This window comes from Trachemys scripta, chromosome 12 (assembly GCF_013100865.1).
Source record: "Trachemys scripta elegans isolate TJP31775 chromosome 12, CAS_Tse_1.0, whole genome shotgun sequence".
Taxonomy (NCBI): Eukaryota; Metazoa; Chordata; order Testudines; family Emydidae; genus Trachemys; species Trachemys scripta.
In genome coordinates, this window is record NC_048309.1 from 2,552,526 (window position 1) to 2,621,426 (window position 68,901).

Sequence of the window (68,901 nt, forward strand, 5' to 3'; positions counted from 1 at the left end):
GGGCATGGCAGCCATGATGTTGAAGCTCGCTCCAGTAGCCAATTTTTCTCCCCAAAGTCTCTTTCTTTCAGGATTCACAAAGGAATGATGGTTGGAATAGCCCAGCTCATTCTTTTGTCCACCAATTAGGCCTAGTTTCTAACCCAGCAATTTTGGTTCCCTGATTTCTGGTTCCACTTTTCTTGTTTACCAAGCCTGAGCTTAACACAGTCCATGAGTTATTTCAGGAGGTCTTTTTGTTTGGACTAATTCAGTCTGTCTCACTTTCATACTTTTTCCCATCAGCTTTTGTTGTTATAGGTTATTGTGACATCTTATGACCTTTCAAGTCCTTCTTACAGTTGAGCTCACAATTGGGATAAATTTGTAAGCCCAGTTATTACAACGGGTAATAATTGTGATCACACAGCTGGCACAGGCCTAAGGCCATCACAGCCGAGGTGTTATAAATATTTTCTTTGACAAAGTGAGTACAAACTGTTATATAACTAGACATTTCACACAGCAAAACTCTGTGTCCCCCATGGCACAAAATAAACCCGGCCTTTTAGAGCATGCAAGTCAGGTCTTTTTTCTAAATGCCACAATTGTTGCTACATATTCAACTGGATTCAAGTATTACAGCTATAGCAATGCCAGCGTGTTATTGATTAGCTAATCAACCAGATCTCGAGTTGTGAGCCCAGTGGCATTTGCCAGGCAGTTGCCAACAGCAGCAAATTCCCAAATGAGAGACCCCCCCAGATTAGAAATGAGAGATCTCTCATTCCTTTTGGTGTCTGGAGATTGACCCACATTCCGATCACTCAAGCTGAAAGAGATGGAGAACACACCCTCTGACAGAGAAAGGATATTTGATCCGGACATGCTTCACCTTGAGCAGTTCAGGCAGTGCAAAAACCACTTCCGTGTGGAGGGCTTGCCACAGACCTGGCCCCACGTCTTCGTGAGATTTCTGTCGGAACAGAGCCACACCCCCAGGCTAGTGGAAATATAGTGCACTACCATGCAGAGGGTCCAGTGTTGGGACTTGTGCTGTAGTCTTTCACTCCTGGGTTGGCACTAGAGAGTAACACAGCAAGAGGGAGTCCCCCTCAGATCGGCTGATTCAGAAGTATTCATGTGGGCGCTTAGTGAGGGGCGGGGGGGGCAGCCATTTCCAGCTCTCCTCAACCAGAATGATGGTGGGGTTGATACAGAATTCATACTATGAATGGGAAATAAGAGCGGGGGGAAAGATAGAGGGTTGCCTGGGTCACCAGAAAGAGCTTGGAGGAACCATGATAAAACAAATAAATCATCACCAGAAAACTCTTACCCGAGCTGGTTGCTTGGAGTGAGCTGCTGTTTAACCCGAGAGCCGCCAGAGGTCAGCAAAATCCAGCTGATAGATGCATGGACTTGATGCAGCCTGTGTGGAAGAGAAGACTTTGCAGCACCTCTCTCCTCTCTCTATAATCTGCATCCGGAGGTCGATACTACTGAGCGATTGCAGGTGTCTGGTTGTGTTCAGAGAGCTGCAGTGTCTGAACTGGGCTAGCTTGGGACAGCAGTTGTTTTTCCAGTTGCTGAAAAGTCTATGATGCTAGTTTGCTGCCTAGGCAGGAGTAGAGTAACTGCTCTCTCAACCAGGACATCTTCACTCACAATGGACTGGGGAAAACACAAGACAAAATGGAGCCCCAGCATCTAAACGATCATCCCTTAGCATAAGAGTGCTAGCCAGCATGTATGGGTCTGGCTCCCTTCAGGGCAAGGATAGCATCCATTCAGTAGTCACTACCTGGGGAACAAAAAATTGATAAGAGGGCACTTAAATCTCGGAGACAAAGGTATAACAAGGGCCATGTGCAGCCTGGAAGTTGTAGCTAGGCAAATTCAGACTAGAAATACGGTGCAAATTCTCAACAGTGAGAGCAATTAACAACTTACCAAGGGTTGTGCTAGATTCTCCATCCCTGGAAACTTTTAAATCCAGATTGGATGTTGTTTCTAAACGATCCGTTCTAGGTCAAACCAGAATTAATTCAGGGAAATCCTATGGCTTGTGTTATCTTGGAGGTCAGAGTAGATGATCACAATGGTCCCATCTAGTTTTATAATCTATTTAGACTGTGGTCCTTAAGTCTGTATTTCAGGACTAGATACCACTGGGAATAGGTGCTTGATAGACAGACAACTGGTGTACTCCCTGGCCTCCCTGCAGCTCTGTGTAAAAGGGTACAATATGGGGAGGGGGTTCCCTCTTTTTTCTTTATTTGTAGGCTGTTCTATGGAGCATCAAATGCTGGGTCTGAGCAGAGCAGTGTAACTGCAGTTGTAGTTTGTGTTGTGGAGTCAGGGTACCAAAAACCTCCTTGTTGAAGATGTGGTGCCAAGAACCTCTATGCTTTGCAGATGAAGTCATGGTCCAACCCCTAAAGTAAAATCTCTGTCCATGGCCAACATAGGGTACGAAAGGCTCAGCCACTTACTGGTTGGGGACGTGGTAGAAAAGGCCTCCTGTCCTGTGCCTGGAGATGTGGCCTAAGGGCCTTCTACACTGGTTGTACAAATGAAACAGACCCTGAGGATGCCCGGCCTGTCTCCAGGAGCAGTGTGTGTTGCTAGCTCCTTTGCTCACAACGCTTCTAATACTCCCAGTGTTGCATATTTAACTTTCCTTGCAGCTGCTTCTCCCTTCTCCTCTGCACCCTCACCGCCATGACGGGCACCCGAAGAAGGCAATAAAAGAGAAGGTGATAGATATACAGCCAGCAGAGGAATCTGAATAAATTACTACGTCTGGAGCTATAATCGTTAACTAATGTCCCTGTTTTATGGTGGGCTTCCCTGTTCTGGGGCTGGCTGGTTCAGAGTGAAAGCTAACCGCTCTGAATCTTCCCTTTTGCCTCCTTGGATCCTTCTCACCCCTGTTCTTCCTTGGATCCCACCTGCGGCAGGACTCCGCAGACAACTCTTCAGGAAAAATGCCTCGTAAATGAAAGCAAACTTTCCATGCAGCTGGACAGGAGCCCGGGCTCCACTGGAAAATTGGCTGAAATGTGTGTTTTCCTTGTGAATATTTCCTTCCCTCCTGGGCTGCTGGCAGCGTGGCTGTGTTATTGAGCATCCTCGTTAGCTTATACACCGAGGCTGCTAGAATGGTGTCCCCCTTTCCTCATCTGCCAGAGAAGGGGTGGGAGGGGCTTGGTGCATTTGGGACACTGTGTCCTCTTCCCAATTCATCCCTGCAATTAAGCTCTTTTGAAATCAGTTCTTCTGCTTCCTGTGGAACCTTCTTCTGATGCCTAAGCCTGTCTGTGTTGGTGTCTATCTCAGAGAGTTTAGTCTCGGGGGTCTTCCAGTCTGTAGGAGCTAGCCCTGAATCAGGAGATCATTCACACATATTCTCTGATCGGAGAAGTCCTAAAATTCAAACCTGGTAAAGGCTTCCCTTCTGCAGTGGCACAGGGTCAGTGAGCCCTTTCTATCCACCAGAGAAGGACACGGTAAGCAGTCATGTCCTTCATTTGTAGCAATGAGGGATAGAGCCGCTCTGTTTCCAGCAAATAAAACATTACTATCCGGAAACTAAAGGAAACTGGGATTTACTCTCATAAAACATGGCGACTCTAGCTGGGGCTTCGCTGGTGCAATTAGAGGCACGGGTTTCCTATGACTCTGAGGAGGAGAGTTTAGGTAGTCTCAAGTTGTTAAGCCTACTTGGTAAATTTAATCTGTCACAAACTACCAGTCACTGAACCCGAAGAGTCATCCTCTTCACTCGTGACTAATTACCTCATGGGCTGTGCCTCTCGCGAATGTGTTGTAAGGAGACCGCAGCCCTGCTGGGGCTTCAGAATGTGCATTAATGTCTGAGTTGCCAAGTGGAATTCAAGGTGTTGGTTTTAAACGTATAAATCTTTAGTGATTTGGGTCCTGATTACCTGAGAGTTGGCCCTTCTTCCCATGCTATAGTGGACCTAGAGGGCTGAAAGGAGCCAACTTCCTCTCTCCCTACAGCTGCTGGCTCCAGGGAATGACAGCATCCTTCAAAGCCTTACAGGCTGTCCCAACTAGCCGAGGAGAGCACAAAGAAATAGGACGAAGGCTCCACTTGCCTCTTGAGAGGAAAGCAACATAGTTGAGTTATCAATGCACTGGTACCGCTGGGAGGAAGAGTTTAGAATATGCTTTGCCCAATCCCCTTTAGGCACCATCTTGTATAGATGAGACCCTCTTGTAACAGGGCCTCTGGATTTTCCAGAGGAATTTAGTGCAGGTAAAAGGTGCACCACTGGCAGTCCTGGAGCCCAAAGTCCCTGTATCCACAGGACATGCAGTAGCCGTGCTACCTTCCTTCAGCCTGCCCCATCAATGCTCCCCAGCCCTGGCCTGGAGGGACCACCTCTGGGGAGGCTGAGGTAGTTCCGTCTCATGGCCCATTCAGTTCTTTGCTAAGACGGGGCTCAGTGCTAGTTTAAATTCAGAGTGCAGGCAGGGCAAACGAGCCCAGGAAGGAAAGAAAGACGATTGCTTTAATTTATCCCCTTTAAAAAAAAAAATCTATTTCAGGGCTCAGAGGGGATGATTCCTAGTTTCATATTTCAGGCAAAGGGGAGATAGAAAGGTCTCGAGGGAGCTCCAGTCCTGATTTCCATGGGGCTGGTCTCCTGACCAGGACACTCTCCTAATCCTTTCATTGTCTGTCCTTCTCTCACGAACAGCAGGTGTTAAGCATATTCTAAACCAGGGCTTGGCTGGTAACCCCTTCATGCAGGGCAATCTCTTCCCCTTACTGCCCTCTCCCTGCCTCTACATGACTTTATCTCAACCCCATTCAGTCCCTGTCCCTATCCCTTGCAAGCCGTAGGACTCCAGCCCCAGAGTGTGCTCTTTGTCAGCGATAGACACACGCACATCGTGGAATCGAGGCTTCTCGTTTTCCATGCCAACTCAGGGTGATGAAGACTGAATTCTGCCCTGCGTCAGAGGCATGGTTGAAAAGATCACTCCCAAGTGGGCTAGAAGAATCACCGTGGGAGAAAACCCTTTCAGCCTCTTATTTTATTTTTTCTGTTGGAAGAACCAAATTAGTGTCAAATTCTGCTCTTAATTACACCGGAACAATGGTGCTGACTTCAAAAATGCAACCCTGGTGCGCCCCAGAAAAAGAATTGAGCATCATGAGATCAGGGCCATGATTCCATGATGCTGTGGTGTCCATGGCTTGCTGCAAAGTCTCAGCTTTCACTTTAGAAACCATATTTCTACGTTGCCTGGTTGCAAAGGTGCCCTAGATAACCTGGATGGAGTGTGACTGATGCAGTGCTGTCTGCCTGAGTTTGGAGACAGCCTGAAACAATAGCTTGGAGAGGTGTGAACTGACCCATTCATTTCAAAGGATTGTTAAATCTGAAACCTGAGGATAACTATTTCAATGCTAACGCTGTTAACTATGGCACCTTTGAGACTAACAGAAGTATTGGGAGCATAAGCTTTCGTGGGTAAGAACCTCACTTCTTCAGATGCAAGACATCTGATGCTGTTAACTATTTCACTGCTGAGCATTTTAGCAGAAACATTCAACAAATATTTCCCCCATAATTCCAAATTGCCATCCATGGCTCCCCCGAGGGGGAATATAATTCCAAACTAAATAATCCAGGGTGACTCTACTGACTGTAGAACTAATGTCCATGGCTGATACCTTTACAAAAACAACAATACCGTTTTTAATTGGATGAAGCTGGTGTGGAAGTTCCATGTGCTGAACCCGATGACACAGAAGCCAGGGATCTTGATGCAGAACTGAAGGCCAGCTTTCTGCAGAATATCTTGTACCTTGCATTTGACAGGGTGCCACCTGGGAAGTGATGTGTTAAGCTGGAGAAGGTGGGGAGTAGCACAGAATTGTAGGGTGAGTAAGGAATTGGCTAAAGGAGGGATGACAACGGGTTGAGCTGAAAAGAGAACTCTTGGGATGGAGGGAGGCTATTAGAAGAGTTCCTCAAAGGTCAGTCGTGAGACTGAGCTCATTTAATATTTGCACTAGTAACCTTGCGTGCGAATGAAATTTGCTGATGACAAAAACTGGGAAGCACCATCAATACAGAGGAGTGGAATATTAGCCAGGAAGAACTGGATGACAGAGGACTGGAGTAATAGAAATAGGATGACATTTAATACTACATAGTGCACAGTCATGCACTTAGGGACTATTAACAAGAACTTCTGCTTAACACACTTAAAACCGCCTTCACCAAACAAGGACGCTGCACCAGAGACGTGGACTGCATCATGGAATGGGCCACCCAAATACCCCAAGAGAATCTGTTTCAATACAGAAATGACCCCTCTGCCCCCAACCAAACGCCCCTAGTTGTCACCTACCACCCCACCCTGTAACCCATACGGGGGATCATCAAACAGCTACAACCCATACTCAGTGGGGACCCCATCCTGAGAGAAAAGGTCCAGCTTGGCAGGGGCTTTGTTTGTCATGAGGATGGGGAGAGTCTTTGATACGATTGAAGAAACTGGATTTAGAAATAAAGTTGTAATGCTCGGACACCTGCTCACGGACCATTCTTTTCCGCTGACAATGGCAGGAAGCACCAACAGGCTCGACTCAGAAGCTCGCCAGTGTCATGTGTCTGGGTGTGCTCAGATCTCTGGCTTTGCAATCAAGCCCTGGCTAGCCATTCCTCTGGCTGGCGTGAGTCTGATCCTGGGGACAGCAGCCTCCATGAATTGCAAGGGCAGATTTCAGGGCAAAAGCCCTTAGTCCTAAAGGGGCAGATTACAGAACGACACTTTCAACAAGCAGGACTGGTGGATTTCGGGATCTCTAGCTAGCTTCTAGCATTTATAATGCGCCCATCACCATGGCATTTAGGCAGGCACCTTGGACCGAGATACGATGACCCCAGGATAGTGGCTTCAGGGTTCCAGGAAGAGTTAATTGCAGGGATATTAGTCATCTGCTAGAGAGAGTCCAACAGTGGGGTAGCAGTGAGCAGAGTGGAGAGGTCAGGAAAATAACAGGAATTTTCTGCAAGAGCACGTGTTGGGAAAGCAGGAGGGACTTTCCACTATCATTGTACTAGAGGGATTTGGAACATGACCTGCCTGCAGCCTGTAGTGAGGAGCAGGAGAAGCGCCAGACCATCCTTCCCAAAAGCTTTTCTTAGAGCCTCTCCATGAGAAGATGAACTGTGGCACATTTTATCCACGCGTAACCATTTCCACCCCAGGCTGCTGGTATGGCCCACGTAGATCTGAGATGCCTTCTCCGCACGCACGCATGCACACACGTTAGACTTCACACAGGCATTGTTAGCAATCTTCATTCAAAGCAACAAAAAATTTCAGGGTCAAATCCCCAGGTTGGACCCTTTTTCCCTGCTGAGATTCACAGCTGCAAACCCTGTCCCTGTCCCTTTGGTGCATCTTCCCAGCACCAAGCTCTGGAGATGACCTTGGTCTGATGCCCCTCAAGTGGGGAGGGGGAACCCCACACTGCATTTGAGAGGATGAGAGACAGAGAGACACTGCCTCACTTCATCTCTCAGCACCACCAGAAAGAAATGGGGAGTGCAGGATAAACAAGGGTACGTAGAGAGAGAAGCAAAGGAAGGGACAAAGAGAGATTGGAAAGGGGGGAATGGGGAGAGAGAGAGAATAGAAAAGAAGTGACGGTTTTGCTACTCCCCTGCTTCTCCTCTTTAATCTCTCCTCTCCTCTTTTCTTGCCCTGTAAACAGCTGAAACGAACCTTTTGTTTGCAGAGCAGAGGGGCTGTGGACTGAAAAGTGACCGAGAATGCTGCCCAAAGAGGCTGCAAATGGCATTATCAATCAGTTGAGATATCCAACCTCATGCCAGTAAGCAGGGGAGGAGGGAAATCCTCCATCACATAAGAGACAGGCATGCCCGTTCTGCAAGGGGGAAACCTACCCGTGCTGAGACGGGGTGGGACCGGGGTCAGCCTTGGGCCCCTCTATTGAGAGCCTGTCCATGTGGCAAACACAGTCTAGAGTGGCCATTACTGTGTTTGCCTTCTCCGGCATGGTTGTCACTTTCTCTCCAATGCAGACCTTGCCTTGGTCAGGCTAGGTTACTGAGATGTGCTTCTGCTTCTCTTGAAATAGCACCAAAAGCTTCAACGCTCAAACTGGGGTTGCCTGCCTGCTCCTTGGGATAGAAGCAAGACAATTGGGTCCCCTGCAATCTACTGACCCCCAAAGGATACCATGCAAAGTCCTGGCAATGGCAGAACCTTCTATAAGTCCTAAGTATTAGGGTGAGATGTGATTGTGGTATCTCCCAACCCAGCAGTAGCAGTCAGAAGGCATTTGGGCCCCTCGTGTCAGTCAGGAGCAGGGATGGCTCAGGTGAAGAGTCTTGGCTCACGTACAGCAAGTCTGCTGGAGTCCTACACTAGCTGCCCTCAAAGCATAATACAAATCTCGTTTAATTTGGTTGGCCTGTTTCAGGTTGGGGGTGGGCCCCTCCCCTTGCGTGTGTATTTGCTACCCTTCCTCGTTACTATCGCTAGATGGGAATTGATCCCGGTGCAAGCAGAGTGGTTTGCCCGATGGCTATTAGACTTGTCCCAGCGCCAGATATTTTTTTACACTGTCTGGCTGCGTATTGCATTTGGCTGGTTGATTCTTTGGCATTTGGTTTTTATTGTACGTTTCTTAGATGCCTCACAACAGTTGCCTTATAAAAGGACTAAATAAATAAAGTAAAAATGGTTCTGTCCCCATGGCCCATTCAAAGCCTGGCCTCTCTACCAAACCCTGGGCCAATCAGTGCCAACTGGGGGGGGTGTTTTCGGAGATATGGACACTGTTGGAAGCTGGATGAAAACTCAACAAACTCGTTCCACCGAGGCCACTGAACAGCCATCGAATGGCAACAACTTTTGGTCCCCAATGACCCAGTCTGGATACCAATGAGTGACTTGGAACTGAAAAGACTCAAGATCCTATTAGCAACTGGCTGAGTAAAGTTTAGGCCCAGATCCTCATCTAGGCCTAGATCCGCTGACTTCAAGGGAGCTGCACAAGTTGACATGAGTGGGGGGCTCTGGCCCCTTCTTTTCAGTTAGTACATTGCGGGCTGCTCCTGGCCACTTTAAACGCTAATTGCATTTTCTTTCCCGTCCTCTAGGTTTTCTCGGCCTTCCGTTTCCTGCGGTGCCTCCCAGGCAGCAGATGCTACTTCCCGAAAGTTGCCCCACTGATTGTCTCAACCCCCTGAGCTCACTCCTGCTCTCAGTTACAGCTGGGCCACCTAGAACAGTTAACAGGGATGCCCAGGTGTGACTGAGAGCAGAATTGGCCCATCGCCTTCTGCCCCGTGTGGGATGCTTTTCTCCGAGAACCCCACTGGCTTCCTCAGAAGCAGGAGCAGCACCGACAAGCTTCGGTGCACGTCCCACAGAGTCAGCCAATGGCTGGAGACAAATACAGGGCAGCAGCCCTAGACAGGGAATTCCAGTGAAAGCTGGCACCTGGCTCCTACTGGTTCCCGCTGGCTGGCTAGTGGGTTTTGGGACAGAGCAATGGGTTGACTGGTCCGCTGGATAGCGGAGGTCCTGGTTCGTGTGGAGGGACCAGAGGCCGGTAGCAATCAGCGGGCACCACGTGAAGCAGGGTGCAGTGTGTCAACACTTACACCTGGGCCAAAGATGTGCAATTGAGAACGGCAGCGTTTTGCACCCGCAGGGTGGGGTGTGTGCAGCCGCGCAGGGGGCTGGAGCCTGCGTGCACAGAAGCAGGCAGGGGATGCTGGGAGGAGCAAGCCCAGACGTAGCAGGTACTACTAGATCCTTAGAACAGGTGCATGGCGTGCTCCCCACAGGTCCGGCCTCCAGCCACTCCTAGCCTCACCCCATGACCAGTTCAAGGCCACTTCCAAGCCACATGGTCACACTCCCTTTGCACTCCTGGCCCGTGGCAGCACGAGAGGAACGCTAGCTCCGGCCGTGCACGGGAGGCAGATTCAGAGATTCCTGCCCAGAAGGGACCGTTGTGATCTTCCAGCTTGCGCTCCTGTGTAACAGGCCCGCGAACGTCCCCCAAGGAACACCTAGAGCAGAGCTATTCGAAAAACCTCCCCCCTTGTTCTAAGAGCCATCAGTGATGGGGAGCCCCCACATTCGGCCGACGGGCTCCCCATTCCCCTCTCCCCGCCAGCCCTGCCCTGCCCTGCCCTGCCCTGCCGTGGCCCACGCGGTGACGGACGGGCAGCGCTGCTCAGGAGGGGTGGGAAGCAGGCAGCTAAGGCCTGGCTTTATGTACCTGCGTCAGGTGCCGCAGCGCGTGCAGAATCCCTGGCCAAAAGCCCCCCTCCCTTCCTTTCCCAGCGGGTCAGTGTCGCCCCCTTGGCCTCTCCTCCGGGCCCTCCAGCAGGGCTGCATTTTTCTGGGTTTGATCTCATTCTTTCCACTCTCCTCCCGGCCTGCAGCCTCTTGCCAACTTTCCATAATGACAGCCCCGCCCCCGCCCTTCGGCGCAAGCGACTGCAACCGTCTCTCAGCTGTTTGCACATAGGAGACATATGGATGCTCCCCGGCCGGCCGGGGCTGGGGGGGCGAAGGAGGGGAGGGCAGCAGGGCCAGAGCTGATCTTCAACAACAACAAAGAGCTTTACAGATCAACGCTGATGCTTCGCAGAGAACTGTTTCCACTGCGCTTTGGAGTGGTGCCGCCCGGCCAGGCAGCCCGGCTAACTCCACACCAGGGCAGCACAGGGAATGCTGGGCTGGAAGAACCCAGCGCCGAGATCAAAGGGCATTTCCTGGGTCCAGCTGCAGCTAGGCGCCAAGGACTGTGAGCTTCCTCCCAGCAATACGCTGCCAGTGGGACTCCAGTGCTGTGAGCTTCCTCCCAGCAATGTGCTGCCAGTGACCAATGGGAGTCCAGTGCCGTGAGCTTCCTCCCAGCAGTGCGCTGCCAGTGGGACTCCAGTGCTGTGAGCTTCCTCCCAGCAGTGCGCCGCCAGTGGCCAATGGGACTCCACCAGTGTGANTGCCGTGAGCTTCCTCCCAGCAGTGCGCCGCCAGTGGCCAATGGGACTCCTCCAGTGTGAGCGTCCCTGTAGCGGTGCCTTGAGGAAGCCACTAGATCCCAAGCGGGAAGAAGCATTTTGCGGAAGGGGCAGCTGGCTGTGTGGCATATAAAGGGGCAGCAGCCCGAGAGCGGTCACTGTTTATTAGAAGCTCTCGCCGCTCGGAAACAGAGTTTGTTGGTTAGTGAGAACCTTTCAGCAACACCCCGGGGGCTGCAGAGCAGATTTCTTCGGGGTTCCTCTGGCTAATGAATAGTGCAGCAGCCCAGGGCAGATTCTGAGCTCGCTGACAGCTGGTGCCGTCTGGAGTAAGCAGCCGTCAGTGGAATCACTCTGGATTTGCCCTGGGGTAAAGAGCAGCAGAATTCAATCTCTAGTTTTCTCAGGAGCAGGAAAGAGGCTTTTACACCCCCGCCCCCCACCTCCTTTCAGCGGCCTAGATTAATGACTGCAATTCACCAGAGCTTTGCATCTCCCCCGCTCTCCCCTTAAACAATTCTTCCCGCGCCTGATGCTAAAGATGCACGGCGAGTGGAAACTCCCGACCTGACCTGGGGCGGGGGCGGCTGGCCAAGTCAGCTCTGGCCTGGGGCCCAAACCTCCGAGCAAGCCACCACCACGAACCACTTGAAGGCTCTTCCAGCAGCCGCAGCTAAATAAAAGACAAGCCGAGAGGGGGTTTTGCTCCTTATCGGAGTCATGGATTCCTCCGGTCAGGTTCTGCAGCTGTGGGGGCTGCGCTCCCGGTGGAGAATCGCTCACTCTTGTCCCTGGCATATCAGTCCCATCACACCCAGCAGTGTCAGCCTGGGATCCTGGCCGTCCCGCTGGGGAAGTGTGCTGCTCCCAGCTGACTAGCCAGGACAGGGGGAGAGCTGGCCATTCAAAGGGCAGATTTCTGTGGCCTCACCCCCACCCCATCAGTGCTAGCCTCTCTCACCCCGCTGGGCCCCCGCAGCCCAGGCCCGTTCTCCTGCGGCTCCGTCCCATCCAAGGCTGTCGCTGCCCGGTACATCGACCGGGGAATTCAGCCTCCCAGCAGCTCTGCAAGGTGAGCACGAGTCCCCTGTAGCACAGACGGGCCCTTAATGGATTCCCCAGGACCAGCAGCAAGTCAGGACTGGAAGCTCCAGGGAATAGCCCCGGGCTTTAACTGTCTCCTCCTCACTGGGCTCCTGCCCAGGGGATATGAGGTCCCCATCTGGGCCAGGCTAGCCCCAGCATGGCCTGGGAGGGGAGATGCAGCGGGCACCTAGTGCCAAGGGGGAGCCTCGGGAAGGCCCTCCCCTCCCTGCAAAGGGGAAACGTGCCATGGACCAGCGTGGGCCTTTGACAAAGCCGCACTGCGAGCCGGAGGCCGGTGGCGTGACGCAGCCCGGGGCAAGTGAGCTCAGATGCTGGCCAGACTTGGAGAAATCCCTTCCCCTCCCTCTGTGTGAAAAGGGCCCGGTTAGCTGCCTTGCAGGGCTGCCGGGCCAAGGCAATCACCCGGGAGGAGCTCGGAGCGCGTACAGAGCAGCCCAGCCGGGCGTGCTCCGGGACTGGCACGGCTAGAAGTAGCTTGGAGCACAAGCCTCCTCTCTGGGCTGGTCCCTCCTGGCCGTGCGAGCCAGACAAGGCAGGTCAAAGGCCCTGGGACTCACCTGCTAAGCCCAGGGCCAGCGCTTCCACTAGGCGACCCTAGGCAGTCGCCTAGGGCAGCAGGATTTGGGGGGCGGCATTTTGCCGTCCTCGGCGGAAATTCAGCGGCGGGGGGTCCTTCCGCTCTGAGTCTTCGGCGGAAATTCGGCGGCGGGTCCTTCACTCACTCCGGGACCCGCCGCCGAAGTGCCCCGAAGACACAGAGTGGAAGGACCCTCCGCTGCCGAATGCTCAGAGGAAGAGCACTGCTGCCTAGGGCGGCAAAAACCCTGGCACCGCTCCTGGCTAACCCACCTCCATTCGCTGGCTGGGACAGCTGCAGACAGGCCCTCCTCTCCACCGGCAGCTGACCAGGGCAGTCTGTGGCCCAGCCAGGCCGGGCAGCCTGGCCCTCCGGTGACAGGGCCAGCTTGGAATTTCACTCGCTGGGCAGCCGGGCAGGGAGCCCCCGTTCGGTTTCCCACTCTGGGAATCACTTGCAGGCACAAGCCACTCTTGTTTCCCGATGACAAGGGCCTGCTCGGCTCCCAGCCAAGTGCTCCAGACCCAGGGGTCCCCCCCTCTCCGGGCAGGGTTCACCTTTCAAAGTGGAGTCAGGCGAGCTTGTACAAGATCAGATGGATGGTCACCCACAGGCTGGCCCCATTAGCCCAGCCCCAGTGCTGGGTCCCAGCCTCCCACAACTCCCCTCCCTGCCTGGGCACCCCAGAAAGCCCTCCCGTTCCCACTCTTCTCCATGCCCCAGCCACCCGCCGTGCTGTGTAGTCAGCAAACTGCACTGAGCTGCCACAAGCCCACCATCAGCCTCTCTCATGGGACCCCCCCCAATAGTGAGACACCTTCCCCCCCTAAACTGTTCTTACCGCCTCGCTCTGAACCTCACCTTTTCTCACAGGACCCCCCGACAGTCAGACACCTTCCCCCCCTACACCGTTCTTACCCCCTTGCCCTGAACCTCACCTCTCCTCACGGGCCCGCCCCCCTCCGGTTCCTGCTGTCTCCCATGCTGCCCCATAGACCTGGGACCTCCCCCAGACCCTGCTGGCCAAGTGTCCTTCCCTCTCTCTTTCCAATCTCTTCTAGGAACTGGAGCTGGCTCCACTGTGGCTCCCTAAGCCAAGGCACTGAACTGCCCCGGGAGGTCCATAGCTCGAAGCTTCATTGCTGATGTCCCGAGGTATCGCCCTAGCACTAACATTCCCCAGGTCCCGGATCCAACCCCCCCAGCTCACCCTGTCTGTGTAGCAGACTCCATCTCCACCCCTTTCGCCCTGAACATCCAACTGGGCTTCCGGTGTCAAAGTCTGACCCCATCTCCACTGTAAACCACGGTGGCTTCGGCCCGGCTCCCTGCCCCAGCTGAGCTGACATCCCCTTGGCACAGCGCTGGGTGCACATGGTGCGGGGTACAGAATCCACAGCCAGGATGATTAACAGTCACTGAGCAATGAAATCACCCCATCTGTGCATAGGAGACACGGGCCCCGCTCCTCCCTCTACGGCCATGTTGTGCTCGGTGGCAGCTGCAGGGCGCGGACTGCGGCTTGCCGATTCCTGACCGCTCGGCTCCGGCTCCCTGCTGCTCTCACTCCTGCTGTGTAACTCCGGGGAGCTCTGCTCCCGCCCTCGCCACCCCTCCCTTCCCACTCAGCTCCTGGAAGGGGGGCAGCTACGCCGTACATGGCCCAGATCCCTACTGCACCCAGGGGACTCTCCAGCCAGTTTCAGTTCACTTTGCACCTCAGAAGTAGCACACAGCGAAGTTGGCAGACTGGAGAATCCGGCCTCAATTCCTCAAGGCTATTCCATGGGATTTCCTAGCCGCCTGGAAACCTTGTGTGTGAACCAAGTCCCTCCAGCTGCCCCATGTGCTTCTGTGCTGCCATTTCAGGGTATCTACAGAAATCAAACCAGCCCCCCAGCTTGGGGAAATCCCAGGAAGTTCTCGCGGCAGCCCAATGGATCCAGCCCATTTGCCCCCATTAAAGGTGCATTTCGGAGTCCGGCTCGGAAGCCCAGCTCCCCCAGGGGTCAGACTCAGGGGTCTGGTTTGGGCTTTGCCCATCTCGGATTTGGAAGCAGGTACAACGAGCAGTGGGCCCAGCTCCCTGCCTCTCTGGGGGGCACAGGGAAATCCAAGAGAGGAGCCCCTTGCAGGGGGAGTTAAAGGGCAAAAGGCGCTACACAGTCACTGGTGACAGGCGCCTTTCCAGATCTGGTTTATTCTGCCAGTCTCGGCGAGTCGTCACCGCGGTCATACAGAGACAACAGAAAAACCTCCATCCTAAAAACACTGTACAAAAGAGAGATGTGATACAAAAACCCCACCATGCCCACCGCCCGGCCCCCGGCACAGTCCCCAACCCCAGGCCAGGAGACAGGCGGGGTCTGGCTTCCCCAGACTCCTACCCAAGGAAGATGCTTCTCCATTGCCTTCTTCTCCCCTGTCTCCACTGACGTTAATGTGCCCAGAGGTGGCAGCGAAACGCCGCCAGCCCCCACCCTGACATACCGTTGCACCCCAGCTCAGGGCCTTCCTGTCTAAGGGATTTCTAGAGTGCCTGTGCGCACGGTGTCACGGGCCAGCTACACTTCTGGCTCCCAGCAGCATTCAGAGGCATCTTCCGACCTTGGTGATGGCTTTGTGGACTCCAGCAGAGCCGGTGGCCGTACTGCCCCTGCTCCATGATCTGAGTGTCCTGCTCAAACCCATCCCTGGCGCTGGCAAAGTCAGACTTGCATTATCTCTAGGCACCAGGGAACACCCCACCTTCTCTCCCACAGTCCCCCTCCCCCTCTCCAGGGCAGCTTCCTCCCCTCCCCCTTCCATGGGCAAACACTAGAACACTTCCTGGTGCCTCCTGGCACCCTGGAGACCTGCCTTAGTTTTTCCCTGCCCGCCTCCTCTTGCAGGGCTCCAGGAGGCGCTATCGGGGATTAGGACATTCAGTCCATGCAAGGAGTCCTTCCCCACGGGTTGCTGGTGTCACTTTGGTTCTGAGGCTCTGGTTAGGAAGTTGGCGCCGTCTCCCAGGTTATTGCTCCAGATGGGTCTCGTCTCTCCCCTGAAAGGTCCTGTCCACATGCCACCAACCGAGAAGAAAGTTTACAAACCCCTATGTACATGGCAGAAAGCCACTTGGGAGGTACAATAGGCCATCCCTTTACGCATGAGAAGGAAGTGTCCTGGTTTGTGACAGGTCTCAGAGCACGGACAGGTCATGGCAAGACTTGGAGCGAACTTTCAGAGCCACCTTCTTGTTGTTCCTGGCGACCAGTCTGTCCAGGAAGCGCCGGGCCTTCTTGGTGAGGCTCTCTTTGCGCTTGTAGATGGACTTGCGCCTCTCGTTGGCCTCCTTGCTGTCCCGGCGCAGGCGGATCTGGCGCACCACCCCCTCAAAGAGCTCCGTCACGTTGTGCTGGAGGGTGGCAGACGTCTCGATGAACTTGCAATCGAAGACCACGGCGCAGGCCCGGCCCTCTGGGAAGAGAATGGGTCCAACCCCACCTGAGTTGGCCACCAGGACAAAGAGCTCTCTCCCGGCAGAGCCAGGCGGTGCTTTCTGCACAGGGCACGGGACAGGGGAAGCGGTGAACAGTAGGTTACGCCAGGGAGGCACCTGCTCAGGGCAGTAGCTAATGGGTGCAGGGAAAGATGCTGGCGGAAAGGCTGGATTGATGGCAGACTAAGGGGAGGGCAGAGATGGAGGTGACAGGATGGGCTGCTAAAAGAAAATAGGATGGGTGGTTTAATGGCTGGACAGATGGCTGGCAGAGGACTAGACAGATGGACAGAGAGTGGCACTCCTGGATGGACGCTCAGCAGATGAGCGGGTCCCATCGCAATCTCTCGCTGGCCATCTCAGCTAGGTCTGAGAAGCCGCAGCAGGAGACACCAAGCAAGAAGCCTCCCCCTCCCCTCAGTTGCCAGTCCCTGAACAGCTGGCTGGGAACTGTCTCCCGCAGGGTGGGGACGACAGGCCCTGCTCGCTCACCTTCCACCGAGACCTCTCGGCACCGCACCAGGTCCGTCTTGTTCCCCACGAGGATGATGGGGATGTTCTCTGCTTGCCGGGTCCGGCGCAGCTGGATTCTCAGCTCAGAGGCGCTCTCGAAACTCACCCTGTCGGTGACGGAGTAGACAATGACATAGGCATTCCCCACCTGCATGCAGTGATTGCGGAACCGGTTCTCCTCCTCCTGGGGCTGCAGAGGGAAAGACGGTGTTACTGGGGCACACAGCCATCGGCCACACACACTCGCCGACGGCGGGCCAGACTCAGTGCTGCGGCCAGCTCCTCACGTGCTTCCCAGTGCCGGGGTAACCTACGCGCCGAGGAGCTGGGAGGAGCATCGAGGATTGGGCTACTTTAACTTACGCCTTCTGCCTGGCTGGCCACCTTCCTTACTGAACCGGCTCTTCCCGCCGTGGGCTGGGAATTACCAGGTCAATTGAAGGGATGTTTGCACTGCACCAAGCTGGGATCACAGCCCAAGTGGCCAGCCCTGTGCTAGCACTGCTGAAAAGAGCCGTGTAGACACACTGGCACAGGCTTCAGCGTGGCCTGGACACGCACATCAGGGATCCAAGCTAGGACCTCTCGAGATCCCTTCCAGTCCTACCCTTCTAGGGGTGCTAGTCGGCATTTAAGCCTGTGCTGCTATTTTTAGCCACGCTAGCACGGGTGATGCTAGTGCAGGCACGTCTCGCTGGGCTGCAGTCACGCTACGGATTGCGGTGTGGACACCCCCCTAGGCTCCAGGAGCCACATTCAGAGGCAGTAAGTACGGGCTGGTTGTGAGGGTGGAAAGCCCACGTGCCTGACGGAGCCCAAGCTGGTGGGACGTGCCAGGGGGTGGCAGGGGTGGCATGTCCCGCAAGCTTCGACTCCGCTCCTGGCCCAGGGAGTGGGGAACGAGAGCACCCAGCCAGGCTCTTCCAGACACCCGGCGTGGCGGGAACTCCGAGAGCGATTCGGGGCCAGCTGTTCTCCCCAAATGCCTGAGCCCGAGGCTTCCCCGCCTGGCGCCGTGCATAGGCGGCTCCTCCAGTGCGTGGGAAATGCTGCCGCTCACTTTTGCTAGCATTTTGCACAGCGTAGTGACTAGGAGCCTGCACCCACAGAGCAATGTGGGATGCACCCCTTTCACTTGCCCACAATGCACTGCTGCCAAACGTTTACTCTGCCGCTCCCGGCGGTTTTGATTAATTGATTGATTAATGGAGATATCCTATCTCCTAGAACTGGAAGGGACTTTGAAAGGTCATCAAGTCCAGCCCCCTGCCTTCGCTAGCAGGGCCAAGTACTGATTTTGCCCCAGATCCCCAAGTGGCCCCCTCAAGGATTGAACTCACAACCCTGGGGTTAGCAGGCCAATGCTAGTGAGGGCAGCATCCCTCCCTCACTTTTTACCAGCTGCTTCCTTCCTCGCTGTGCTTGGAATCGCTTTGCTCATATTCAGACGTGACCGGGACGGCCAAGACAACACCCCTGGCTCTTGTCACTCCAGGCCTGCGTGTCAGCGCAGGCTGCATCCTGGGGGACCAGTCCCTTCCCCCCAGGGCTCTCGAAGACTTTGGTTTTGTTTCCTCAAACCACAGCCCCTTGGTTCGAGAGCTCCACCCGTCCACAGCCTGCCAGCCCGTTGCCTCGCGCGTCTGCCTCTGGCAGGATGGCGTCAGGGCTGGTTTTTCATTCACACCCTCATGCCCCTGGCACGGGAGACCAGCCAGGCTCTCCTGCCGTTCCCACGAGCCCAACACACCATCCTTCGCGCTCTTGTTCGCCTTGGTAAGCCCTCCACACCTGTGCCTGGGCAGCACGCCACCCGCTTCGCCATCATTGCGTCATGTGCCCCGGGGGATCGTTACGGGGATTTGATCATTACCCTTTTCTGCAGGTGTCTGACATTCAGGAGGAGGCCAAGGCTGGTGCCCACTCCCAGGATTCCCCTACAAGCATTAATTCAGGCGGTGAGAGTAAGTTAGTACCAGCCAGCACCGCTGGACCCCAGCTGCCCCTCCCCCTCTCAGCCTGACAGCGAGTCCAGCCTCCCCCGCCGGCCGCCGGGATTTCTGCTCACCATGGGCAGATCTCACTGGCGGAAGCGCGGGACACTGCTTTCTGTGATGGTTCATTAGCTTCGCTGAGATCCGCCCTCTCCCCTCCGCCTGCACTGGACCCACACCTGTGCATTTCCCCATCCATCCCGCAGGTTTTCACACAGCCACTCCCAGCTCCCACAGCTGGGCCAGCTAGCGGGTAGGGGCTCCTGGCAAAGACATGAGGAAGGGGACTCCATGGAGTCAGGGGGCTAGTGACTTGGCATGGGAAGAGCCGTATCCTCGCTGCTGTTGGCAGCACTGGGCGCAAACAAGCATTTCCCTCTTGCCCTTAATGGGGAAGGAGGCGGGAACTTGTATAATAAGTGCCCTCCCCAGCTTCCAGGTGGCCTTGATGGCTACCAAGGATGCTAGCCACCGGGATCGTTGGGTACAAGACAAGGCACCCCAGTGTCTGCATTATACCAGCCCGTCCTCAGCAGCAATGCTGTCTAGCAATACGAACAGAAGAGTCTTCTCTGCTCCCTGCAGGGGTGGGGCTGAGCCAGCCGCTAGTCTGTGGGCCGGGGCCAAGAGTGGGTAACGGCTCAGCTGAACAGCCCCATCAATCGCTCAAGGTTTACTGAAGGATGAGGCCTGCCCCCAGGCTGCTCCCTGCCAGCTGGGGCTAGTCTGAGCCCTTGGAAGGAATGGGTCCCCAGAGAGGGTGCAAATCTCCAGGCTGCGGACAGGGCAAGGAGGGGGAAGCAGTTCAGCATCACAGCCCCGGTGCAGGTGCGGCGCGGCCCCCGCTGCCGTCAGCCTGTCCCCATCAGACAGCAGCCCAGGCTCCCGCAGCCTCTGGCCGCCCAGCAGACACGTCAATAACCTGCAGATTAAAAGCTTCTGGCTTTGGGGGGCGTTTGACACAGTCTCCTCCTCAATCTGTGTCAGCTGCAAATTACAGCCCCAGGGCTCCGCTCCCAAACGTGCAGGCTGCCCGGCCATGCATCTGGGGCAGCCCAGCGCCTGCAAACACCAATGGGGCTCTTGGGGCTCAGGGGGACCCACCCTCCCACGCCGGAGAAGGAAGAGGGCTTTAAAGGGTTCACAACAGAACCACTGACTGCAGCACCCTCTGGGGAACACACCCAGCTCATGACACCCTTTGTATTCGTACAGCCCCAAACCCCGGCCAGCGCGCTCAGGGATCTGGGCCTCAGGCTGAAATATGAGCCCCTTTCCAATTGCGAACCACCAGCAAGCGCCGGGGAGCCCATTTACAAGGGAATGGGGGCCTGGAAGGGAAGGGGCTGAAGGATGGTCCAGTGGTTAGGCCTGACTTCAATTCCCTGCTGTGCCACAGATTTCCTGTGTGACCATGGGCAAGTCACTTACCACCTCTGCATCTGTCTGTACACTGGGGTTAAGAGCACCTCACCGGGGGGTGGATGGGTGGGAGGATAAATACATTAACAACGGTGATGTGGTTTGAGATCTACTGATGAAAAACGCCACATAAGAGCTAGATAATGTTATCATCAGGCCAGAGGCCCTGGGAGAAAACATGAGCTTTTAATGCGGGTTTTTAAAATGGGAAGGATGGGGGTGGGGGCGGGGGGAGATTTCAGGGGCATCGGGTTCCAGGCCTTAGGACCCATCACGGCCAAAATGTTGATGTTCACTGTGTCCCTAAACAAATTAACTCGACAATCGGTATCTTCTCACGAGGGGAAATAGCACTCCGTAGAAAAATGCAATTCAGGGATAGTGGAAATAAATACAAGTCTTTAAAACTTTAGGACCAGATTTTCAGACTGTTTAGATGTACAACTGCTTGTGCAAAAGGTGCATCTAATTTGCATGCACAGTTACCATGATTAGATGCACAGATTGGGCATGCTAATCCACACGCATTCTGCATGCCGTTGTGGTCCTAAATACTATGACAAACCGGCCCGCTATTTCTCGTGCTGGGAACAGAAGCCAGCTTCACACACAAGGGAGCAAACCTCAAACTGCAGAGCTGCTGGTCAGCAAACGTTGCCAGGACCAACAGGCTTAGGGGCTTTAGAACCAGTAATGCCAATTTACAGTCAATCTCTTCTTTAGAGGCGGTGCAGAAGACACAGGTGTTTCTGACAGGACACTACGGCTTTTCCAGCAAGTGGTCACGCCATTGCTTCTGGACAAGCTGAACGTGCCAGAGCCCTGCCGAGAGAGACCCCCAAGATTTGGACCCCGAGACTTAGTACCTTGGGGAGTTTGCCTTTGGGTTTGGGAAGCTTCATGCAGCAGGAGGCCAAGCCCGTATGAACCAGAAGCCAAAGGGCTGGCCCCAGCCTCCCGTGCCTGGCCCAGCTCTGATGTGGAGAGAGCTCATGCAGGCCTAGAGCTGCAGGAGGCAGCTGGCCAGAGGTGCAAAGCGGGGTTCACAGGAATGACATGGAATTAACCCTTTGTTCATCCTCACCCGTCATTCGCCCCGTCAGCTCCTGCACAGCTAGGAGCCAACCGAACCCCAGCACCTCCCAGCACACTCAGCCTGGGGATCTGGCACGTTTCCCTCCTTCTCTCCACCTTCCCCGGGGACGTCTCGGGCCCAGCTCCCGCTGCCTGGCACCTCGCGCCTGCACTTCCGCCAGCACAGCCATTCTGCCCCAGCAGCAGCCTACACCCCCTTTGCAGGTGCATCAGCAGCTACGCCGGAGGGAAGGTGGGAGAATCAGCCCCAAGGGCCTATCTTGGAGCATCCGCTCTGTGGGGAGCTGGGGGGGACAGGGAGTTGGGTCTGTCCGGAGTCACCCCCCCCCCCCGAGTTTAAAATTGCCACATTTTAGAAAGAGAAGCCGACTCAAGCCCTTGCTTCCTCCCACAGCAGTTAACCCCCAGCTTGGGGGGGAGGGGTTCCTTCCAGCTCCCAGGGGTGTTAAGCTCCTCCCTTGGCCACCTGATGAGCCAGTCAGCTTTCCACTGGGGAAGTCACCCTCAGCCCCTTACTGGCTGCTGACCTTGACCTCCCCTCTCCAGCCACAGCAGTAACCACAGTCTGCTGGGGACGCCACACAGTGGCCAGAGCAGCTCCCCAGAAAGTGAAAGTGGGGCCTGGTGGACGTAGGGTCCAGCAGGAGGGTCTGTCCCTGCAGTCCTGTCTCATGAGCCGGTGGGCATGGACACACAGTCGGCCGTAGATAATGGAAAGAAAATATCACGTTGCCTCTATACAAATCCACGGTACACCCACATCTTGAACACTGCGTGCAGAGGTGGTCGCCCCATCTCAAAAAAGATGTATTGTAATTGGAAAAGGTTCAGAAAAGGGCAACAAAAATGATTCAGGGTGTAGAATGGCTTCCATCTGAGGAGAGATTAATAAGACTGGGACTTTTTAGCTTGGAAAAGAGACGACTAAGGGGGGGATCTGATAGAGGTCTATAAAATCATGACTGGTGTAGAGAAAATAGATAAGGAAGTGTTATTTACTCCTTCTCATAACACAAGAACTAGGGGCCACCAAATGAAATTAATGGGCAGCAGGTTTAAAACAAATAAAACAAAGTATTTCTTCACACAACGCACAGTCAACCTGTGGAACTCCTTGCCAGAGGATGTTGTGAAGGCCAAGACCATAACAGGGTTCAAAAAAGAACTAGATAAAAATTCATNGCCTTCACAACATCCTCTGGCAAGGAGTTCCACAGGTTGACTGTGGAACTCCTTGCCAGAGGATGTTGTGAAGGCCAAGACCATAACAGGGTTCAAAAAAGAACTAGATAAAAATTCATTGAGGGTAGGTCCTCAATGGCTATTAAACAGGATGGACAGGGATGGATGTTTGCCAGAGACTAGGAATGGGCGACAGGGGATAGATCACTTGAGGATTCCCTGTTCCGTTCATTCCCTCTGGGGCACCTGGCACTGGCCATAATCGGCAGACAGGATACTGGGCTAGGTGGACCGTTGGTCTGACCCAGTAGGGCCGTTCTTATGTTCATACAAGTTCATTGTGGCATTTACAACAGCAACAGACCCTATAATAAATAGCTCCAGTCTAGCAACAGAACCCACTTCACTGAAAAGGTAACCTCCCCCCCACCCACAGACAGCCCCTGTGATTGCCACGCCCCATGCACGCTCCCCTACCCGCCTCTCTGTTTCCCAGGTGTCCATCACCAGCAGCGTGGTCTCCTCCCCATCCACCGACAGGGTGCGTTCGTAGGCGTCCTCTGAAACAAGCCAGATGCATCCAAGTCAGCCAGACTCCGCGTGCCCAGCAGGGCCTCCAGCCCAGGCCCAGGGCCGCTGAGCTCCACAGAGGGAGAGTCTGCTGGCTGCTCAGGCTGGGAGGAGGCAGCACCCCAGGGTGGTGGGGCTAAACACAGGGCATGGAAAACACAACTGATCCTCTAGGCGAGGAACTAAAGCTACCAACCAGCCAGCACCAGGGAAGGATGTGGGAAAGTGATGAGGTCCAGGGCGATGCCCTGGCGGAAGCCTGCTCTCCTGCCTTAGTGCTTGGAAGGAGGGGAAGGTGCTGGGGCATCTCACGGCTCTTCCCAGGTTCAGGACTCACTCATCCCCCTTGCCAGGTTATTTTTTGGCTTGTGGGGAGGCTGAAAGGTACCGAGGCTCCAGCAGGCAGCTGGACAACTGGCATTGACTGGACCCAGGCGGCTGACCCCTGATGCGTGTCAGAACGATCTCAAACCCACTGAAATCCACAGCTAAGGACCCCCCAGTTTTCAAGGGGGTGCACAGTGTTACCTACAGTAGGTACATCAGAACTGAGCCACCGGTGGCTCTCAGCTGGCACTGTGCCCTGCTAACTTCCCCCTGCCCAGCCCCAGAGATGGGGAACGGCACTGGGGGCACGTTCCCCACGTTCAGCGGCACGCTCCTCACTGCTAAGCAGTGGCTCTGCCCTGCTCCCAAGCAGTCAGTGCAGCCTCTCCACTGTGCCCCTTGGCTTGGGTTTACACAGGGCTTCTGCCCGCTGTGACCCACTGCCCACACCCCAACCTCTGCCCCGCGTGGCCCTCAAGAGCATTTCATTCCGCAGAGCCCCAGGAAGACCTGGGGCAGCCGGCTTGACACCCACGCTGCATTTCCCCCAGGGCAGGGCCCCTACCTCCTGGCTGTTCCGGCAGGTCCCGCTCTTGGATCCCGGCAAAGAGGTTCACCAAGCTGGTCTTGCCCACACCAGGGTCGCCCAGCAGCAACACCCGATACAAGGATTCCCAGGAGCTGTCGGAGTCGGCTGAGTCCGATGACCAGCTGCTGCGCGGCATGACGGGAGCTTTGTCTCCAGGCTCGAAGGATGAGGAGTAGCCAAGCGGAGGGTGATGGGACTCACTGGGGTTAGGCCTCAGCTCACGCATCCCTGGCCTGGCCTGGTGGGAGAGGGGGACCGGGGTGCTGGCCCGTCTGCACACAGGGCCCTTGCCCCCTTGCTGCGTGTTCAAAGTCATCTTCTGCAAAACAGAAAAGGCCGAGCGACGGGCTTGTGGAAGAAAGTCTGGAGGCGAGCGCTGTCCTGGGGAGCTGGAGGTCCCGGTCTGCCTTTCCTCGCCCTGCTCTGCCTGGGATTCTCCAGGACTGGACCCGCCCCACCCCTGGGTGCCCTCGGAGTTCGATTACGTTCACCTTAGGTACAGAGGGGATCGTTTTCAGTTCCACTTCGGTTGGCTCCTGACTGGAGGCAGGCCCAGAAGAAACAAACATAAATCATCCCGGTCTCCTAACGCACTCCCCAGCCGCCCTGCATTGTCTCAGCCAAACAACTTTTAAACTGGAAAAAAATATCTGGAGCCAAAGACTCTTCAAAGCCCGGTGGATCCTGGGTGTTAGCCCGTCTCTGCTTCAGCTCCAGAGCAAGGAAGGCAAAAGTGTGGGGGGAGAGAGGAGGGGGGGTCTGATTGCTGCCCATACCCAGCGCCCTTTCACCCAGCTGGGATTGGGACACAAGTAGGGTCCCAGCAGCGTGGGAAGGGTTTTATTCAGGCCAGATGGAAGGAATAAAGGAGAGGCAGAAGGCCAAGGGGACTGATCCATGGAGGAGAGGGATTGGAAATGTTCCCTTTGCCGATCTCACCTGCTGGGAAGGGGCTGGGTTTAGGGTGGTACCCACAGCTGCCAGCTTGGCACTGGCCCATTAAAGACCCTCGCCCCTCTGTGTCGGGTAAGGACAGGTAGGAAGCGCTGTCCCATGCGCTTTCCCGGCCTGGTTTCCCCACCCTATGAATTTCAGCCTGGCACCAAACCCCCAAGAGTCCCGATGCCATGGGGACAGCGGTGCCAACCTCCACCACATAGCACAGGCACCATTGTACCGGCCTGGGGAGCAGCGCACAGGAGGGGCAGGGAGGCGATCCCGACAGACACAGCGTCCTCCCACCCGGGCCAGGCAGCGCCAAGCGCCCGTTCTCCGCACCTGCCCCTGGTTCGAGGCTCCCCCGAGGAGTCCGGCCCCACCCGGGATGCGGCCCCAATTCCGGGGCTCGGAGGCTCCTTGCGCGGGTCCCGCTCCGGCCCTGGGAGCGGACCCATTGGCGGCCGCGGGCAGCCCGGAGCCCGGTCCTGCCGGGGAAAGGGCAACGCGCAGGAGGGCAGCCCGCTGGGGCAGGGGAGCCGAGCCAGGCAGCCGAGGGAGCGGGGAACGGCGCGCCCGGGATGGAGAGTCTCCGGCCAAGGCTGAACGCCGGGAGGGGGCCAGGAGAGCGCGGGCTGCCGGGGGTTCGCTGCGCTCCCGTGCGCCCCAGCTCTCGGCCCCCGCAGCGGAAAGTTTCTTCGCACAACTCAGCCCGCTCACCTCGGCGCCGGCCCCGCTGCTGCTCCGCGCTCCCCGGCTCACCGGAGCCGCTGTCCGGGGGCCCCCGACCGCCCGCAGCACCCAACGCCCGGCCGCTGGAGCTCCCCTGCCTCATCGCGTAGCGCCGCAGCCGCCGAGCGCAGGGCTTTAAACTCTGGGAGGTGGAGCTCCCTTCGGCCGGTCCCGGGACCCTCCCCTGCCCGCCCGGTGCGGCTCAGAGCGGGTGGAGTTGGAACCCACTCCCCGAGCCCGGGCCAGCGCCGCGGGATCCACCCCTGCCCAAACCCAGCGCCTCCAAGGTCCGCCCCGCAATCCGCCAAGGGAGTCACTGGCCCAGCCCAAGGCTGTTCCCCACAGGCCAGGGGTCTGAGCTCTGTGCCGGGGATCAGCTGCCCTAGCCCAGTGGCCAGGGGCCCACACCGGGCGATCAAGTTCTCCAGCACCCGAACACCCTGCCCCAGGCTTCAGAGGGGAGCCCTGGTAGTCTGTAGCCACAAAAACAACCAGGAGGCCGGTGGCACCTTAAAGACGAACGTTTATTTGCATCTGAAGAAGTGGGTTTCTTTACCCACGAAAACTTATACCCAAATAAATCTGTTAGTCTTTAAGGTGCCACCGGCCTCCTCCTTGTTTCTGCCCCAGGCTGAATCCAATGCCCATACCCTCCCCCAGCACCCATGGGTATATGCCCCCCCCCACCCCAGCCTGAGCCCCCTGACTTCCACACCCCCAGCTGGATCTCATCACCAGGGCATCCACTCCACTGCAGCGCCCACAGCCCCTGCCTCAGGGACCTGCCCCTTCAGGCCTAATAATCTCAGGGCATCATTCTAGACACCCCCCCACATGACATGATCGAAGATTATACCTCCAGCACACAGCATAGCCCTGGACTATCCCTCTCCAGACCCTGTTGCCCCAGGCAATTAATACCATCCCTAGGACTGGGGTAACTTCCGCATCCCCGTAGGGGGCAAAGACAGAGCCAGCAAATGAAGTGGCCAGACAGGAGGATGATCCTTGGAAGGCTGCCTGAGCTGTTTCCCCAGCCAAGCGTGAGCCAGTCCCCTCGGTGGTCCTGGCACTCTGCTCCCCGGAGGTGGTCGTGTCCGTGATCCTGCCGTGTAACACGGGGCTGTAGATTTGACAGACTACTGCACAAAGAGCTGCTGTAACACATCAGAAGGCCTCCTGTCACCTTGGCTGCTACCACTCTAAGCACCTTCCTTCCTTCATTTCCAGTCGTTAGTCAATTCGCATTCTCAGCCCAACACTGAGAGGTGTGTGGGTGAGGCTAGGGCACTGTCAACACACACCGTGATTCCTGTCTGGTCCCTGCTATGGTGGGGCCCAGCCAAGGGCTCTCACTTCAGCAGAGCTGGATCAGGCCCCCAGGGACGAATCTGGGTGCAAAGGCCCCACTTTGGGTGCACTAGGGCTGGTGTTGGGAAGCCAGCTCCTACTGTGGGTCTGGTTCAGGCTGCAGCCCCGGTCCAAGCTCCTGGGCTTTCCGATTCCTTACAGGGCAGCTTTCTCCAGGAGTGAAAAAATGGAGAAGGAACAACTCAGCAGGATTCTTCTTCAGCCTGCCACCCTTGGAGGAGATTCTCCTCCTGTGTTTGAAAGTCCATCCCCTATCAAAGGGCACTTCCCACCTTCCATGGGTGAGACAGCCCCTGTCCCAGGCCTGCTCTCCAGGGCTCATTTTCTGCTAGTCGGCAGGGAAACCCCTTCCCCCAGCACTTTGGCTCTGGGAGTTTTCTATTAATCACTTGATATTCATATTTGATTTCTCTATCTGCTGAGCTGCTGCCAGGCTCCATCTAGTGGCAGACTGAATAGCGACAGAAGGTATGGCTATTTCACCAAGTAAGGAGTGGGACTCGGTACACTGTAATCCTACTCCACCAATCACAGAGCACTTGAGAGGAACGGGTACGTATCCCTGCCCTAGCCTCACCCACACACCTCCAGGAGTAAGGTTTTTAGAGGTGCACGTGAAATATCATTATGATCATTACGGGAAGTGAGGCGGGCTCCCATCTTACAGGGATGGGGCTGGAGGAGTACCCAGCCAGCTAGTCTGGCTCTGTGTCATCAAGGCTGTGAGGTTACATTTACTAGTGGCTGTAAAGCACTTTGAGATCCCTGCCTGATCCATACTACTGAAGTGAAAAGTGCTATTATTTTTGACAAATAATAAAAGGTGCCTAGAGATTTATTCTGACAGGATGAAACTTCAGTTACAAATTAAAGACCCACTTCATTTTTATTTCAAAATGTAGATTGAAAGTTGCAGGTTAAACATGCTACACAGTTATCCATCAACTGGTAGACTTCCCAGACTGAATATTGTCAGAACCATTCAACCCTAAGCAAGACACAGCTGGGATGGGATGGACTACACTACAGCCATAGGGCAAGCGACGCCGGCTGCTAGGAACGGCAAGCATTTGTACAGACACTGGAAGTGGAAGATCCTCATCCTGTGTCACCATTCTGTCCCCCTGAACTGACATGTGCTATAGCTGATGGGGATGCAATTGTTCTGACAGGCAGCTGCTGGAGGGCACTTAGTGACAGCTGCTCATTGTTCCATTACTAAAGACCTCATCCTGGGTCCGGGCTTCAGCTCATCAGAAATCAAACTATTGATAAAAGTATCTTGTACAAAGGCGTTTTACTGGGAAGGATAAAAAGGCCAAATTTGTTCTGATAGAACTCCCCTGGGCTTCAGGAATGAATCTGCCCACGTGGAACTGTGATGTTTTATCGGTAGGTGGCTGACACCAATGACACTCGGTAGCGCTGTAAGAATGTGAGATTGGGAAAGGGCTGTTGACAATAGTGACACCTCATCAACGATCCCGTTTGGGATCACACCTGGCTGCTTTAATAGAATTTTGCACCATATTCCTTCTAGCGAGATGGCCGTTTTCTGGCTTTTGCCCAGCTTGGATCTGGCATGACGATGACACAATGAGTCCTGCATATTGTTCTGTGATGGAACTTGTTTGTCCTGACAAACCAAAAGCGGCGCAGAGCAGAACTTCCTGAGAACTGGGATGGTTTGGAGAACTTGTCCATGAAGAGGGGGCGATTTGTTATACAGCTCCTCAACCTGTTCTTGGCCCAGCTGTGTTCTATGATGACATAGCTCTGTGGGCAAGGCCTGGCCCATCCACCCACCTTTCCACTTCAGGTCCAAAGCTTCTGGGACTAAACGAAAACCTTCTCCTCTAAGGGGATATTGAGAACAATCTCTGTATCTGGCAGGCATCTGAGCAGAGAGAGGAGAGAGCAATAAGGAGAAAGTCAAACCATAGCCAAGGAAACAAGAACTCTGCCTCAGTTCAGATCAAGTGAGTCTTTGGGAGTGAGGTGGTGGGGAAGAGAAATCCTGGTACAATCAGGGCCAGAAACACATGGCCCTTCTCAGACATGCTGTACAGCCAAAACAGTAACTCAAGGGCCTGGACATCCTTTGTCCACCACTCATGCACCCTTCGCTATTGGAGGGTGGGAGGAGGGGTAGGACCAGAACCCCAGACTTGCTCCGAGGACAACAGCCCTTAAAAGCCATATTGGGTTCTCGTGCATGAGCCAGCGCCCAGACAGGCGACCCAGCCCACAGCAGCAGTGCCCAAGCAGTACTATACGTTAGCTCTGACTCACCCTGCGGAGCCCATTCTGGCATTAACCAGACTGGCCATCTCCTCTCTTCCTATGGGAAGATCACACATTGTAAATCAAACCCTGAGCCCTGTTGCCTAGCTGTTCCCTAGACAGCACGCACAGGATAACCGAGCCCTAACCAGAGTCGGCAGTGGGTTTATGAAAACAGAACAATGGATTTAGCTGCGACTCTCCTCCAAGCCCAACAGACAAACGCAGAGGGGAAAAGCTTCACAGCAGCAGGGCCTTGTTAGTTACATCCACTCTCCAGCACACAGTGGGAGAAACGCAGTAAGATGAAATGTGACCACTAGTTTGTGTATCAACATCCTCATTAATTCTGGTTCTGTTCCGTGACACCTTCAATCCAGGCTTCTGTAGCAGCTGGGAAAAGCTCAATGAATGACACCCCATGGCACTCAGAGGAGGTACATTTTTAAAGATGGGGAAACTGAAGCTCAGAGGGGTAAATTGCCTGATTTCCAGAAGGTCTGAACACCACAATGCCCGTGGACTTCCCACACTGAGAAATCAGGCCCCACATGACTTGCCAAATGTCAGACAAGGAGTCCGTGGCAAAGCCAGGAATAGCTTCCCAAGTCTTCTGACTCCCAGCCATCTCTCACCTTCCTTGCTGACTAGGCTGCAATACTGATTCTGCACAAAAGGTGGACTTGTTCAGCTGTATTTCGGCAAAGCAGAGGCAGGGAACGGAGGGCGAGAGGAAAGAAGTAACGTGGTTTTGCTGCTTTGGCCACGCAGCAATTAGAAACAAAAATGAGTATGGAAAGGGAGGGACCCCCTCCAGCCTCTTGGCATCCCAGATCTCGTGTCCTGGGACACTATAGGCCTGTTCCGAAAAATCCAACCCTGTCTACGATCAGTTTCTGCTCTGCTGCTGCTAGTGGGGAGAGAGACTGAGCCCCTGCACCGCACTTTCCCCAACTCTCCCAGCTGAACATGGTCTGAACACAACTTTGTTTCTTCAGTGTCTCAGGGAAACCAATGGGCTAATCTCAGAAAACCAGCCCATTGCGAAGTCATGTGAAAAGTGTAAGGGAGGTCAGTGGGAAAGGTCTGTGGTGGAAACCGTGGTGATGGCTCTAGCAAAGACGCCCAGCCTGGCAGGGCTGTGTAATCACCAAATGCCTGATTTATGATGCTGCAGAAACATTCCCACTTGGCCTTTCTTCTATTTTTAAACCTTTCCCAGTCACACGCAGTCACCCCAGCTCTACAATCTCTCAGGACTAATTAACTCTCCATTTTATCCTGCTTTTATCTGAAAAAAATTAAGTTAGACTAATATATCACCAGGCCGTTCAACTCTCCCCAACTTCCTGACACGTTGCAGGCGTTCCTTCTGCTTCACACCAGGCCTCCAAACTTCTGCAGTTGGACCAGGCCAAAGGACTGTCTTCTGCTTAAAACATGGGACTTGGAGTCAGGGAATCTGGCCCTATTTGCCTCTGTCACAGACTTATGGCCTGGGTTTATGGAAATCATGGAAGACGTGGTTTTCATACAGTTTATGTGAATAATCTATGTATGCAAAATGGGGGGAAACTGCAGGACTAATCTGCCTATAAAATTCCTTTATGTGCAAAAATGGGGAAGCTAGAGGTGAAAAATCAGTGTGATTCACAGTTTGTTCACACACTCACTTTGCACACACAACTGCAATAAATGCACAGGCAAACAGCAAACAATTTCACATGCATTTTGCACACACACCTACAAGTTTAGACTGGCTGACATTCAAGACCTTAACCTCTTTGGGCCAAATGTGGCCCTGGCTTACACCCTAACTGAAGTCAATAACCGATCAAGACCAATGGCCAGTTGTAACGTCACTTGACACTTGTTAATCAAGTTTCTATTTTAACCTGCATTACGTTTCCTTTAGATATTGTGGATCTGTGTTTATTTGGTGTGCAGTCAATCACAATCTGAGGTGTTATCACAATTGCTCTTTGCATCAACTGCACCCCAGTAGGTATTTGTGGCAGTAGTTTCAGGGCGTGTTAGTGCATCTCTCTCTGTTTTATGTTTTGAGCCCACACTCTTAGCCGAACCTTTTCCATTGTTCCTGGAAGTTAGAAGCCAGGATTTTTGTGAATGAGCTGGCAGGGCACCCTGCACATTGATGAACAGAAACTCAATGCTGAAAGCAATCAGCTACCAGTGAACTGGGGCCGGGGAGGGAGAAATGAGATTTGGCTTTTTGCAGCTCTCATCTGCCTTTGAAACCTCTTTAACATAGTAGGAAAATGGCCTACTTATCTTTTTTCACCCAGTATTTTGGGGGGGAATTTACTGTGGCTGTTCGAAAAGTGACTTTAGATAACCAGTGCATGCTCTGACAATTAGTCTTTTGGGACCAACATGGCTATGAATACACTACATACAATGAGTCTTTTGGGAAGGCCTGTTGGTCCCTCGGAGCCTTAGTTTTCCCAACTGGAAAATGAGAACAACAGAATACTTCCTTATTGTGCATCACAGGAGGCTTGTAAAGCTTTATTAATCCTCACAATCCCCTAGTGGGGAAACTGAGGCACAGGGCCGGGAAGTAACTTACCCAAGGTTGACAGTAAATCCGTATCAGTGCTAGGGCTAGCCCGTCCTAGTTCCTACTCCTGTGCTCAGGCCATTAGGCCATGCACGTCCCTTCCCCAATTGGATCTCAAGTAATGGTCTCAAGTTGCAGTGGGGGAGGTCTAGGTTGGATATTAGGAAACACTATTTCACTCGGAGGGTGGTGAAGCACTGGAATGGGTTACCTAGGAAGGTGGTGGAATCTCCTTCCTTAGAGGTTTTTAAGGTCAGGCTTGACAAAGCCCTGGCTGGGATGATTTACTTGGGGATTGGTCCTGCTTTGAGCAGGGGGTTGGACTAGAGGTCCCTTCCAGCCCTGATATTCTATGATCCAATATTATAATTAAGTTTACATTTTATGGTGAGGTGCATCGTTTACCTTTGAAGGCTGTGCAAATAGCTGGCTTGCATTTCTTAACACAAAGGCATTCTGAGTGGAGATTAACTCCCAGTGCACCAAGCAGAGGGTGACCTATGAATACTCACGTTGAAGCTGGTGTCAGAAGGGCCTGTGGCTTGTCGGTCAATAAACTCTACTGCTTAGGAGATAAACGCAGGGACTTACTTGGGCCTGCGGAGCAGGACATCGGCGAAGATCACCTCTCTAGGGTCTCTCACGCTCCAGCGAAGTGTCATAATGCTCTTTCGTAGCTCTGTGATTTCTTCCAACAGCTTGTGAATGAACTGAAAGAATTAAACCTGTGAGACTGCTCTTTAAAAACACCTAGATGACGAGAGCACGAAGGTACCAGAGAAGTAGAAACATCAGAGGAGCTAGAGAAGACTGGCCAGGGCATTGGTCCATCCTCACAAAGCCAGGGCCGGAGTGTTCCCCACAGTACATTCTGCAGTGTGCCAGGGGAATCCCTGCTGTGCGCCTCAACATCCTAGGTGTACCCTAATAGTCCACTGGAAACTGAATGACTCCACTGTACTGGAGGACCAGCAGCAAAGGGGTTAATACTCACTAGGCCAACACCCCTGCTACTCCATGCGATTTCCTCCCAAATCTGCTCACCTTCTTTTGCATTTGGATTTCATTCCTGAGTATCCGATTGTTGACAGCCATCTGCTTCAGCCCCTCCTGATAGAGAAACGCCTTGTCCTGCACAGATAGAAAAAATAAACCAGCTGAAGTAAAAGACCAGACAGTAAATCCCAGTATGCATCTGGACCAGAAGAGAAGCAGAAAATAGCTGGGGAGGGCTGCAGCAATCACAAACATGATTGCTGTCCATGGCTCTCTTTGAGCTAACAGGCTCAGAAGAATGGGTTCACAGCTTCAATGGGAAGAAAAAGGGATGCGGTCTCTCAGGGTTTTGGTTGTTCAAAAACCTGTACTTTAGAGCTGACTGGGTATAATTTATTTCTACAATGTAACCCACAATGACAGATATGAAACCCTGCCACTTGCAGACCCTAGGGATGACCCAGTTGTATTTGCCATGTCTAGAATAACAGGTGAACTCCTCCTTTAAGGAATGCAGGCTGGGACAAATTCTGGGGGCCATCATCTGCTCAATACCCAATGAGATCATATTGTGCTGAATACAGGAATAGGAGTCAGTAATATTCGTGTTCTAATGCCAGGTGCCAACACAGACTAGCTATATGGCCTTGGGCAAGTCACATCACCCTTGCTTACAGATTCATCTGTGAAATGGGAATACCGATATTTTTCCACCTCACCAGGCTGTGGTGAGGGCTCCTTTACATTTGCACAGAAGTCTTAAGTACTACCACATAAACAGCAATTGTACCACAGAAGTTTCCTATATCTTCTGAAGGGACAATAAAGTCTCATATTTTCAGTATTGTGTCTATTTGTGTGCTTAATGTGCTCATGCAATTACTGCAAATGTGTGTGCAATCTCAGTAATTGTGCAGACAAGTGACTAGTTAAACATCTATCTAAATAACATCAGTTCCATTTAATTCATTCCCTCTAATTGTGTGTGCAAATACCCATGTATGATTCTGAAAATATTGCAACATGCAAGGCTACAATTGCACACCAATGCGAAATCCAGCTCTGTACCTACAGCTCCCTGCTACTCCAAAGAAAAGCTCCAGGTAGCAACTAAGCTGGAGGCAGTAGTTCACTGTTACACCCTTGCATGTCCTCTGTACCACAGTGTCACTGGTGGGCCAAATCTGGAACCCCCTAGCCCTAGATGGCAGCTCCCAGTAGCAGTCTAGTTGGCAGGATAGTCCATTATCTTTCTCACTGACTTTCAAGCATGCAAAGACAGATGCAATCCACTAACCTCTGCAACAGCCTGTAATATCTGCTCCTTCTCATCTTGCACCTTCTTTTCCAGTTGCTGCATTACTGTTTTGGCCAGATCTTCTATATCTTCCATTTCATCCTGAGAATTACAGGGATGGGTGGCAGAGAAACAACAGGATTATTAAGCAAGTGAACATCTGATTGCCTTGGTCATCCCTTCTCTTTACACACAGGGATAACAAAGGTTAGGAGAGGTTTCTTTACCTGCTGTTCTTCCTTCAGGTTTCGGATGTTGCGAAGCATAAAGGCTATCTGGACGGCTTTCACTGGGTACTCCTTGTCCATGTATGTTCGTAAAACATTGAGCTCTTCCTGGAGGATTTGCACCTTGGTGTTCATGTGATCCATCTGATGTTTCAGTTCTGATTAAAAGGCCAAGATAGAAAGTTAAGCCACAGAGACTCCTAAACCCCCTCTCTACTGAGTCTCCTGTTCAGTGGAGCCAAGGAAACTTTTGTTCTTCTGAAACAGAACCTTCTCTTTATGATGGTTAAATATTATGTTAGTCTAGTAGCCATGATTAGAAACACAGAAACTGCCAGACTGAATCAGACCAGTGGCCCATCTAATCCACTATCCTGTCGCTGACAGTGGCCAGTACCAGATATTTTCAAAGAAGGTGCAAGAATATGGAATAACTTGCTCATAGGGGAAGTCTCTTTCTAACCCCATCAGTTATGGTTGGTTCTGCCGTTGTAGGGTTTATAGCCCTTCCAAACATTTTTTACATGAGTTGACTGAGAGGGAATGTCCTGTGACAGGTATTGCAACTGCATGCAGTATCCCATGTTGTATTAAGTGTATGATTAGTTTGTGTATCACTGTGGGACAGGAATTGTGTGCAACTCCAGTAGGGAAAGGTTACTTTTAGCTCCGCCAGAAATTAAGAAGAAGTGGGGGAGAAGAATGATTAAGGTTTAAAATATATGGAGATATACCTATCTCATAGAGCTGGAAGGGACCCCAAAAGGTCATCGAGTCCAGCCTCCTACCTTCACTAGCAGGACCAAGTTCTGATTTTTGCCCCAGATCCCTAAGTGGCCCCCTCAAGGATTGAACTCATAATCCTGGATTTAGCAGGCCAATGCTCAAACCACTGAGCTATCCCTCCCCCTATCTGGAGGTTGTTAACACCTCCAGAGAGGTACCAACTGGGGAGGTTTGTCCATACTGGTTCAAACTGGGTTTTCCAGAGACCAACAGACAAAGAAAGGGCTTTTGGCATGAAAAGACTGTTTAAACTGACGCAGGGAAAGACTTTGGCCCACAAGGGCACCATAAGACTAATGGGTGACGCCTGGAATGTTTAAGGTGAGTTAAACTCTATTGATTGTTTTAATGATGTTTACTCTATAAATGCTTTTACTTGAAGAATAAATGTGCTTGCTTATGAGGAGCCGGGTAGTAACTTGTAACTGCTGGCAATGTACTGGTCATAGCCCACGGAGAGAAAGCAACACACAGGTGCTGGCCATCAGGCAGACTAGCTTGCTGGGGATATCACTGAGTAAGGCAAGGAGCTGTGCAGTTTTAAAACCGAGTTAGAAAGGAGTGGAACAAAGGTCCCTAAACCAGAGACAGGTAACAGCTGGAGTCCTGAGACCTGGCTGGGAACTCCTCGAGTGGCCCACGGAGGGGGAATACAGATGCAGTTACCCTGAAACTGTGACAGTCCCCATATACCAAAACTAATTGATTATCTTTAGGAAACCTAATCGTTTGACGTTCACAACAACAATCTGGCATTTATAATCTAATGAAATGAGGAGTACTGGACAATGGGGTTACATGTACTATATTGATATTAGCTTAATGTAAACTATCCATTCTTACTCCTCAGGTGCTTTTCCACCATTTTTTCTGTTTCTTGGAGTTCTGCTCGTGCTACGCCAACTTGGTTCTGATTGGAGTCCCGAAGGGTCGAGATGACGGTCTACAGAGAGAGAAATCTAGTCACTGATTGCTGTACGCTACTGACAGACTATGAAGTGTCTAGCTGCAGGCTTCCTAATGCACCTCTCCCCATGGTATTTATTGATCCCACTAATAGCATGATGGAGTGAACTGCATGGTGCCAAGGCAGCACAGCTGCAAGGACAGAGAGCTGCTCTTGGGAGTGACTTTGTGCTTCCCACCTCATGAGCCAGTCGAGGTCATGCACTTGATGGAGGGGACATGTTCAAGCTACTAGGAGAGGGTGACAGTTGTCACTTACTACACTATTGCTTCCTCATCAGAAAATCGTGCAGCAGCATTGCCTTTGGGATCGGCAAGGCAGCTGCTCCGCACACTCCAGGGCTGTATCTGCATTAAGAGGAGGCAGCAGGATGCAGGTAGCTGGAGCATCTCTGGCTGTTGTGGGGCAGTGCCCAGTGGTATATAAACTGTGTAAACCAGAATGCTGCAGAGGAGCCTCAGGGCACAGGACTGTTCCCCCTTACCACTAGTGACGGGCTGTGTAATCACCACACAAGAGCTTGAACCTGCTTGGGTGGGATTAGAAGGAGCTGGGATTATGTTGGGATTCTGCCCATCTGACTTCACTGGCCACACCTAAGCCTCACCCCAAACATCTCATACTGCTGCAGCAGGTCTCTGGCGTGCTTGGCAGTACTGGCATCTGTCTGCTGAATGTCCTGGGCTAGTCTCCCGTTGGTCTCCACAAGGGCGGCGCTGTGATGCTTCAGCTCATTTAGGGACTTTCTCTTCGACTTAGTCAGTTTCTGAAAGAATTTATGAATGAAAGATTTACAAATGTGTTCCACCTGCCATCCCAATGACATTTCTGTTAATTAATAAATAATGATATCGCCCTTGATTTACTTTGGCACCACAAAACCACCCAATAAACCTCAATCTTTTTGCTAAATTACATCACACCAATTCCCCCAACACATCCCTGCACCCACCTTCCTCACTGGCCAGCTGCTCTATCACTACACTCTTCCTCTAGTTCCTCCCAACACCTAGGGCCTGATTCTCCATTGCTCAGCACCTTGTGGAGTCATCCGCGTGAACACAATGGGAGTGTCAAATTGGTGCATGCCTCCAAATCAGAATAGCAGGCTTGGACATCCACTTTGCATGAGTGCAAATGAGATAATCAGGCAACTCGTTTTTTTCCTCTCTTGGGACAACCCTGAATAACTTGAATGGTGTGCGCCAGCCTCCCTATAAATAAATCACAGCACTGGACATTTGCTTTACACACCTTAATAATTTTGATGTTCTCCAAGCTTTTAGTTACATCAGTCTCCTTTGCTGAGGTTTTCTGCTGAACAAATCTGGGACTCAGAGAGGATGCTGTCTTTGAAGGCAAGGATGAACTGGTACTGAATAGAACTGGTAAAACAGAAAATGCTCTGCACTTATTAAACTGCCCAGTTTTAACACATGACAGGAATTGCATACACTTGCCATGTGTAGCTGAGAGATATGTTGTATAAGTAGGGGCACTGCCAGCAGATCGAGGGACGTGATCATTCCCCTCTATTCGGCACTGGTGAGGCCTCATCTGGAGTACTGTGTCCAGTTTTGGGCCCCACACTACAAGAAGGATGTAGAAAAATTGGAAAGAGTCCAGCAGAGGGCAACAAAAATGATTAGGGGGCTGGAGCACATAATTTATGAGGAGAGGCTGAGGAAACTGGGATTATTTAGTCTGCAGAAGAGAAGAATGGGGGGGATTTGATAGCTCCTTTCAACTACCTGAAAGGGGGTTCCAAAGAGGATGGATCTAGACTGTTCTCAGTGGTAGCAGATGACAGAACAAGGAGCAATGGTCTCAAGTTGCAGTGGGGGAGGTCTAGGTTGGATATTAGGAAACACTATTTCACTAGGAGGGTGGTGAAGCACTGGAATGGGTTTCCTAGGGAGGTGGTGGAATCTCCTTCCTTAGAGGTTTTTAAGGTCAGTCTTGACAAAGCCCTGGCTGGGATGATTTAGTTGGGAATTGGTCCTGCTTTGAGCAGAGGGTTGGATTAGATGACCTCCTGAGGTCCCTTCCAGCCCTGGTATTCTATGATTCTATGACATTTAGGAATGCCAGCCACAGGGAGTTTCTAATTCCTGCAGACCCAGGGGAAGTAACTTCAAGTAATGGTATAGGAGCACTGAATGTAAGCAGCTCACAGGTCTCCAGTCCCGACATTTTTATTCTCAGCCTTTCCCAGAAGGAGTCACTGCAGAGAATGGTGAAGCTGTACTGGTTTTGGGGAAATTCTCAGCTCCTCTGGGCTCAAGCCGTCCCATCAGGAAGCACTGTTGGGACTGCAAGAGGGGACCCTGGTGGGCAGTGACATGCCATATGGTACAGAAATAGAATCTTTGCCAACCTGACCGCTTGTCTTTCTGGCCGCCAGTGGCACTCCCTTCGCTTTTCTTGTCCTCACTTGGTGATGCGATAGGTGGCAAAGCTGGTTTGTGTGACACAGGTTTCTTCCTTTTTGCTTCTACCCGCTGCCACTTGCTGTAATCCTAAACTCAGCAGAAGGTACAAACAAGACGCTTACGGTGTCATAGGAGGTTTATGGGTGGTCTTCACTACAATTCGAACTTCCCCATCCTATTCCTCAAGGGAGTCTGGGAACCTCTCCACTGTGCCAGAGGGCTGGGCACCATTTGGGGAACACTCCCTTCAGGCCTTCTATCAGTGACAGTTTGCTAGCATATTTGACAGGGCCGGTTGAACATGTGCTTACATTCGAATGGCAGCCATCCACCTCCCAGTCCCCAGCCCTTCCTTCACCACAAGTGGCAAGGGGAGAGGCACTATATAGGGTCTATTTATGCACTTCTAAAGCCCCCATCACCATGGTGTCCTGGCTCCAGCCCCCAGCCCCTCAGAGGAGTCCAGTTAAAGTGCCATTAGGGTAACTTACTATTGTCCCGTATTTATTCGTTATGTTTTGTGCCAGGGTGTTCAGGACCTTTGCAGCCATCTCTGGAGGCGGCTCTGGAAGAAAAGCAGGAGACGCTAGCCAGGTGGCTAACCCAAAGATGACTTTATGATTACTGCAGAAGACCCTGGGCAAGTAACTTCAAGAAACGGTATAGGAGCACTGAATGTAAGCAGCTCACAGGTCTCCAGTCCCGGCTTATTTATTCTCAGGCTTTCCCAGCAGGATTCACTTCAGAGAATGGCGAAGCTATACTGGCTTTGGGGAAACTCTCAGTTCCTCTGGGCTCAAGCCGTCCCAGCAGGTAGCACTGTTGGGACTGCAAGAGGGGACACTGGTGGGTGGGCAGTGACATGCCATATAGCCATGCAGACAAGTGAACGAGACACCATCCTGGGGTCCCCCCAGCACCTCCCCAGGAGCCAGAGCCCATCCTGGGGTCCCCCCAGCACCCTCCCAGGAGCCAGAGCCCACCCTGGGGTCCCCCCAGCACCTCCCAGGGGGAACCAGAGCCCATCCTGGGGTCCCCCCAGNCCCCAGGGGGAACCAGAGCCCACCCTGGGGTCCCCCCAGCACCTCCCAGGAGCCAGAGCCCATCTCAGGGACCAATCGGGGTCCCCCCCAACGTCCCCCTGGGGGAGCCAGAGCCCATCCTGGGGTCCCCCAGCCCCGCCCCCTCCGTGCCTGTCCTCGCCCCGGGCGCCCCCTCCCGGCTGGTTCCTCCCCAGGGCTTCTGCTCCTGCTAGCACCCGGGGCGGCTCGGAGCGGCGGGTCTCCATGGGAACGGGACGGAGGCGGCTGCGGCGTACGGAAGCCGGTTGGGGGGCGTGGCTCTCTAGACCCGCCCCCCGGCGCTGTGCTCTGCGGGCCGGCCTGGCCGGGCGGACGTGGGGCGGGGCCACGGCTCTGCAGCGCCCCCTGGCGATCCCCAGGCGGCAGAGCGCTCCGGTCACTGCTGCAGCGAGCGCCCCGCAGGGGGCGGTTTGACTGAGCCCACACGGAGCCCCGTGTTACACACGTGGCGCTGCGCTGGCCTGGGCGCGCTGGCCTGGTGTGGACATGGCCTAGGACAGGTTACAGGGTGCCCAGATGTCCCGATTTTAGAGGGACAGTCCCGATTTTGGGGTATTTTTCTTATATAGGCCCTATTACCCCCCACCCCCTGTCCTGTTTCTTCACACTTGCTGTCTGGTCACCCTCCTTGAGGAACCTCGAGCTTGCAGAGTCAAGTGCCAAAGTTAGGAAAAGACCCAATGAAGCAGCAATTGCAGGGAACCTTCTGCCCAGCCCCCTGCAGCCCTGGGCTGGGTGCAGCATCTTCAGAGGCTATGCCCCCTCCCGGGAAAGGTTAATTGAAATGGGCTTTAGTAAACCACGGGCCATGTATTAGAGGGGGAGCCGTCAAAGAGTCTGTGGCACCTTATAGACTAACAGACGTATTGGAGCATGAGCTTTTGTGGGTGAATACCCACTTCGTCAGACGCATGGAGCTGTGTGATTTGTGGGCGTTGGACATAGGCTGTGTCCAATGCCCCCCAAATCCATAGACAGTGTGTCTGTGTTTCCATAAAAACAACAAGGAGTCCGGGGGCACCTTAAAGACGAACAGATTTATTTGGGCATAAGCTTTTGTGGATAAAAAACCTCACTTCTTCAGATGCATCGTTTTTTACCCACGAAAGCTTATGCTCAAATAAATCTGTTAGTCTTTAAAATGCCACTGGACTCCTTGTTGTTTTTGTGGATACAGACTAACACGGCTACCCCCTGATTCTTGGCACCATGTGTTACCAGATTTACTGGATCGTGTGAATAACTTCAGTTACAAAGCCATTCATTTCTACACAGTTGGATTTATGAGTAATTTTTAAAAAATGTTAGAGCATTGTTAGAATCTAAACCTTTCCTGAGTGTCTGGTTTGTGTACGAGCGGAGGAGTCATAGATTTTGAAGGCCAGAAAGGATTACGATTATCTACTCTGCCCTCTTAAATAAGACAGGCCAGGGAACTTGGCCCAATACTTCATTACCTGGGAGCTTTCTACACACAAACTTGCACCAGTTTAGTTAAACCAGTACATATCCCGGTGTGGACACCTTTACATCAGATTAAAACAGGTTATAATGGATTAGCTTGCCCCATAAAGACTTGTCTATGTGATAAATGGCACTGAAATAACAAAAGGGGTTGTAATTCACACCTGAGTTATTTCAGTTCAAATCTACATTTTACCAATATTGAAATAGGACTGGTGCTCTTACTCCGAAATGAGTGTGTCCTCACACAGCCTTCCACTGAAATTATTAACAGTGTGAATTGTAACCCATTTGTGAATTGTAACCCATTTACCTCATTCGGTGCCAGGTCAGGTAGGCAAGCCCCAAATTGACAAATTTTTAAGATTTAAAACGATTGAAGAGCATCTACGCACAAGTGGCATCAGTTTAACTAAATCAGTTTAAAGTCACACCTGTCATTAAGCTGGTGCTACTTTGTTCATAACCCTAACAAAACGTCTCTCAGATATAAATACGGGCTCTGTACTGCAGTCCTTATTCAGGCCCAACACTTAGGCCATGGCTACACTTGCAAATGTAGAGCGCTTGGGGTTAAACCCGCCTTCGGAGAGCGCACCAGGGAAAGCGCTCCAGTCTGTCCACACGGACAGCTGACAGCGCACTGGCATGGCTACATTTGCGGCACTTGAAGTGGCATTTGGAGTGGTGCATTATGGGCAGCTATCCCATAGAGCACCTCTTCCCATTCTGGCGCTGTGGCTTGTGGGAAGGGGGCGTGGGGCATTCTGGATCCTGTCCCAACGCCCCGTGATGCATCGCTTTGCATCCCAGCAATCCCTGTGCTTCCGTCCACATTTGGCGCCATCTTTCAACGGTTTCTGTGCAGAGCGCACTTTCTCTTCCCTTTCGGTCTGCGGGAATGGAGCCCGAACTGCATACCACCAGTGTGTGGTTTGCCTGAGGGAAAACCTCAGCATATGACAATTCAGCAGGGCCAAGAAACAGGACAGTCCCAGCAGTGGCCCAATCAGCACGTTGGTAATGACCTGTCCTGTGCCTTGGGTTGGAGCGGCTGCTCCCTTTGTCTTGCAAGAGGTCATTCATAGCATTGGCTCCATCTAATCACTGCAGGGTTAGGCTGTGAACTCTTCTCACCTGTCTTCACACAGGATATCCTTTCCCTTTCCCCTTCCCATCCAGGAGCACGTGAGCCTACCGGGCAGGAGATTAATCACATTTAGCTATATAGCATTTTATACCTTTAAAGGGTCTTACAACCCTTAGCTAAGGGCTTGTCTACAGGAGTAGTTATATTGGCATAATACCCATATAGTTAAATCACCGTAATTTCTGGTGTGGACACTTACTCTGGAATAAAAGTGGTTTTCTCCAGTTTAAACTAAACCACTTCCAAAGTGACATAAGCTAAACCAGGAAAAGGCCCTCTTTCCAGAACAAGAGTTATACAAATACACACAAGGAGTTATACAAGTACAACTACAACTGGTCACTTCACACCAGTATAATTTCCTCTGTGAACAAGCCCTTAGTGATGATCTTCCACAGCCCTGTTGGTTGGTATGCAAATATTAGCCCCGGTTCTGTTACAGCACAGGGTGAGAATTACTTTCTGTTTAAATTTTATAGATGGGAAGCTGCGGCCCAGGCCCAGGCCCAGAGGCAAAGTGACTTGCCCAAGCCCAGAGAGGAGTTTGTGTCAGAGCTAGGATTAGCCCCCAAGAAGTCTTAGCTCCCAGTTCTGTGCCCTCTCTGCTGTGAGTAGCTCACCCTAGGGTGACCAGATGTCCTGATTTTATAGGGACAGTCCCAATATTTGGGGCTTTTTCCTATATAGGTTCCTATTCCCCCCCCCGCCCATCCCAATTTTCACATTTGCTATCTGGTCACCCTAGCTCCCCCATGTCTGCTGCTGAAGCAGTGGGAGATTAAAGCCAAGCAGGCTAAGATAGTTATGCCCAGAGTTAGCACATGGATCTCAGGCTCAGCTCAGGGGAGTTTCAGAGTTCACGTCCATGTGCTCACTCGTTGTCCTTTGCAGAGCCCTGCTGGCTGCTGGGGTCGATCCTGCTCACCAGCTCCGTGACCAGTGTCTGCAGGGGGACAGCCCAACGACCGGCTCACCTCCAGCACACCCTCGGGGTTGGCGTTCTCTTTGCTGTCGTACTCCTTCACCACCTTGGTGGTGGTCAGGGAGAGGCCAAAGACTCGCAGCCCACAATACTTTGCAAGGAGCATCTCGGGAGCAGTGCTCATTCCGGATTACCAAGGCAATCAGAGCTTCTGCGGTGTGATAGGGACCGAGCTTTGTGGGGGTCTCCTGGAGCATCCGGCCAGAGGGTCCTTTCACCAGCAGGCTCAGTCTGTCCAGCAGGGGAATGCAGCCAGTGTGCCTAGGGCCCTGCATGAGGGATAGCTCTGTAGTTTGAGCATTGGTCTGCTGTTCTCTGCACTCACCCCCTCTGATCAAATACTTACCTGCGAGACACAGCGACCTGCCTGGTTCCGTCCATCTCCTTAGCCTGGAGCCAGCCGGGCATCTCCTCGCGCTTCCTACAATTCTCGGGGTCTCAAGCAGCAGGGCTTGGCCCGTGCCCACCCCCTCCCACGCAGGCGTGGTACAGATACTGCCCTTCCCCCCACCCCGTGCAGAGATCCTCCCCTCACAGGAGCAGCCGGCAGGAGGATGGTGCATCAAGTGCTGCACTCAAGGCAGATTTGCCCAGGGCAGGTTCTGCAAGGCCAATCCCCAGGGCCCCCGGGACACTGTTAGTGCCCGTTTACAGCAGGGCAGGGATCTTCAGGTGACTTGCGCCTCACCCCCCCAGCCCAGCCCCGGGACAGGAGAGATCATTAACCCTCTCTTGGCCTTTGTCTAGCAGGTGGGAGGAGCTTTCACACTCTCAGGCCCAGATGCCCTGGGCCCAGCTGGTGATGAGTTGAGCTCCAGGTTCTGCTTTATCAAAGCAGGGCAGCTGCCCCCCCCCCCCCCNCTAGCAGGTGGGAGGAGCTTTCACACTCTCAGGCCCAGATGCCCTGGGCCCAGCTGGTGATGAGTTGAGCTCCAGGTTCTGCTTTATCAAAGCAGGGCAGCTCCCCCCCCCCCCAGCCCCCAGATGCCCCTTAGCAAGAGCTTGTTTCTTCTCAGAAGTTGATGAATGACTTTTTGGGGCATGACACGGCCTGGGATCCGGGAAGGCTCCGAGTCTGAGACAGCCCTGGGTGCTGTGGGGTGGGCATGGGGGGGTCCTCCCCCATCCGTTCAGCGCTGCCTTTGTTCCTTGGCTTTTTTACACGTTAAAAAAAACCCTTTGTAGAATGGGGTGGGGGGGGGGGATTGCAGCGATGAGCTGAATGGCTCCTTTGTTCCCTGGCCTGTCACTTACTGTCAGGTTAGTCGGGAAGAAGAGAGGGGGCGAGCCCTTAAGCAGCTGTTTGGGTGCGCTGATGTTTCCTTCTTCATGTTAATGGGGACTTTATTATAGTGCGGTGGGAGGGGGAGTGCTGGGGCTGGGAAAGGGATTTTCACCCCACTCCTTTGCCTGCTGGGATTGGATTTGGTTCTTTTTTCTCTCCTCTCATTTGCAATGTGGCTGCCGATTCTTTGGCCCCTTTGTGGTGAGTCTCTCTCCCGGGGCGGGAAATGGCAGAATGCTACAGTCTTCCTAGGCAGGTGTTTATGCCCCACTCAGCAGGATGGTAACCGAGTCTGGTCCTTCCCCTGACTTCCAAGTGAAGATGATGATGATCAGGATCAGTCATCAGGTGAAGGGGAAGAGGGGCACTTCCCCCTTCCTGAGCTCATCAGCGTGGGGCATCTGTTGCTGTAACGACCTGCAAATTGACACAAAGACATAAAGAGAGGACTGGGTGCAACCAGAATCCTTGCTAACAGTGACATGTTTCCAAGGTCAGACTGATTTACTGTAGCAATTACTAACCAGGCACCAATCCCCAACAAGCAGGGCTGCAAGGAACACAGGGATATGGAAAGGACACGAGGGTGGGCCCAGACCGCAGGCTGTGATCAACGATCAGGCGTCCGCAAAGATCTCATCTTGCTCTGTGACCCTGCAGCTCTGAACTGTGCTGCAGCGTGAGAGAGGACACGCCAACTGGGCCTTCCTCACTCCTGGAGCTAGAACGAGCCGGATTCTGATCTCCTGGCATTGCAGAGGTGCTGCAGGTTAGTCAGTGTCACTCGGAGCAGAATCCAGCCCAGGGTTTTACATCTAAACAGATACGAAAACAGAAAGGAGCAGCCCAAGTTCTCGGTGTGGAGAAGAATGGGCCCAAGGAGTATCTGGGCAGAAGGGGGCCCTGCTTTCAACGCTTGAGCCACACAGGTTAGAAGATGATGGTTTGAACCTGCCCTTGTTCACAATGGTGCAGAGTGAATGGTGCAGTTCTGCCCTCGCTGACACCCAGGCAAAAATGCCGTCTGTCCAAGTGACATCAGACTAGCTACTGTGCCGGGGCGTCTCACTTCTCACCTTGCTGCCACCTGTGTCTGCCAGCCCCTGCACCTTTCGCTAAAGCACTAGTGTGCAGGTAACCCGTGCCAAGGGGCTGCTAGCAGCTCCTCACGTAGAATAGCCTGAAATGCTTCTCCACAAGCCGTCTCTCCGTGCATACCCAGGCAGCTCTCCAAAGCAGCGAGCACCCCGACACAGCCTCTTCCCCAGCACGATACGAGGAGACCCTCATTCCTCTGCACTCGCTCACTCAATGGCACCAGCTTTATCCTTGTCCGGTTTTCATTCCGGGCAGCAGGCACTTTCCCATTGTCCTGCACCCTCGGCTTGGCAGGGTCTCCTTGGGTCAGGGGGGAGACAGAGGTAGGGCTAAAAGCAGGAGGATTTTGTTCTCTTTGTAAGAACCCTTCTCTCTCCTCTGGCTCTGGCTGCTCCAGGCCTGCTCCCAGGCAGCTGGTTGGTGCTGGCCTTATTTTCACCCATCTTCTCATTGCTCTCACCTGGCCTTCCAGCCAGTCACTTCGCTGGGTCAGAAGTCAGCAGAGAGGCCAAGGATCTGAATGAGACGTGGAGGCCCAAGTGCCCTCCTGGCCCTTGAGAAGGTCTCTCCAGCTCAGGGCTGAAGCACGTTAATGAGGTGGCCTGGTGAGGGGAAGGCCAGGCTCAGCTGCTGCCGATGATGTTCCTGGTCTGTGGAGAAACGGCTCTCCAGTCTTTCCCAAGCACTGCCACCATCAGACATGCTCTCTCTAGCTGCCTGCTGCATCCTCAGATGCCATCTGTCTTATGCCAGCTTGTTCGGCTGGTGACCTGGCCGTTCCGGGGCTAGAGGTTGATCTTACCATGACAGCAGTTTGACAGCGGGTTCCTTGGGGTAGAGGGTTTCTTGGGCTTGGCTGATACACGGTTTCCATTGACTGCCCCTTGTTCTCTGAATCGGAGAGCCCCACTGATCTTCTTGGGACCAGTCACCAGTGTGGCTGCCTCTGTTATGGCCTCTCGCTATCTCCTCTGTCACCAAGGCAGACCTGGGGGAGACCCTCACCCCTGCTCCAGGCCCTTTATGCTGGGTAAGAAGGTGTTGAGAAGGGGCCCTAAAAGCCTCATATCTTGCTGGGGGAAGATGCCCCCGGAGCAGGCTGGGGGTGCACTGGGGTACGTCAGGAGCAGGGTTGCAGGCAGCCTGTAGTGAGGCGGGCCAGGGCCGCCAAGTGAGGCTGCTGTAACTTGGAGAGGCCCCCAGGGCTAACTTCCACTAGGGCAGCCCAGCATCGGGAGGGTGCAAAAGTGGCTTAAAGCCCCATTCCGCCCTGCTCCCGCTCCCTCCCTCCGCCCGCCTGTGATTTCTGTGCTGCGGCTCTCGCTCCTGGTGCTTTCACTCTCTCTTCACACAGGAGTCTGCCCAGCCCTACTCCTGCTGCATCCTCCTTCAGAGAGGGGCCCCGAGCGAAACACATGGTCCCAGGGGCGGGCGTGTCCAGGAGCAATCATTTCAGGGGACAGGAAACTGCTTCTTTTAAGCGGGTCCTGATGAGACATAATAGGACCAATCTGGGTGGCCAGTCTTGGTCTCAGTGGTGTGGCAGAGATGTTCTTTGGGCTCCACCTTGTCCAGAGACTGCAGGGAAAATTTTCGGTGACCATCCTCGCTCCTAAGGATGGCGGCAGGCCCTGTGGGAGGATCCTCGCTTCTTGCCCTGGATGTGTCGGACTCTCCCTGCAGTGCTAGCCAAAGCACGGAGTTACCTTTCGGGTCTCTGGTGTCACTGCGGAGGGAGGGCCGTGCACTCCAAAGTCAGATGGCGAACAACGCGCCAGCTTCACTTATCCGCCACCCACCCAGCTCTGGTCAGATTTACCCCATCAGTTCCCTTCCTGCGGATGCCTGCAAAGCGCTGGCCTGGCCCTGCAGGATAAATGTATCCAGCCAGGGAATAGGCACCCTGCATAGCTGGGAGGAGAAAGCCTTGCTGCGTCAGGTCTGAGTTGAGGCGGGAGAGCTTGGTCAGAAAAACCTTGAAAAGAAGGTTTGCATTTTCCACAGGTGGGGGGTGTCAGTGTCCCTGGCACAGCCCTGGGACCCATTAATAACCCCCCCCCCCCCGAGCCAGGGACTGAAGAAGACTATCGAGGGGGTTAAATTCATTAGCAGAGAAGCTGGGTCTCTCCCATCCTGAGATCTAGGTGTGTGTTCTCACTCACTCTCCCTCCAGATTGGGAGAATTTCTCTGTCCCAAGAGTCCCCCTGTCTCTGGGGATCTTGAGTCTCTCTCTCTCTCTCTCTCTCTCACACACACACACACACACACACACACACTCATTCTCTGTATGAGGCCAGCTGTCCTGTTCTGTTCTGAGGCGATGTCTTCTACCTCCCACTATATCATCCTATGCCCTACGTGGACTAAACTCAAAGGAGATCATCTTTCCCTCAGAGCTCACTGCTGGGCCCTTTGCAGACCTGAATGCGCTGGAGTCGTTTTTCATCGTGGGTTTTTCCTCTGAAAAGCAAATTAGGGGAAAACTCCAATGGAGGCCTACACCCAGGGTTGACTTTGGCTCACGTCACTTTCACAGCCCTCTCTGCTCACTGCTCTGTCCCCTGTAATGTGCTATTTCCCCAGGCTTTGCGGCAGAGCGTGGACAGTCCAACACAACTCACTGGCTGCGTCTGCACAAGTGTTGTCCGGGAGATCGGGCGCCATCCTGCCGATGGGAGCACAGACAGGGTGCTGGCGCTCTCACACCATCCTGCCTAACCCTGCTCAGAGCAGGGCAAGACGACACCCAGGGGAAAAGTAAAAGGTCCAGGGGGGCCTCTCAGGGTGCCAGCTACCCCTCCTCAATACAGACAGTGATCATCAGTCCACCCAGCACCCCTGCAACTTCTGTTCCAAGCCTTTACAAGCTTCAGCAAATGACCCTTCGCCACCCCTGCCCAGGTGGTACAGAGGGAAATGCCGCTGCCCCATTGTGCAGATGGCAGACAGAGGGTCAGACTCTCCAAAGTGGCCTCTACTACAGGCTGCTAAGGCCAGATTCTCCCGTCTGCAAAAGGACCTGCAAGCCGCCGGAGACTCTCCTGGTGCAGAGCGGCTCTCTGAAGCTGCACCAGCCATTCCCTCGCCTCTGGGATAAGGGGAGGGAGAGGTGCCCTGCGGGTGCCCTGTGGGGCAGAGCCTGGGCGTAATGGGAATGGAAGCGGGCATGGCAGAGAGCTTTGTTACCCCATATTCTCCACAGGCATAACGCGCCGGGGAAGTTAGAGCTACAGAAGGTCAACGAGCTGCCCCTGGGTCCTGCCATGTCACCTCGTCACTGCTGGGCAGGATCAGACGGGTGAAGAATCTGCACCCAGGGTCTGTCTGGCCAACTGCTGAGCCCCCACAACGGTCATTGTAGGAAAGAGGAGCAGCAGGGGCTTGGCCCCTCCGCAAAACAGCTCATGGGGGCTGCAGACGGGCCTCCAAAATCCAGGGCTGCCAGCCCCGGGCGCCTGGCCCCAGACTAGCCCCACAGCCCAGGGAAGAAAGCAGGCGTTTGCGGTTTCTAGGCCTGTGACTGCTCACACCTCTCTCTGGGCCAACCCCCCAAGTCCTTGCTCCAGCCCCAGGCAGGTAAAACTCCATGAGCTAGGAGTGAGGGTGGAGTGGGACGGCCGGGTCTGCTGTTGGGAGCGTAGCACGGCTTCATCTCGCAGCTGCTGGCACGAGCTGCAGGGCAGTGACCTCGCTGCAGCCCCTCGCCCCGCTCACAGCCCTGGTCCCCCCTTTCTCTCGAGGTGTAAAACGAGGACAAGCCAGCAGAGGGCACCAGGCAACCAGCTCGGCTCCTGGTGACGGGTGTGAAATGGGAGAAGTCAGCAGAGGGCTCCAGTTCCCCACCTCGGGCCCTAGCAAGATGCATTCGGGCAGCAAAGCCGTGTGTCAAACCAGCCCCTCCTGACTCAACGTGTGCACTGCCTTTCCTCATTCCCCGGGGCCCGGGGGAGCTCACACAGCGATGGGAGAGGGAGGCCGGGGCTCCTCTATCCGGCTGTATTCCCGCCACAGCGCAGCTTCTCTGCCGGCTCCAAGGGCTCGCCCTGGAGATGGCACAAGCCAAGCCCCGCAGCCCCCAAACGCCGAGGAAGTTTGGACTTGGCTGAACCTTGCAGCGGGCCGCAGCCTCAAAGCCAAGCCCCAGGTCCAGACAGCTGGGAGTTCCTGGTTACATTCACATCCGGCCCTGAGCTTTAAGGCTTGGCCCTCATCTCCTGCTTGTGATGGTGCAATGGCAGCACTGCGAGGTCCCTGCAGGAGGGACAGGGCTGGGCCGGGCCGGGCCGCGCCGCTGAGCTGAGCAGAGCAGCTCTCCCTTCTGCTGTCCAGATTCCCACCCACGCTAGCAATGACGCTGCAGTAGATCCCTTGTGCTTACAGGGCGCTTGGCGGCTGAAGCTCTCCAAGCACTTTGCAAGGGATCCCAGAAAGATCCCAGCCAGCCCTAGCCGATGGGGCTCTACAACCATATTCGCTTTCTTCTCGTGACCCCACAGGACAGGGAGGAGATGAGACACTCCCAGGAACAGCAGCTAGAACTAGGATCCTGGATTGGGAAGACAGTGACTGATCTGGCCCATCTGGAGCTGGGATCCCAGGAAGGAGCCCAGGAGCCAATGATCTGGAGATGGAATGCCCTTCGAGGAGAAGATTGTCACTCCGGAGTGGGGATCTCAGGGTCTGTGGGGGCGGACGGGAGAAACCCAGCCTCCAGGGGACTCCCAGCGCAGCAGGAAATCTGCAGTTCCCCACACGGCCCGCAAATGGCCCATGAAATGAACCAACACTGCTCTTCCCCACTGCCCCAGTCTGCCCTGCTTTCTCCCAACTCACTGCCCCCGCCCCTGTCCCCAGCCCGCCCCCTCTCACTCCAGTCACACCCCTTCCCCAGCAGTGGTGGGAGCATGGAGCAGGACCAAGCCCAGGGGGAAGGCAGGAGAACCCAGCAGAAGTGGATGCAGGGGGCAGTGAAGGGGAGCTTGGGGTTGGGTGCTGGAGGTGGGGATAGCAGTTGGAGATGGGGGGCTGAAGGACAGGGTGAGGGGGGCGCAGGAGGGGGTGCAGCGGCTGGAGGAGCCTGTTCCCAGGGCGGGATGGGATGCAGAGAGAGGTCAGGACAGAGTATCTCAATCAAGGCAAGCAAATGTGGGATGCGGGAGGTACAGACACCCAAGAGCTGCCCAAGGACACGGTGTCTGGAGATGCATGAGTGCCCCAGGCCATGCCTCCCCTCCTTGGTGGAGTTGGAGGCATGTTGGGGAGCAGGGTAAGGCAGCCAGGATCCCAGGAGACGGCAGAATGACCCCTCCAGGGCTGGGGGGAGCTGGCACTCCCGTCTGAGCCATGCCAGCACTTCCCTGCCTCGGAATCAAGGCCCTGGTGGTAGCAGTGCAACTAGTGTGAGCAGGACCTGGCGTGGCCATGTACGCCCAAGTCTGCAGGCAGGTGGAAACACACGGCTGGACTTACACTGGGGACAAGCTCAGACTGTTAGGGGCAGGAGAGTGAGGACGGTAACTGGGAAGCTTAACGACAGCACTGGCTGTTTCCTGGCTGACCGTATTAGCAGAAGGAGCCGGCTGGTTCCAGGGCTGTGGGTGATATTTCAGGAAGGCACCATGCGCACGCACACACTGCTGCTGGCTGGGGTCACAGCCAGGGACCCCAGGGGCAAGAGACCGGGCCAGCTGATGGGGGGGAGCAGCATTTGAATGCTCAGCACTGGCGTTTGGTCTCCCCCTTCTGACTGGCATCAAACAAACCAGGGAGGAAACCCCGCCAGTTCTTCCCTTGGTCCCCTGGCCAAGCGGCTTGTGTGCGGGTGGGGCTGGGGCCAGGCCCCCACTCGCTTTGGAAGGCCGGTCAATCCGTGGCAGTGGGCGCGGAAGGCGCAATGACGGATTGAGGTTCTTGGCTGATGCCTCGGAAAGTTTTGTTGCGGGGCCTTGGCAGCGAAGTGCAAGGCACGAGCTCGCTGCTGCCAGGCTTCATGACCACACGGCTGCTTGAGGTCCCCATGCCCGCAGTGCAGGAGGGACCCCCGCCCGCCGCACAGCCGGCCTGCAATTCGGGTCAGGCTGCTAGCTTCTCCCGGCAGGGAGGGGCTTCTGGTTGTCAGCCTCCCAGCGCAGCAAGATGGTTGCCCAAACCTAGCCCTAGTGAGCGGAGGCTGCAGCTGGCTGGCTAGGGGGCGGCTTCCAATCACCTTTAACCCCTTGGTGGCCAGCCTGCAAGCTTCCCCTCTGCTGGGCCTTGGAAGATGGGGCTCTCTGTGCCCTGGTTTAGAGTTTCCCCCCCTACACACACACCAGTTTCTGCCTGGTAGCAACCCGCCTATGCCCTGCCCCGAGTGGCTCAGAACTCTTGGTTCTCAGGGATGGTCAGGCCCCCTCCTGGCATCGCTCGGGAAGGTGCAGGGGGGCAGAGGGTGGGCCTACGGGTTACCCTGCAGCTTGGTGTGAGGCAGACATGGCTTGTGCTGAGCCCCTCGCCCCATGAGCTGAAAGGCTGGTTGTGATCCTCCCACTGGCCCTCGGTAGGAGAGACGGCTCGGGTGGCTGGAGTCCCTGACCGTCACTGAGTCACGGTGCAGCTGCGGCTTCCCTGGAGCAGAGGTTTTCCGGAGCCGCATAAGGAGGTTGGATACTCCGGTCCCACTCGTTCACGGGAATTGGGCACCTGAACCCCCGAGGGGTCACTGACAATTGCAGCCTGTGCCTCCAGCTTCCCCTTCTGTACAATGCAAGCAACGCTCTCTGGACTGCCGGGGGCGCAGTAATGGGCACATCCCAAACCTCAGGAGACAGGCAGATCGAGGGAACCCCAGTTAGTGCTCTTCAGAGAGCCAGGTACCATGCACCCCTGGCCTGGGGGCCCTCCCCAGGCTGTCTGATGCCCCTACAGGTACAGCCCAGGGTGGGATGTTTGTGCCAGACCCCCAGCTGCTAGTGACCTGTTGTCAGATGGGTGAGGGGTGTGCCCTGAAGAAGGTGGCCCTGAAACTGGGCTTCGCCTGGAGGGAGGTGGCCATGGGTGGAAGGTGGAGCAGCGCATCCCTCTCTCCTAGCCAGGGGAGGCTATGGGTGCATGGTTGGGGCAGCTTCAGAGGCAGAGCAGGAGGGAATGAGGTGGCCACAGTGGAAGGCAGAGGGCCAGGCAGGAGGTGGCGTTCCTCTGTTCAGAATGGAGAAACCCAGCACCTGTCCCCTCTACCTGCTCAGAACAAACCAACAAGCAGGCAGGGGGCCTGGTCCGGGCAGTGCCCTGGCCCTGAGCTGCAGCATGAAGCCTCTCCACCCTCCTGCTGGCGTGGGCTCTGCGTGGATCCTGCGCGCTGGCCTCTGGGATCGGTGCTGAGAGGAGCCCTGGTCATATCTGTCCTCAGGTGTCTCGCCTGCCTGCCGTTCCTCTCACTAAAATCAGGTGCCCTGCTGTGTCCGCGGCTTGCATATTCCAGCTGTCCCAGTCTGGGCGCAGCCCTGCTTGCGTCTCCAGCCTGACCATGTGTGTGTGTGATCACTGGCTGGAACCGCAGCACTTGTTCCTGTCCACTCTGCCGTTTCACACTTGAGTGCCCACAGACCCCTGCTTCAGAGGCGTGCTCTGCCCTCCCGATGGCACTGTGGCACTCACTGGTTTTTTGGGGGGAGAAACTGGAATCTGGAAGACGATGCTAATACTATGGCAGAGTCCCCCAGCCAGGCAAGGCAGGAGATCCAGCTGCAGGGGTGGCCTTGTGCTTAGCTCATCCTGCTGCTCAGAGGAGAGCATGGAAAAGACCAGTCAGGTGCCATCCAGTCTCTCTCCTCAGGTTACAGGCTCATTGCTATAGGATCTCTGACGCTAGGGCAGAGCCTGCCATCTGGACCTGACCCAAATGGAACCTGACCAGACCCCTCAGGAGCAGATCGGACCCAAACAGAACCTGAGCGGTTTCTTTGGGTCCAAGGCATGAGGCCACATGATGTGAATGGGCCACGCAGGTCTCTAAGGAACAAGGCTAATACGCAAGTGACTTTAAAGGGTGTGGGAAGCAGGACTCCTGGGTTCCATTCCCTGGTCTGCCCCGCATTCACCGCATGATCCTTGAAGAGAGTCGCTCTGTCTGTCGGTGTCTCCATCTAGAGCATGGACCCAGCTCCCAGAGGGTCAATTACTGGTTGTGAGATGCTGGGAGAGGAGGTTCTGCAGAGGCCCCGAGGATTACGGCGCTTTGTAAACAAGCCAGCGGGCTGCCGGAGGGTCACTCGCTAGCAGGGCGGTCCAGGCGAAGTTTAAAGCAAGATCTCCCCCAAAGCCAGCTCTCCTCACTAGCACCACGGGCTCTTTGTACAGACGCACCAGCCACCCCACTACAGGCCAGGAGAGCAGGTCTCGGCGGGTCATTTTGTTGATGAGGCACGAGGTAGAATAGAACCCAGCCTGCTCCTTCCTGCCTGGATCAGCCCAGTGGGGACGCCAGGGGTTAAACTGTGGTCATGCCAGTAGGTTAAGCCGTCAGGACTCAGGGCAAAGGGAGGGAGCAGCTACCTGGGGGGGAAGGGGAGGATCCATTCCGTTGGGCTGATTTACATAGTGCCCGGAATAAGAGGGGGCTGTTTTTGCAGTCATTTTTCTGAGTGTAACTGTCTTTTTAAGGTGCCTCCCCGAGAGCAGGTGGAAATGGCGTGGTGGAGGTGAGGCGAGGGCCGGGCCTGGATACCCACTGGCTGCTGGGTGACACCACCGATGCAAGCCAATCAGAGCATTGCAATTGTGACCTGGGTTCGAAAGCCTGGTGAGCAGGTGTCTCACAGGGTTACCCCCCGCTGCACAGGTTTACTTTGGGACGAGGCACCACCCAGCATCCCTGGCAGCCCGTTACCAGACACCCAGCAGGGCTGCGTCACATCCAGTCTCCATCCAGCTGTGCCAGCGGCAGCAGGATCTGGTGCATTCACACAGCTATGGTGGCAGCTCCACTGGTCTGAATAAACCCTGTGGGTTCTAAACTCCTCGGCTGCAGGTTGCTCTTGAGCTCTCCAAGGAGCACTGTGACCTGTCTCCCCCTCCCAGGTGCCAGCCTCCGCCAAGGAAAACACTGCGTCCCCCTCTCTCCTGGACTAGGGTTCTGACCCAACCCGCTTCCGAGCTGCAAGGAGCCTCCCCCTGTGCCAGTAAGGGCTGGGCTCAGCATCAGAGAGAAGCTGGTTCAAGGTGCCCACAGCCCAGCTGGTGGAAGGCAGATCCCAAAAGCACAGGAAAGCAGAGGAGAGGGTTTCAGAGCTGCTCACGCCAGCCCGCTGCCACTTTCTCTCTAGTTTAGAGGCTGCTCCCTTCCCCACCTCGGAGAGGATGCGCCTTCTCGGAGAACCTGCTTGCTTGCAGGGGCTGGCTCTGAACCGCAATGGAGCCAGTCCAGTGTCAGAGCAGCTCTCTGCAGGCTGGCTTCCTGGCGAGGTTAAAAAGGAGTTGTAAACGAAGGGAAGGGCCCAGGGGCTGTTAATGAGCGGTGGTATTTTCATCACCAGGCCACCTGTTCAACTCCACTGTTGGTCAGGAGCAGCTGGCAGTTACCTGAAGGCTGTTTGAGTTGTAGGTCCCTGGTCTGGTTCTTAGCAGGCAGGCGTCTACATCACCAAATCGCAGGACTGAGTCCCTTCAGCTTTGCTGAAACGCTCCTACATGCTGCAGGTTTGGAGAGCGAGAATCCCAGAGCATGACAGCATCATCCCTGCCACGCAGCTCCGGGCACCTGAGCGAAGGATCCCCCGAAGGCTCTGGTCTAACAGCACCATCTCGGTCTTGCTCCTGCTCCTGCAACCCAAGGAACAAGGTTCATTTCCCTAGTGTGCGCCCGCATGCTGGCCCCAGCTCCGGTTCCCCCCAGCCCAGAGAGCAGGACTCCCGCACAACCCTCTGCAGTCCCAGGAGCAGGACGTGCCAGTTTGCTCTGGGTGACAGCTCCATCTCTGTAGCTCCCTTGTTGCCTGCAGTCTGGAGGAGGAACGAGGTAGCAGTGACCTCCTGCCACCTCCATCAGAAGCCCTCTGATTTTTAAAACTGGACTTTGCCCTGGTGGGCATCAAGCAGATGCCAGGGGAGAACTTGCGTTTACACCACTTACTCCAGAATGCCAGCTGGGAGCAGTCTGTGAGGCACTTGCTCAGAGCCATCACCCCGTAAAGCCCAGCTGTACACCTGGGACACGGGGGTCCCCGGCGCTGTCCATGTGCTGGGTTATTTACTCTTACAGGGGACGACTTTGCACCCAGCTCTATGTGCAAGGTTTAGAAAATGCTAATGAGCATGTTAATTAAAATAATGCCAAATATATCAATTAGCCCTATCACATGACCTTGGAAACGGCCGTGCTAGCAGGGCAGAGGTAGCTCGCGCTCTGGCCTAATCTGCCTGTGCGGGATGAGCTCCAGGGAGCTGGAGTACAGCAGCAGACCCAGCCTGTGCCCCCCTCTGGCTCTGCTCCCTGCCCCCAATTCCAGGCGGTGTCTCTCTCATGCCGTGCGATGCCCCACTCTTGCACCACATGGCGTATCTAACCAATGACACCTGCGTCTGGGTCTTTCTGCCCAGGGCCGCCCAGAGGATTCAGGGGGCCTGGGGTCTTTGGCGGCGGGTCCCGGAGCGGAAGGACCCCCCGCCGCCGAATTGCCACCGAAGACGTGGAGCGGAAGAAGCTCCGGGGGTCCGGGCCCCACGAGTTTTCCGGGGCCCCCAGAGCGAGTGAAGGACCCCGCTCCAGGGGCCCCGAAAAACTCTTGTGGGGGCCCCTGTGGGGCCCAGGGCAAATTGCCCCACTTGCCCCCCCCTCTGGGCGGCCCTGTTTCTGCCTCTGAGTCTGGAGGACACGACCACGCCACACGCTGCTTGGGAGCCTGTGGCACTAGCCGCTCCGGGCTGCTGTACACTCCCCGCCCTGCGAGAGCAGGTGTCTGGCACTCCCCAGCCCCGAGTGGGGCAAGGCCACCAAGGAACGCCCAGCCCGTCCCACCCCCCAGATCTCCCAGCATTCCCAGGGGCTAAGGCAGCACCACGCAGCTTTGGCCCGTCCCCTCCATCAATGGAGACAGCGGGGTGGCCCGGCCTAACCTGACTGGCGCTGCGACCCTGTGCACCATGCCATCCTGTTTGGGGGCCCCCTCAAATGGGGTGACTGGGGCAAACGGCTCCCCCCCATCTGGGCAGCCCTGCCTGGGGGAAATGGTCAGTTCAACCAGGACAGGGAGCTCCTGGGGACAATCCCACGAAACCCGGGACTGTTGGCAGGTCTGCCGCCGCCTGTGCAGGGAGGGCACCAGGCCCCTTGTTTTCCTTTACAACTGTTGTTGCTACGGCAACTAGCTGCCTGGGCTTCGATGCTCTGCTAACCCGTCAGTCACCGAGACAGCCAATGGGCATCGGCTGTGCTCCCCGATCCTCTCAGGCGCTCGGGCAACCAATGGGCACTTCACCTGCCCAGGGAAGCCCTCGGTCACTGAGGCAACCCGTGGGCACGTCCTGCACCCAGTGCACCAAAGCCCAAGGGGAGCTCTCGGAGGTGGGGGTGATTAGTGCGGACATCTGGCGGCCCTGTCTGCGTGCCACCCTAAGCTCCTGCTGGCGTCTCCCTGCCAAGCGCACGCCACGAAAGGAATTGGGTTCAAAAAAGCTGCCCTGTTTCTATGCCTCCCCGCACTTCACCTTGGGGCTCTGTTAACCCTTCCCACCCCATGCCTGCTGAGCTGTCCCGGGCAGGGACTGGCCCTGGGCTAAGAGCCTGGGCCCCAGCGGGGAAGACTCTTGTTAGAGGGATGCGGGGCCCATGACCCACAGGCGAATACGCCCTAGGCAGAACGGCAGTGCCTGTCCCCCCCGGACCGCATGCCCCAGGGAGCCAGGCACACAGCGAAGCGTACCACAGGGAAGTTTCCCCTTCTCAGACTGTACAGAAACGGGGGCACTGGGGAGGAGGCAGGGCTGTGCCCTTCCTTTGGCAAAGTCCACCTCATTCTTTATACAGAACTTTTTCTCTCCCTGAAAAATGCCTGAATGTTTCTACCCCACTCCCAGCCCCTGGGGCCCTACGGGGGCAGCGCAGGGCAGCCCTGAGAAGGCAAAGGGTCTCCGTTTCGGAGGGGTCACTGAGAAAAGAGTCGGGTCACATTTTTGTAACGCATCTCCCCTTGTGATAGACTTTTGGAGGCACATCCAGCCTCCTGCTCCCCGTGCCCCAACACCGGTGGTAACTCCCTTTCCCTCCCCTCCCCTCCGCTCCGCTCCCTGGCATCCCCTCCTCGCCCAGGCTGCCAGAACCCTCCCTGGCACCATGGTCTCCCTCTCTCTTTCTGGGACTCAGGTGCTCCCTCCCTGGGACTCAGCGCTCTGGCCAGGTCACTATTCAGTCCTCCCGTTCTGGGCTGCCCATACAGGCTGCCCATATGCTATGTCAAGCAGTCATCTGGTCCAGGTCCGGTGTCCCTTTCCCAGTGGCTGGTAGGCGACCCAGGCCTGCCCGCTATCCCGGGTTCCAGCCCAGGGGGTAGTGGGCAACCATGCTCAGCTCAGTCCCTATTGCTGTTTCCCTGGGCTCCCTCCTACCTCACTTCCCCATCTGCAGGCCCACCTCTAGGTCCACCAGCCCAAGCGTCCTCCTCTCCAATGGCTACTCCCCCCTCTCAGCTTCTTGCCAGACTCTACAGCCCAGGGCAGGATCCCAGAGGTTACTTGCCACCTAGAACTCCTCCTTGTCCCTAGCCACCTCCCTTTCTCTCCAGAGGGAGACTGCAGAGCTCCTTTTACAGCCCCCTCTGGCTCTCAACTTCCTGGCTTTGTACAAGCCCAACCTGCACCTGCACCTGCACCTGTCCCTGCCCAGCTGGGCTTTATCTTCAGTTAGACGTTAGCAGGCCCTGGCTCTCCTCCAGGTGCAGCCTATAAGGTTAATTGGCCCTTTTTAACCTGCCCAGCCCTTGTCTGGGGTGGACACTCAGCATACCCTGGTTCTGTGGCCATACACACCATGTCCCTTAACCACATTGCCATCTTCCACATGACAGGCCAATGTCCTTTCCCCGGGTGCACACCATCATCTCTCCACCCCCAGCAAGGTTGCCAGCTCTCCTCCTGAGGGTGCTGTGCCCTCTCCCGCAGTGCCCACTGCACACAGAGGTTAGGTCAGTCAGATGGGTGGGCAATTCCCCAGCCTGAGTATTGTCTGAAGCGACCCCTTGGCCTTCTGCTCAGCGCTGAGTGCTTGAGAACAGGTGCACTCATTACATGGGGGTCATGTGGACCAAGTGGTTACCGCAGAGTCAGGACTCCAGGCTTCTACACCCGGCTCTGCGTACCAGTGAGTCGCCTATTTCTCCCTGTGAGCCTGTTTCTGCATTTGTGAAAGGGGACAGCAATAAACGCAGCGTTGGCTGCCCTTCGAAGACCCCAGAACACTGCGCTCTCGAACTCTCCACCAATGCACGTCCTGATCCTGCCTGGGGGTTGCCCCAGAGATTTGTGGATTCGCAAGATTGAGCCAGGTCTGGGAACTTCACTACACGATGCCTGGTGCAATGCCACCAACCGTGGTCACTCTGGCTGGCATAACAGTCTTCAGTATCCTGTGTTTGATTTGGTTTGCGAGCAGTAATGCTTAGTGCTTCTGTGGCACTTCCAGTTCAAGAATTTCAAGAGGCTTTACAGATGTGACTGATTTAAGCCTCACAACACACCCGTGAGGCAGCTGGTATAGTTAGCCCTATTTTTCTGATAGGGAAACTGAGGCACATATTTGCTCAAGGTCATATGTTACGTGGCAGAGCCAGGGAATACAGCCCAGGAGTCTTGAGTGTAGCCACTAGCCCATCCTTCCTCCAAAGTGCTTGAGTTTGATGTCCCTTGATGAAAGGCACTATATGTTCTAAGTTTAATAAAATACATAATAAAAAAATGGTTAAAGTAATATTTTACCATCACTGGCCCTGGGATCCTGGGAAATCAATTTTACAGGTAAAGAAGCAATTGTCAATAGACGGTATCTTTTCATGAGAATTTTAAACTAGTTAGAGAAATCTTATTACCATATTCCTGGCATCCTCGAAGGTGTTTGTACATTTCAAAGAGCTTTGGGGTTTACATGTTCCAATGTTAGTGTCACACGTCGCACTATAAAATTCTATTTGATTTTGATATAACACCAGTGCTCTGGTACTCAGAGCGGTTACAAAGCACAGGGAAAAGGATTCCAGGATACCAAGAGAGTATAGAAAAACTGGTCCTCGAGGGCAGGGATGACAGTTTTATTTTGGGTCTGCATTTCCTGAACCACATCCTGCCCCTGTGTGTTTAACATCAGGGCTCTCTGTTTTCCAACCTCAGGGCCTGATCCCAAGGCCGACTGAAGTCAATAGGAAGGTTTCCATCGATTTCAGAGAGCTTTGGAGGAGGCCAATATGCTAGAAGCTCTGTTTCCCACACAGAAGCTCTATTGTTAGCTTATGAAATATTAAAGGGACACAGTCAATTCATAAATCACATTTCCTTCTGAAAATTGTTTACCTACTATTGCTATAAGAGACACCTGAGATTGCTATAAATGAAAGAGATTAGTGACAAATATCTTTGTGCTCTGTTTTTGCCTGCTCACTGTGTTTACTTTGTGCATTTGACAGCACTTGGTGCACACTTTCACTGCTTCCAGGAGGCAGGTTCTCTGCTGTTTGTGTGGTGCGGGGTTTTGAACTCACACAGCATCAGAGCACAGGGTATTTATTAAAAGCAAGCTATGGAATCGTAACGTTCCAAACACTAGCAAGGAGAGTCAGGGCATTTTTAAAAACTGATTACATTTCCAGTATCCCTTTGAGCACCACAGGCTAAGCTTCCAAACATAGCCTGGAAAACTAGGCCTGTAATCTTGCATGTGCAAATGGGTGTGTGTGTGTGTAAATGCCTGCTTCTGCCCACGCCTAGTGAATGTGCAAAGCGGTGGAGACACATTGGTTTGAGAAAGCACCATATAAAAGTGTCTGTACCAGACAGGCGGGGCCAGATTCCACTCTAGTTTCCCGGGCGTAAATCTGGAGTCGCTCTGGAAATCCATGGACCGATGCCAGACTATCCCAAATACAGCAGAGATTGGTGTCTGGCCAGGGTATCATAGTCTGGATTAGATTACTACCATTCATGCACGCTCCATCCACCCCACTTCCTTCCCTTCACGCAGTGAATTCCCACGGCTGGACAGCGAGTGCCGAGGACCCTACCAGGCAGGCCCTGACCAGGCTGGGACAAGGCCAAGGTCACAGCCTCCCTCCTGCCCTCTGTCTAGTCACCCCCTGCAGTAACTATCGGAAGCAGGCTCCTGTGCCTTTAAGAGCCGCACTCCCCTCTCTGCCCCCCTACCCATCCCCCACCCTCATGCATCGCTTGCCTCCTCATTGAAATGGCTCCGCAGCTCCCAGGAGCTCTGGATGCTGGTTAGCGTCTGTTGCTGCGTCTGCCCTGCCGCCATCGGCATTGGCAGACATTGTGCTCAGGAAGCCCGACCCCCGCCCTGCCCTCTCAACGTTCGCCTTTCACCCTTCTCCCTCGCCACCACGGAGCCGGGCACTGGCGAGCCTTCGGGGCCTGGCAGACATCATGGCACGTTTCACTGGCCTGGCCTGGCGGGAGACCCCTGCTGCACCGTCCTCCCACGTCCCGGGCAAGCTCACAGCCGGCCCCATGCCCATCACCTGACCAATGGCGCTTTCACCCCCTTCCCTCCTGCCCCAGAGATCCGTCTGCCATACCCCCCTGCCCCCAACCACGGGCACATCCGTGCAAAAACTCATCCCTGACCACAGCAGCCCCCGTCTCTCTTTGCCTGCGGGACTGAGCAGAGCCAACCCCCTCCCAGCCCAGGCCCTCACACCCGCGCTTGGGAGAAGTGCTCTCCCGTGCTCTCTGCTGGAGTGGAGCGAGGCGGGGCAGGGGGGTGGCTGGCTTGCCCCGATTGTGCAGCAGGATCGACAGCCGGGACTGTTCCCAAAGGGACCCTCTTCTTCCCCAAGATACGCCTTCTCTAGAGCCCTGCTCTGACTGTGAAATTCACCATGGCTGGGCCAATGTGCTCAGATCACGTGCTAGACCATGGTGCAGGCCTTCCCCGTGGCTGGGGCAGGCTTGTCCTGGCACGGACTTTGCTCACCATAGCTAGTGGCAGTGAGACGCTCGTGTGAGCGCCCGTGTGTCGGGCTGCGGCAGAAGGGGCTGGTTGGCTCTGCTGGCACGCTGGCTAGCTGTGGAGGTGGCAGGCTCACGTGGAGGGTGGCGCGTTTGCAGGGCAGGCGTGTGCCAGCTCACAAGGACATTCTGGGGAAGATGACACAGACGTGACAGCCTAGCTGTCCTGCACACCCGTCCCGGCTGGGGGGGGCCAGGGAGGGTGGCTCATGCTGTAGCGGAGTGAGGAGCTCAGACGCCCCGAGAAGCAGACAGTAGCTGTAGCCAGTGCTAGGGCTTTTGGGGCAAGGCCCAGTGATTTCCACAAGGCAGGAAAGTCTCCTGCAATAGGCAGGTGCCTTGGGAACATCCCCGTTTTCCTTTCAGCCCCAGCACATTCCCGGGGTGGGCGGTTTGTCATGATTAAGGCTGCGTGTCTGTCACGGATTCAGTGACTTTCCATGACCTCTGTAACTTCTGCAGAGGCTGGTGCGACTGGCTCTGGGGCTGTCCGAGCAACTCAGGCAGCCCCATGGCCAGCCGCACCAGCCACTGCTGGGGCAGTTTAGTTGTGGGAGGGGGCTCAGGCCTGGGGTAGGAGGTTGGGGTGCGGGATGGCGCTTACCTTGGGGGGGCCTCCCCTGAAGCGGCCAGCATGTCCCTGCAGCTCCTAGGCGGAGGGGCCAGGGGGCTCTGCGTGCTGCCCCCGCCCACAGGCGCCACCCCCGCAGCTTCCATTGGCTGTGGTTCCCGGTCAGTGGGAGCTGTGAAGCTGGATTCGTGGCGGGAGCAGCGCATGGAGCCCCCCTGGCCTTCCCTCCCCCTAGGAGCTGCAGAGGCACACGGAGCCAGGTAAGAAGCCTGCCAGTCCTGCCAACCCTCCCCACCCAGCACCAGCAGGGGTCCCGGGCTGCACGCTGCCACCCATCCCCCACCCTCAGCACCCCCTTACCGCCCCCTCAGAGCACCCACAGCCCCCCGGCCCAAGTTTTAGGGGTAGATAGTACAAGTCATGGACAGGTCATGGGCCGTGAATTTTTTACTGCCTGTGACCTGTCCATGACTTTTACTAAAAAGACCCATGACTAAAACATAGCCTTAGTCATGATAAATATTACAAACAACAAACATTGTGCACATACCTAACAGCTTCATCCAAGGCTCTCATAGCCCCTTATTTGACCGAGGCAATTGTATTATCCCCATTTTCCAGGTGGAGAAACTGAGGCAGAGACAGGCTAAGTGGCTCACTCATGGTCACCTCCGGAGTCAGTGGCAGAGCTGGGAAAGAAGCAGGTGTCCTGATCCCCACTCCACTGTTTAAGCTGTAGAGCAGCACCTTATTTGTGGGCACAGGGCCGCCTCCCCGGCTGCACTGTCACAAGTCCCCCAGCCCCAGGTCCGAGACCCACAACAAGCTAGCGCTCCTCTGTTCCCAGGAATTAGCCCCCATGTGCCTACAGCGCCTGGGGAACCGTGCAGCAGAACACGTCACTGGCAGACCCTTTTTGTCAGAGGACTGGGCCCCTTTCCTCTGGTCTCCGCGTGGAGCAGAGCAGGGAATTCTGGAATCACTCACTAGCCTCTCTCAGGTGGGGGAGGGGGAGCCAACTTCTCATTATACCCCAGTCACGCTCCCAGATCCATAAAAAGCTGCAATTACAGCCGGGAGCCTGTGCTGAAGGCTCTCCACTGGAGGATGGGGGCTCTGCAGCTGATGGGTTAAGAACTCGCTGGCAGCCAGAGTCCTCCCCACAGCCCAGCGTGCACCTGGACTTGTGCACAGCGTTTGCACCACGGTGACATACACTCGGGGGGGGATGGTGCCAAAGGAGGCTGCAACGGGGCAGCCATGCTGCCTGCACAAAGCCTGCCTTTGCAAGCCGACCAGCATTGCCATATGCAAATTGGAATGGTCATAAATATGTATCAGACACCCTCCCACCTGAGCGCTCAGGCTGAGGTGCAATCACAGAATACAAGCAGTGACTGATAAAAAATCCCTAACGCAACCCCCCAGCGGTCCCGCCAGCGCCTCCACCCACAACATTAGCCAATACAGGCCAGATTTGCAAAGGATTCCACAAGGCAATTGTGCATTGATGATGTGCGTGTAATTGTGAGCATATTATGCACGTGCAAATCTGGTCACTTCCCTTGGAAATGAAGGGAACTGTCCAAGTGCAGGAGCACGTTTCCAATCTGCAAGTGTAACAGCCCTCATTGAGTGTGCAATCTGGGTGCACAATTGCACACACATTTGCATGCTAACCTGTATGTTCAACTTGCTTGAAAATGTGGTGCTAAGGCTTCTTCAAAGCCCAGGAGGGAACAGGGCCCAAACCGAGCCTCTAGCAGGAGCTCGGTCCTATGCTTGGAGCCACCACTGTGAACGCACGCTCACACACGGAGTGGATGGGTCACCAAACAGTGCTTTAAGGAAGGCTTCAGAGCCCAAGGAGGGCAATCAACGAGCCAGGGAGCCTTCAGACAGGTGGGCCCTGCCCCTGCTGCTCCACGTAAAGCTTTGCCCATGAACAAAGCATGTTGCTGATACGTCAGGTGCTCTGTTGCACAAAGTGCCAAGCAGGCGGGATATGTTCCTAAATGCTCAATTGGCCAAACATGCTGCCCCATTCACATGCACTGCAAACACCGGGGCTGCCACCCTAACATCCAGGGAGCTACACTAATCGAGCTGCAATCAAATAGTCCCGTTGCACCCAGAGTTTACCCAATTTGCACGTGTAACCGAGAGGCAGTGGATACAAAGGCAACGTTTTTTACTAAAAGCAATGGGCCAAATTCATCCGTGGCCTGACTGCACTGAAGCTGTGGTGTTACGCTGTGCATGGATTTGGCCAAATGGTCGCACGTATGATTTTTCAGGCACACTTGTTGAACCTACATTTGAAGACGTGGCTGTTGGTCCACTGTGGTCCCACGTCTCACCCCTTGCGACCCTCACTCTCTGTGGGCTGGGTTGCCAGAGCGTTACACAGTGGGGCCAACACTCGTGATTTTATTGCATGTCTAGTGACAGCGGGTGTTTTCCTGAAAGACACAGCTCCTGGAGTCAGGTGATTACTTGAGACTCTCAGCTGTCATTATTTTTTAAAAAGTCCGTTTCTACTCTTTTGCGGTTGCAGAGGAAAGCCTGAGCACACAAACCCCAGAACCTTGGAGGCAAAGCCAAAGAACCTAACGCTAAGTCAATTTGAAAGCTCGTGATTGTTAAGCCAGTCTCGTGACCCTGAGGCCTGACGCATGATTTTGGAATAGCTGGGGCTGGCAATGCTGGTTACACCCATTTTATGCCCCTAAAACTCCAGAGGCCTAAATCCTCAATATGGACTGAGCTCGTTTCTCAACACGATGCCTAAAAACAAGACGTTCTTAGGGCTCCTACTGGTAAAGGCCAAACCTTGGGGCTGGGCTGGGCTGGGCATGGGCAGCGCCTGCAAATGACATCCAACATCTACACGCGGTGCCTGGGTCCGTCCCTGGGCGAAGGAGGGTGGCCAGGGGCTGCAAGTGGCTTCCAGCCAGGTCTGATGACCACTACTACCGATGCAAACCTGGTCCACACCAGGGTTGGGCCAGGACTGCCCAAACTCTGGATCGGAGAGTTCAGATCCGGATCTTGACTCTGCAGCGTCGGCCTCTTTGTAAATAACAAGCCTGCAGTGGAGACTCAAGAACAGGAGACAACTGGATTCTGTCCATGCAGTTACCTCAGCCTCTAGCTTCCTGGGCTGGGCTGTGGGAGTGCAACAGTGAAACCGAGCCATACTGGGGCAGCTGACTCCTCCAGAGGGGATCAAACAGACACCAAGGAGATGACTCCTTAGCGCAGGGAATGAAAATGCATGGTGGGCTAGAAGCAAGAGCATCGTGTATGGTGGTTACAACACTCGATCGGGAGTCAGGTGTTCTGGATTCCAGTCTTCACCAATGTTCCCTCGGATTTTTCCCATCCATGTGCGGAATGAATTTTGTTATGTGCACCAATATGGAGGTGATGTGTGGCGCGGGTGGAGCTGAGGGGTTTGGAGTGCGGGAGGGGGCTCAGGGCTGGGGCAGCGGGTTGGGGTGTGGCGGGGGGAGGTGAGGGCTCCGGCTGGGGGTGCAGCCAGGGATGAGGGGTTCAGGGTGTAGGAGGGGGCTCAGGGCTGGGGCAGAGGGTTGGGGTGCAGGGGGGTGAAGGCTCCAGCTGGGAATGTGGGCTCAGGGGTGGGGCCAGGGATGATGGGTTTGGGGTGCAGGCTGCCCCGGGGCCATGGTGGGGAGAGAGGACTTCCCCAGCCCTCTCTCCTCGCCAGGGCCACCCAGAGGATTCAGGGGGCCTGGGGCAAAGCAATTTTGGGGCCCCCTTCCATAAAAAAAGTTGCAATATTATAGAATACTATATTCTCATGGGGGCCCCTGTGGGGCTCGGGGCCTGGGGCAAATTGCCCCACTTGCCTCCGCCCCCCGGGCAGCCCTGCTCCTTGCAGCAGCACCTGGGCTGGGGGGAGAGGTGCCTCTCCCCGGCCTCAGCAGCTCCAGGGCTGGGGGAGAGCATCTCTCCCTGCCACGGCAGGTCTGGGGCTGGATCCTTGGGAGAGGTGCCTCTCCCCAGCTGCAGCAGCTCTGGGGCTGGGGGAGAGCGTCTCTCCCTGCCGCAACCCTTGATAGGCTGCTACGCGGCCTTAGGTCCTCACTCTGCCAGAGACTCACAGTGTGACCTTGGGCAAGTCATTGCCCTGTTCCGCGCCTCAGTTTCCCCATCTGTAAAATGACGACAGGCCAAGTTCAGCTGTGGTGTAACTCACTGGCTGCAGTGACATTACCCCAGTGTGCATGTGTCCCAGTAAGACCTCCCCCAGAGGGTGGGGTGGGCCTGCCTGTGGCATGGTTTGTCAAGTGCTCCGAGACCTTCAGCACACGGGAAGCAGTGAGCGCTATGAGCGCGTGTTGGGGTTGAGCGCCCGCTGCTTTAATTGTGCTGAGGGCTGCCCCGCTCACACCAGGAGAGTCACAAGAGACCAGGATGACATCGCTCTCCCAGGCCCTCTGAAACCCCACTCTTTTCACCTCGCTCCCCGCCACTGCCCTCCTCTTCCGGGCCGTCCGCCCCCGCCCCAGGCCCCAGAATGGGTCAGTGCTTTGCCAGCAGAACCCAACTTGCGGTGGCATGGTTTGGTTTGACCTCCCTCCTTTGCCCGGTGTCCTCGCTGCCTGGGGCAGAGGGTAGGCTCTTCAGGGCAGGGACTGGGCGGGTTTCTGATCTCAGGAAAGAGCCACGCCATGTTAGGAGGAGGAGGCGGCGAGTCGCAAGGAGGGGACGCCAGCGATGACAAGGGCAATTCACTTGCTTTCTTCTCTCACCTGTTCCCTTCCCCCAAAGCAGGGTCCTGGCGCACAGCGCTGTATAAACAGAGGCTTGGGCATTGCCCGCCAAGCTGCACCATGAATTTGGGGCTCCGTGTCCCCCAGGCCTGCGGCCATGTCAGCCCAGGGCTGGTTCAGATCCCAGGTAAGTGATGTGGGGAGCAGGGGGTGGGATCAGGAGAAAGTTTGACATTCTCTCTAGCAACCCCTTCCTCGGGGAAAGCCTATTGGGGGATGCAAATCCTTCATTCCTGCCCTGCACCCAATGACGCGCCTGCCTGGGCGGAGCCTCCCATTGACAGAATAAGCACCTGGGTGTTTACACTAGAGGCGTCTGATGGTGCAGCCCCCAGACTGCACACGAGGGGCGGAGAGCGTCTGGGGGAGCCAGCGCTGGCTGACAGCTCGGCAGAGCTGCAAGAGAAGGCACCAGAGAGAGAGAGAGACGGGGAGGGCGTGCAGACAGCATGCAGTGCGAGGCACTGGCTCCAGCTGGCGAGCAAGGCAGGCGCTAGGGTGCAGCGAGACAAGGAGCAGGCACCGGGAGGCAACTGGCTGGGAAAGAATAGGAAGAAAGAGCCGGCATTCTTTTGACCAATTTATTTTGTATCGATCCCCTTCCCCCTGCCCTGGGGGGCTCGTGTGCTGCTGGGCCCCCTGCATCGCTCCGGTGCAGTGCCGAGCCGGTGTGTAGCACCAGGAGAGACCGGCTTGGCGTTAATCTCACAGTCCATTGATTCAGGAGCCAGCCTGCTTCCTGGCCGGCCGGCCGGCGGAGTGAAACATCTCAGGGAGGCAGGGCAGTTTTTTGTAAAGGTGCCAAGCCACTTCCATCAATTTCCTCGCCTGCTGCTTTGAGGGACCGAGTTAAAAGGGGGCGGACGGGCTGAAGAACCTTCCCCAGCCCTCAGCAAGCAGAAGATTCTTCCTCCTCCTCTTCTTCCGGACAATGAAAATAACCCTGGCTGGCGTTTAGCATCTGGGAGCAATTCTTCAGCAGCAGCAGCAGCAGCATGGGCCAGCAGAGGACCATGAGGAGCCGTGCGATCGAGTCCAAGAGGGAGGTGTGTCCCCAGCTAGCCACCAAAGACTCCCTGCTCCTGAAGGAAGCCGGCACCAAGGGCGAGCCTGCCTGGTGCAAGACGCCGAGTGGCCACATCAAACGGCCCATGAATGCCTTCATGGTGTGGTCGCAGAACGAGAGGCGGAAGATCATGGACCAGTGGCCGGACATGCACAATGCCGAGATCTCCAAGCGCCTGGGCAGGAGGTGGCAGCTTCTGCAGGACTCGGAGAAGATCCCCTTCGTCAAGGAGGCGGAGCGCTTGCGGCTTAAGCACATGGCTGACTACCCAGACTATAAATACCGGCCCAGGAAAAAGGGCAAAATAGGGGCCAGCAAGTCCCGGCCGAGGCTCCCCGTGAAGATAAAACCATCCGTCCTCAGCCGGGTCACCTCCAGCAGAAGGCAGCCTTCCAAGCATGGCTCCAGCTGCCAGATGGGAGAGTCCGCACTCAAGATGGAAGAGGACCTCCTAGAGGTGCGGCTGTCGGAGACGCCCTTTGAGGACTGCCCGAAGGCGCCCGGCAAGGAGTTCTGGCACATGGTCCCTGCCGCGCGGGCAGCTGGGGAGAAAAGGAGCAAGACAGATGACTCCGTTGAGTCCTGCCAGCCGAAGGACCCAGAACCCACCGCGCAGCCCTTCCCGGAGCAGGTGAGCTCCCCAGAGAGCGGGTCCCCCTCCCCGATGTCAACCGCATCCCCGCCTTCCTCCTTCTCCTC

General features: G+C 55.0%; 3 protein-coding genes across 5 annotated transcripts in view; 1 reads left to right on the top strand and 2 right to left on the bottom strand.

Annotated features, from left to right (window-relative positions):
* Window positions 1-15,619: 15,619 nt before the first annotated feature.
* REM1 (RRAD and GEM like GTPase 1) lies at window positions 15,620-25,661 on the bottom strand. 2 transcript variants are annotated; one of them, XM_034787875.1, is made up of 5 exons: window positions 25,556-25,661; window positions 23,876-24,218; window positions 22,891-22,973; window positions 16,700-16,910; window positions 15,620-16,185 (listed from the first exon to the last, which is right to left on the bottom strand). In XM_034787875.1, the coding sequence occupies exons 2-5, from the start codon at window positions 24,213-24,215 to the stop codon at window positions 15,908-15,910; spliced, it is 912 nt and encodes a 303-aa protein (XP_034643766.1). In that variant the 5' UTR covers window positions 24,216-24,218; window positions 25,556-25,661; the 3' UTR covers window positions 15,620-15,907. The 2 variants fall into 2 exon arrangements, with proteins under 2 accessions (XP_034643766.1, XP_034643767.1); XM_034787876.1 differs by having other exon boundaries at window positions 23,876-24,439; window positions 25,556-25,656.
* A 2,123-nt stretch (window positions 25,662-27,784) lies between these two features.
* On the bottom strand, window positions 27,785-39,808 carry C12H20orf96 (chromosome 12 C20orf96 homolog). Of its 2 annotated transcripts, none has more exons than XM_034787910.1 (11): window positions 39,701-39,808; window positions 38,999-39,072; window positions 38,453-38,594; window positions 37,330-37,460; window positions 36,683-36,841; window positions 35,952-36,051; window positions 34,323-34,480; window positions 34,096-34,197; window positions 32,847-32,933; window positions 32,394-32,512; window positions 27,785-28,835 (listed from the first exon to the last, which is right to left on the bottom strand). In XM_034787910.1, exons 2-11 carry the CDS (start codon window positions 39,056-39,058, stop codon window positions 28,775-28,777), a joined length of 1,119 nt encoding a protein of 372 aa, XP_034643801.1. In that variant the 5' UTR covers window positions 39,059-39,072; window positions 39,701-39,808; the 3' UTR covers window positions 27,785-28,774. The 2 variants fall into 2 exon arrangements, with proteins under 2 accessions (XP_034643801.1, XP_034643802.1); XM_034787911.1 differs by lacking the exon at window positions 39,701-39,808 and adding an exon at window positions 39,198-39,440.
* A 27,686-nt stretch (window positions 39,809-67,494) lies between these two features.
* Window positions 67,495-68,901, top strand: part of SOX12 (SRY-box transcription factor 12) — a 2,485-nt gene continuing 1,078 nt past the window's right edge. The window contains exon 1 of the mRNA XM_034787972.1: window positions 67,495-68,901. This exon is cut by the window's right edge and continues 1,078 nt beyond it. Coding sequence (XP_034643863.1) covers window positions 68,132-68,901 — 770 coding nt within the window. The 5' untranslated portion in view covers window positions 67,495-68,131.

Excerpts from the sequence above, each read along its gene's own strand:
- REM1 (XM_034787875.1), bottom strand. The coding sequence starts at position 24,215 with ATGACTTTGAACACGCAGCAAGGGGGCAAGGGCCCTGTGTGCAGACGG. Across the intron at positions 22,974-23,875 it reads CCTGCCGGAACAGCCAGGAG|AGGACGCCTACGAACGCACC; the intron begins GTAGGGGCCCTG and ends GGCTTGTTTCAG. Across the intron at positions 16,911-22,890 it reads CCTGGGAAACAGAGAGGCGG|CCCCAGGAGGAGGAGAACCG; the intron begins GTAGGGGAGCGT and ends TTCCCTCTGCAG.
- C12H20orf96 (XM_034787910.1), bottom strand. The coding sequence starts at position 39,058 with ATGGCTGCAAAGGTCCTGAACACCCTGGCACAAAACATAACGAATAAA. Across the intron at positions 38,595-38,998 it reads CGAATAAATACGGGACAATA|GATTACAGCAAGTGGCAGCG; the intron begins GTAAGTTACCCT and ends TGCTGAGTTTAG. Across the intron at positions 28,836-32,393 it reads GTCCTGCTCCGCAGGCCCAA|ATGCCTGCCAGATACAGAGA; the intron begins GTAAGTCCCTGC and ends CTCTCTGCTCAG.